General features: G+C 42.9%; 4 protein-coding genes across 9 annotated transcripts; 2 read left to right on the top strand and 2 right to left on the bottom strand.

The window, feature by feature from the left end:
• Positions 1-7,278: 7,278 nt before the first annotated feature.
• tspan31 (tetraspanin 31) lies at positions 7,279-14,413 on the bottom strand. The gene is made up of 6 exons (XM_024005810.2): positions 14,228-14,413; positions 13,133-13,300; positions 9,594-9,674; positions 8,834-8,974; positions 8,255-8,365; positions 7,279-8,014 (listed from the first exon to the last, which is right to left on the bottom strand). Exons 1-6 carry the CDS (start codon positions 14,288-14,290, stop codon positions 7,940-7,942), a joined length of 639 nt encoding a protein of 212 aa, XP_023861578.1. The 5' UTR covers positions 14,291-14,413; the 3' UTR covers positions 7,279-7,939.
• Positions 14,414-15,026: 613 nt separating this feature from the next.
• On the top strand, positions 15,027-36,297 carry agap2 (ArfGAP with GTPase domain, ankyrin repeat and PH domain 2). 5 transcript variants are annotated; one of them, XM_024005690.3, is made up of 17 exons: positions 15,027-15,343; positions 28,233-28,291; positions 28,435-28,522; positions 28,652-28,737; positions 28,994-29,135; positions 29,357-29,491; positions 29,737-29,858; positions 30,252-30,434; positions 30,856-30,936; positions 31,038-31,142; positions 31,756-32,047; positions 32,199-32,330; positions 32,838-32,989; positions 33,292-33,382; positions 33,729-33,951; positions 34,227-34,518; positions 34,716-36,297. In XM_024005690.3, the coding sequence occupies exons 1-17, from the start codon at positions 15,181-15,183 to the stop codon at positions 34,938-34,940; spliced, it is 2,571 nt and encodes an 856-aa protein (XP_023861458.1). In that variant the 5' UTR covers positions 15,027-15,180; the 3' UTR covers positions 34,941-36,297. The 5 variants fall into 5 exon arrangements, with proteins under 5 accessions (XP_023861458.1, XP_070304137.1, XP_023861455.1 ...); XM_070448036.1 differs by lacking the exons at positions 15,027-15,343; positions 30,252-30,434 and adding exons at positions 19,596-22,029; positions 32,457-32,516 and having other exon boundaries at positions 31,765-32,062; XM_024005687.2 differs by lacking the exon at positions 15,027-15,343 and adding an exon at positions 19,597-22,029.
• A 6,833-nt stretch (positions 36,298-43,130) lies between these two features.
• On the top strand, positions 43,131-48,453 carry LOC111976676 (zinc finger and BTB domain-containing protein 39). Of its 2 annotated transcripts, none has more exons than XM_024005691.2 (3): positions 43,131-43,217; positions 44,197-45,890; positions 46,095-48,453. In XM_024005691.2, exons 2-3 carry the CDS (start codon positions 44,223-44,225, stop codon positions 47,043-47,045), a joined length of 2,619 nt encoding a protein of 872 aa, XP_023861459.1. In that variant the 5' UTR covers positions 43,131-43,217; positions 44,197-44,222; the 3' UTR covers positions 47,046-48,453. The 2 variants fall into 2 exon arrangements, with proteins under 2 accessions (XP_023861459.1, XP_023861460.1); XM_024005692.2 differs by lacking the exon at positions 43,131-43,217 and adding an exon at positions 43,225-43,646.
• A 2,135-nt stretch (positions 48,454-50,588) lies between these two features.
• On the bottom strand, positions 50,589-54,532 carry gpr182 (G protein-coupled receptor 182). The gene is made up of 2 exons (XM_024005693.3): positions 54,368-54,532; positions 50,589-52,289 (listed from the first exon to the last, which is right to left on the bottom strand). The coding sequence occupies exon 2, from the start codon at positions 52,284-52,286 to the stop codon at positions 51,201-51,203; it is 1,086 nt and encodes a 361-aa protein (XP_023861461.1). The 5' UTR covers positions 52,287-52,289; positions 54,368-54,532; the 3' UTR covers positions 50,589-51,200.
• Between the last annotated feature and the right edge of the window lie 7,900 nt (positions 54,533-62,432).

Below are 62,432 nucleotides of genomic sequence, written 5' to 3' on the forward strand. Positions count from 1 at the left end.
GTGGGTCTAGGGTTTCTGGGATGATGGTGTTGATGTGAGCCATGACCAGCCTTTCAAAGTATTTCATCGCTACAGACGTGAGTGCTATGGGTCGGTAGTCATTTAGGCAGGTTACCTTAGTGTTTTTGGGGACACTGACTATGGTGGTCTGCTTGAAACATGTTGGTATTACAGACTCAGACAGGGAGAGATTGAAAAAGTCAGTGAAGACACTTGCCAGTTGGTCAGCGCATGCTCGGAGTGCACGTCCTGGTAATCCGTCTGGCCCTGCGGCTTTGTGAAGGTTGACCTGTTTAAAGGTCTTATTCACATCGGCTGCGGAGATTGTGATCACACAGTCATCCGGAACAGCTGATGCTCTCCTGCATGTTTCAGTGTTACTTGCCTCGAAGCGAGCATAGAAGCTATTTAGCTCGTCTGGTAGGCTTATGTCACTGCACAGCTCTCGGCTGTGCTTCCCTTTGTAGTCTGTAATAGTTTGCAAGCCCTGCCACAACCGACGAGCATCGGAGCCGGTGTAGTACGATTCAACCTTAGTCCTGTATTGACGCTTTGCCTGTTTGATGGTTCGTCGGAGGGCATAGCGGGATTTCTTATAAGATTCCAGGTTAGAGTCCTGCTCCTTGAAAGTGGCAGCTCTACCCTTTAGCTCAGTGCAAATGTTGCCTGTAGTCCATGGCTTCTGGTTGGGGTATGTACATACAGTCACTGTGGAGACAACATCCTCAATGCACTTATTGATAAAGCCAGTGACTGATGTGGTGTACTCCTCAATGCCATCAGAAGAATCCCAGAACATATTCCAGTTGGTGCTAGCAAAACAGTCCTGTTGTTTAGCATCTGCTTCATCTGACCACTTTTTTATAGACCGAGTCACTGGTGCTTCCTGCTTTAATTTTTGCTTGTAAGCAGGAATCAGGAGGATAGAATTATGGTCAGATTTGCCAAATGGAGAGCGAGGTAGAGCTTTGTACGTGTCTCTGTGTATGGAGTAAAGGTGGTCTAGAGTTTTTTTCCCCTCTGGTTGCACATTTAACATGCTGATAGAAATGAGGTAAAACTGATTTGAGTTTCCCTGCATTAAAGTCCCCAGAGCGCCACCTCTGGATGAGCGATGTTTTCTTATGGCGGTATACAGCTCATTGAGTGCGGTTTTAGTGCCAGCATCGGCCTGTGGTGGTATGTAGACAGCTACGAAAAATACAGATGAAAACTCTAGAGTAGTCTATCGCTTATCATGAGATACTCTACCTCAGGTGAACAAAACCTTGAGACTTCCTTAGATATCATACACCAGCTGTTGTTTACATATGTGCATAGGCCCCCGCCCCGTGTCTTACCAGAGGCTGCTGTTCTATCCTGCGTGTATAACCCGCCAGCTGTATGTTCTTAATGTCGTTGTTCAGCCATGACTCTGTGAAACATAAGATATTACAGTTTTTAATGTCCCGTCGGTAGGATATACGTGCTTTCAGTTTGTCCCATTTATTTTACTTCGATTGAACGTTAGCTAGCAGGACGGAAGGCAAAGGCAGATTAGCCACTCGTCGCCTAATCCTCACAAGGCATCCTGATCTTTTTCCGTGAAATCTCAGTTTCCTTCTCCAGCGAATGACTGGGATCTGGGCCTGGTCGGGCGTCTGAAGTATATCCCTCCCGTCCGACTCATTGAAGAAAACTCTTCATCCAATTTGAGGTGAGTAATCGCAGTTCTGATGTCCAGAAGCTCTTTTCAGTCATAAGAGCAGCAACATTATGTGCAAAACAGGTTACGAACAACACAACAAAACAAAAAAAATAGCATGGTTGGTTAAGAGCCGTTAAGACGACAGCCATCATCTAAAATAACAGAGAAATATCAGTTACCTTTTCCAAACAACATTCTATGTGGGTATTGATGCCCTGTGGTTGCAATGTAACGTTCAATTATAAGAAATAATTACCCCTAAGATCTAAGGACCTAGGGCTGGGATTCTACTAAGCTACTAACATATGCAATTGTTTTATGTTATAATTAGGATCCCTGTAAGTATTTAGGATCCCTGTAAGTATCATGTTTTAAATGTTGTATTATTTGATGAAACATTGAATTTGGTCTGATATTTGCCCATAGAAACGCATTGAATAACATACAGTTTAAGTCAGAAYTTTACATACACTTCGGTTGGAGTCATTAAAACTTGTTTTTCAACCACTCCACAAATTTGTTGTTAACAAACTATAGTTTTGGCAAGTCGATTAGGACATCTACTTTGTGCATGACACAAGTCATTTTTCCAACAATTGTTTACAGACTTATTATTTCACGTAATAATAATTATTATTTCACGTATAATTCACTGTATCACAATTCCAGTGGTTCAGAAGTTTACATACACTAAGTTGACTGTGTCTTTAAACAGCTTGGAAAATTCCAAAAAATTATGTCATGGCTTTAGAAGCTTCTGATAAATTATGTCAATTAGCCTGAGTCAATTGGAGGTGTACCTGTGGATGTATTTCAAGGCCTACCTTCAAACTCAGTGCTTCTTTGCTTGACATTATGGGAAAATCAAAAGAAATCAGCCAAGACCTCAGAAAAATAATTGTAGACCTCCACAAGTCTGGTTCATCCTTGGGAGCAATTTCCAAACGCATGAAGGTACCACGTTCATCTGTACAAATAATAGTACGCAAGTATAAACACCATGGGACCACGCAGCCGTCATACCGCTCAGGAAGGAGACGCGTTCTGTCTCCTAGAGATGAACGTACTTTAGTGCGAAAAGTGCAAATCAATCCCAGAACAACAGCAAAGGACCTTGTGAAGATGCTGGAGGAAACCGGTACAAAAGTATCTAAGTATCTATATCCACAGTAAAATGAGTCTTATATCGACATAACCTGAAAGACCGCTCAGCAAGGAAGAAGCCACTGCTCCAAAACCACCATAAAAAAAGCCAGACTACGGTTTGCAACTGCACATGGGGACAAAGATCGTACTTTTTGGGAAATGTCCTCTGGTCTGATGAAACAAAAATAGAACTGTTTGGTCATAATGACATCGTTATGTTTGGAGGAAAAAGGGGGAGGCTTGTAAGCCGAAGAACACCATCTGAACCGTGAAGCACGGGGGTGGCAGCATCATGTTGTGGGGGGTGCTTTGCTGCAGGAGGGACTGGTGCACTTCACAAAATAGATGGCATCATGAGGCATGAAAATTATGTGAATATATTGAAGCAACATCTCAAGACATCAGTCAGGAAGTTAAAGCTTGGTCGCAAATGGGTCTTCCAAATGGACAATGACCCCAAGCATACTTCCAAAGTTGTGGCAAAATGGCTTAAGGACAACAAAGTCAAGGTATTGGAGTGGCCATCACAATGCCCTGACCTCAATCCCAAAGAAAATTTATGGGCAGATCTGAAAAAGCGTGTGCGAGCAAGGAGGCCTACAAACCTGACTCAGTTACACCAGCTCTGTCTGGAGGAATGGGCCAAAATTCACCCAATTTATTGTGGAAAGCTTGTGGAAGGCTACCCGAAACGTTTGACCCAAGTTAAACAATTTAAAGGCAATGCTACCAAATACTAGTTGAGTGTATGTAAACTTCTGACCCACTGGGAATGTGTTGAAAGAAATAAAAGCTGAAATAAATCACTCTCTACTATTATTCTGACATTTCACACTCTTAAAATAAAGTGGTGATCCTAACTGACCTAAGACAGGGAATTTTCACTAGGATTAAATGTCAGGAATTGTGATAAACTGAGTTTGAATGTATTTGGCTAAGGTGTATGTAAACTTCTGACTTCAACTGTATCTATACATTGGAAAAAAGATAGTAAAAAAATAAATGAGAGATATAAGAAAGATCAGGATTTTTTACATTTTATTTAATTACTCATATTTAACCCCTTATTATTGGAACTAAAGTACTTCCATGTACAGTATACTTCCATAATTATTTTTTCTAAACTCTTATGAGTTTAGTGAGGCTTGTGGGCGTCCAAGAGAAAAACACATGTACGTGTTCGTGAGTCTCACCTTTCGATGTTGGGGTCATATTAGTGTGTAGCCCAAACTGTTCGGACGCTACAGACAGAAGTTGGCAGATCGGCTGTACTGACTTCAGACGAGTCCCAAGGCGCTTGTGGGGGTCGTAGTCATGAGAATCTCCTCTTTCCATATTAGTCATATTAGTTTGTAGGCCAAATTGTTTGGAAGCTACAGACATTTTCGTGAGAAGACCAATTTTCCGAGATGACAAACACCTCTGTAGCTCTGCCACCTTCCACCGCAGAAGGCCGATATCGGCAGATGCGGTGGATTGAAACTCAGCCCATGTAAAAATGTATATACAAGATATCTCTAGATTTTTTAGTATTATGCTAATTWGATAGATAAATGGCCATGTTATCAGATCTCTAATATAATATATAATCCATAATTTTAAGATATTGTATGATGCATATGGTACTAGTTACTTATGTCTTTGAAAAGGCATTGTACATTACATGACACAAACACACACAACCACATAAAATATCATTATAGGGCCAGATGGTTGTCCCTGTTGGTGTGAATCTCCACAGCTCCTCCACTCCTCCAAGTTAATACACCCGGCATATGGACATGCATCACAGGGTAGGGAACGGGCTCAGTCCCAAATGGCACCTTATTCCTTATTTAGTGCACTACTTTTGACCAAAGCCCTTTGAGTCCTGGGCAAAAGTAGTGCACTAAATAGGGAATAGGGTGCCATTTGGGACATGAACTGGCAGTAGGCCCTCAGGAGAGCACACTGACAGGATGGGGATGATGGGGACCAGCGAGGTGTTCAAACCACACACACAAACACACACCCAGTTTGTGGACCAGCGAGGTGTCCAAACCACACTGCCGTCCGCGTACCGGAAACTCTGAGGAACCAAAGCCCTTACTAGGCACATTTTACTTACATAAATGTTCCTATTACACTCCAGGGGATAGGCCCCGCCCGACCTGTATGCAGGTACACCACCCGGCCAAGTCGTATACGTAGCCTATTAAAACACCCTCATGTGATTTGGTTACATCCCATCTAGGGGCGGGTGTTGAAAATTTGCATGAGCTATGGTACAACGTATCGGAATATTGTTGATTCAATGTCAATATCAGTCCCACATAAAATCAATGTATAACATACTATGGTGGTAGCAATCTCATGTCATGGAGGGATAGACTAGGGAATTAGGGATACTCAGATTATGTTCCCATTGTTAGTAAACTTGTTTGTGCTTACTTAAAATTATGTGCCATTTATTTGAATTGGTAAAGTAATGCCTGTAACTAAATGGTCTCCTGTGTATTATTACCCAGAGTCTGCTGTCATGGGACCCAACAAGAGGATCAATAGACTTACATTATAGGCATGAAAAGGATTCGGATTTACAGACACATATGAAGCCTAGACCTGGATTAAAAAGCACTTTCAGTGGAGATTCTCCATGGAGTAAGATTTTTAGTTCAGGACTAGGCTTTATCTGTGTAAGGGAAACCACCTCATACACTTACAATTGTCTGAGAGAATTTCCTCAATCTTTTTTCCCAGTCCTGACTCCTTAAAACCTGACTGGAAAATGTACAGTATGTGGCATTTATATTCAATAGATACAGGACTACATACCTCTATCATACTGTTAATGTTAGTCAGCTGATCTTCCAGGAATATATTGCTATAGTCCACCTTTTCTAGTTCCTCTTGACTCCTTTTTTAAGCAATTGAATATGGATGTTGTGCAGCTGAATTGGTATAAGCGCTGTGCTGCCACTGTGTGGTACATAGAGAGAGCTGCACATTGTAAAACAAGCTAATCCTTAGCTGGCCATGGATAACATGTGTATTACAATAACTACTCAAATGTGAATTGAGATAATTTCCTGCCTAGAAGTGAGTCTCAAAATAGTCAACGTAAAACATTTATCCTATCTTGTCATTTTTATTTTGAAATTGAAGTCTCAAAAATTCAAGATAGGGTACAATTGGGATAACAAGTGCACAAGGTTTTAAGTAGGGTACATGGTCTATAAGGTACAGAGTTAATATAATGCGTACAGATAATATATATATGCATTAGACCGTGTAGTGGCTCCACTCAAGCACCATATCCACCATCAAAACCATATTAATTCACCATAAGTGGTTCAAGTAATACAAGCGCTGACATTTCAATTCATCTTAGTTGATCCAGATCAATAGAGGCCAGATGAGATGCCACTCCTCCACACCTCTGTGTAAGACATAGAACAAGCAGTAATGTGTTTTAACGAAAACACCTTACTAACACTAGAATATTAAGCCCATTAAAAAAAATGTCTGCTGTGCATTATCAAAAGATTTAAAAATGAGTTCAACACTGTTGAACAAAATCATGTCAGCAAATGAGGACAAAACCAATGACATCATTCAGCAAAACAACAAATGCACAAACAAACTGAGGATTACGGAAAATAAAACAAGTACAGCAGGTACTTCACTATAGCTTCGACCAAATTAGGCATAACTTCTGATTTTCAGCTAAAAACTTGAAATGATCGATAATAGATCATTTCCCTTCCAGTTAAAGGTGCCAGTTAACATTGTATTGCTCATTACAATTATTTTGGAAGAATACAAGACTTAGACATACCCAAATGATCTTACTACTTTCTTACCTTATCATAAACCAATTCAGAGACGTGAACTATTGCTATTGGAGAGGTCATAGTGTACTTGACTACCATGTCCCTCATAGGTCACTAAATCGTTACACTTATTGACATCATTTGTGAAACAAAGGAACATCGGAAATGCAGGAGGTGTGGATCATCTTAACCATCAAACCCGTCTTTCATGATATTGAAAAATTTCAAAAGATTATATACATGTACAACAATAAGGGCTGCAGTCCATTGGCGATCTACCTACTTACTTATGTGAATGTTAAATTAGTTGGCTCAGTTAAAATCGAACTTCTAAAATACAATACCAGCATCTACGGCATCATCAATTCATCTGAAAAACATACATTTCCATCACACACCACTTCCAACGCGCACCCATTCCTTTGCGACAACAGTTACTTTGAGATTTTCYATCTGACTTCAAACAACACAGCATTTCACCTCAAGTTAAGAGAGAAAAATAGAAACTTCCTGAATAATGCATTTGACAGCAGTGGGTACATACCATACTGTAGTGCCACACATCACAGCTAGCACTAATCTAGAGGGCCATACTCAGCCGAATTAACAATACATACAGGTTGGAGGAAAAGGTTAATTAAATTTGCTTATTAAACGTTATACACAGTAGGGTTGTCAATAGGCATGGGAGAAAACAAGGTACTGTAGGTATGACTGTGCAGCAGGGCAAGTGTAAAAGAATGTCTACGGTTACATGGTTGGAATATAGTCAGTCATCAAAGATCCGGTACTCAAATCAAGGCTGGGCAATAGCCAAATGGAGGTAGCCATTAATCCTATCATACATAAGATCTGGATCCTTGCCAAAATCGAGAAGTTTGACCTCTCGCTAAATCTAAACTAGGCAATATGAAGAGGAGTGCTTGCACAAACAGAGGTTAATGCAGTAGGTAGGCGATGTGTTTTAGTCCAGTGTGAATTTAAGGAAGGTGTGTATATCGGAGGGGTGTGTCAGCTTCTGTATGCGCTCTCTTGTCTGCGGATGTCTCCCAAATAGCACCCTATTCCCTATATAGTGCACTACTTTTGACCAGAGCCCTATGGAGCCCTGGTCAAAACTAGTGCACAATAGAGGGACTAGGGTGCCATTTGGAACGGAGCCCATTTGTATGATTGTGGTCCAGTTTAAACTCCTGAGTGTTTCTAGATGTGCACAATTCTACATGTACCGCTACCAGTGTATCTCCTCATTGGGAATCTACAGTACTGCATTAATTAGATGGGGTTAGACCGACTATAGGAAAGCACTGGGATTGGCTCTGGGGTCTTTCTGGTTCCTGTACCGCACTGCCAGCCACACCCCAAGAATCTGGAAGAAAATGATTACATAATTCAGACAAGGATGTGGTCATACCAAATGGCTTTTCACACTACTGAGCCAAAGCAAGATGTACTGAGCTGGCCTGGTTGCGTATCCACCATAGTGTCTGGAATTGTGTACAGTGTGAAAATATCCAAGTTGGCACCGTTTGGTTCGGGTTCAGGTGGTCACGATAGTGTGAAAAGAGCAAAAAGTGCCTAAAGAAAGGCTCGCATCTCAGACACCCACCTCGGTAAAGCTGAAGAAGAGTCCGACCCCTCCCAGGATCTTCAGAGCCTCTGTAGCGTGCTGTAGCATCATGGTACCACAGGTGTAGCAGTTTCTCCTGTCTTTACACGGCTGTAATGGAAGACAGACACGCTCGCAGTCTCAGCTGTGGTGTACTGTTAACAGTAGATCAACTGGCAAATACTCTGATAAAGCACAGGGAGCGAGGTACACACTACACTGGCAAAAGCAAGGGGGAAACATTCAGAGCTTCCTTGACCGTTACGTCACATATTTATATGTGACAGGGCATTACTCATGGATAAAACCAAGTCATTTCTGAAATACATTTTCCTGTGGTGACTAATCATGAACAAGGGGGAAATGTAAAATACAGCTACATTTTTACATTTGAGTAATTTAGCAGACACTCTTATCCAGAGCGACTTACAGTTGTAGGTGCATACATTTTCATACTTTTTTCAGCTACCATTTCCCTGTCATACTTCGTATGAGCAGAAGGACACATGTATTACAAGTACAACTATTTCCAGTTAGTATTTTGCAGGAACATGCATTACAAGTACAGCCAATCCTTACAGCATTGCAGCTGAACCAGTCCTGGGTAAACTGCTTCTGGCCGAGGGTGTTGTTGAGCAGGCCACAGCAGTCCAGCCGGCCCTCCAGCTCTCCCTTGGTGTTGTTGCTCATCAGACTCCAGGTGGAGTTCAGCAGCTTCTCCTGGAAAGAGAGGACATATAATAATAATAATACTAATGCCATTTAGCAGATGCTTTTATCCAAAGCGACTTTGTCATGAGCGCATACATTTTTTTGGTGGCCCCAGTGGGAATCGAATCCATGATAATTTGCATTGCAAGCACCATGCTCTACCGACTGAGCCACACAGGCCCATGAGGACATGAGTGAGTGGAAATACAAGAGAACATGGGCTCTGTTTACACAGGCAGGCCAATTCTTATATTTCTGTCAACTAACTGGTCTTTTGATCAATCACAACAGATCTTTTCACATCAGCTCTTTTTCCCCCTGATTGGTCAAAGACCAATTAGTTTAAAAAATAACCGAATTGGGCTGCCTGTCTAAACGCAGGCATAAAGATGGATTCTACAGAGAAAGAGGGAGTGGAAAGGAGCAGCTGACAAGGCATAGCTGAAATGGATAGAGGAAGGGAATCTATCCATTCCTTTCAGATCTACACAAGTTCCTCGGGGGTAGTGTCAACTCTTACCCTACGAGTTCCGGAGCCTGCTGGTTTTTTGTTCTACCTGATCATTAATTGCACCCACCTGGTGTCTCAGGTCTCCAGAGTTGAGTTTGAGGGATCTATGGTACTCACCTGCTGGTCTTGGTTCATGGCCAAGCAGGAGCATGAAACTCCAAATTGGACAAGGAATACCAGGAAAAGTATGATCATATACTACAAGGGCCCGGTTAAAGGAAACAACAAACTGGTAATTTATCAACTAGGCCTATATTGAGAGAGAGAGAGAACATTCTACATTGGAGCTTCTACATTCTACAATGGCGCTTCTACATGGGAGTATTAAGCCCACTTCCATCTTTGGATTCAAAGAAGGGGAAAAAATAATATTTTCTGCTATTTAATATTTCAACCAGTTTATGTAGTCGTTGTATCCATACCCGTTTTTATTCGAAGACAACCAGATGTTTTATTATTAAGTTATTGACATTTGTAAGTTCCTACAATTTCAAAGCTGCAAAATAACTTGTGTGGTGGCGACTCTCAGATAAACACATTTTCCAGATGTTTTTTGCACCTTCTCAGATAAGTGATCATACTTCATGTAAAATTAAGAGATTCATGTGTTGATATACACATGATAGCATACTACATGGGTATAAATGACTATTTATTGCCAATTGAAACCATGTGTTTTTCATGCTAGCTGTCGTACCACATGTCACAGTCAATACAGTAGCAACATAACTTGGTGAACCACAACAATATAATAGATCTCAAGAACTCACAGCTCACATTTATTTATGCATTTTGTCTTATTTTACTGTTAAATCAACCTTGCATTGTTATACATTCACATTTTTGTAAATTTGACATTTATCTCAGGTGGGCTTAACAGTTACAGTAGAACACAAAGCACCCCCTGGAAATGAAAATAAATATTGTTCAATACTAACTTTGCATTGTAGTCTATAGTGTATATTTATTCCCCAAACTTTTTTTTTTTTTTACTACAAATCATTGTTGTTTCAATTAAGCCCAGCATGCATTGAAACACATGGGGATTGTGTGTTGATATCCCTAATATTCAATGAGCCTGAGCATAACTATGTATTTTCTTCCGATTTATGTTGATTAAAATACTCAAACTACAGTTATGCATCTATCCATGGTGCCTTTAACAAAAGTAAGAACAATTAAAAAGCCTCTGTAGTCTCTCCAAGACGTTTGGAGTAGACAGGTAGTCGTTGATGCAGTGTCATGACGTTGGCCTGAGGGGGAGGTTTATGACCCCCATAAATACCTTTCCCCTTTTTCCTCTCTCTACCAATGTGACTATTGAAAATCCTTTTGTTAACATTGAGAGAGAGTCTGGTGACATCAAAAGATAGGAAACGGAACCATATTTCGGTAATCCAACCAGTTGAAAATATGTGTTGGGACTTAATGAATATGATGTCAGTTCAGTTGGCGTCTGAGACATGATTACTGATGATAGGACGACATAAACTGTATCTTGGAAAATCTACACATTCTAGTTATCAGATTCACATGGAATTGTTGTGCAATTTAAATGTTTAAATATGAAACTATTTGTGAAAAGATTAAATTAAATTTTTAGCTCCTAAATGAGAGAATTGGTTTTCATGAGTAAACTATGCTCAACTCAGTGGCCCCCCGCCCATGTGAACAGACACTGGTTGTAAACACGGCCCTCTCTCCCAATCCTATATAAGCCCCTTGACGAAAATGTAACTTTCTGTTCAAAGGACAAAGACCACCTACAGAACTAAGCCAACCTCAGCAAGAACCCGAAGAAATTAGCATCGAATTTCAATGTGAAGGTGACAACCTACACGCCGGAAGGATGAATTTCGACTATACCAGCCAGAATATAGCATGAGCTTAAAGTATGGCAACTTGGTATGAACTTTGAACTCTTGTTCACTAAAGAAGTGTTACCTCCTAGCCGTTGCATTAGCGCAGCAACTGTAGACGTGGGCTAGGAGAGGACTGACAGAGTATCTGTCTACCACACGACGACGGTACTACCAAGTATCCATTCTACCACCAGACATTCTTCAAAGGAAAACCCGGCCTCCCATCTACGACCAACCGATCGAAGCGCAGCTCAGAGTAAATATTAACTGCATTTTCCTTTTTCAAATGGCTGGTAATTTTGAATGCATAAGATACTGTATTTACGATAGCATAGCTGCCTACAGCCCCGATAGAGACACAAAATCTTTTTGCTCCTCAGTCTTCCCGCTCTTTCACTCAAACCCAACCCCCTTTCCTTGTGTAACCAGCTGTCATATCTGTTCCGTCCACTAGGGACGTTTTGCTTTATGACATAATTTGTAATCAATGTATGATCCATTCTGTGTAGATGTAATTCTGTGTGATTAGTTAGGTATTTAGTAAATAAATAAACCAKATTTTGTATTGCTGATTCAACTTGTTAGCCAGGGTTTGTGAAAATAACCAAGAATTTACAACTTTCAGATGAGACTAAATAAGGTGACGATTAAATATTGACTGCTATTGATGTAAAAGATTACTAGGTCTTTAAGAGTTTATTCGGAAGATAACAGCTCTATAAACATTATTTCGTGGTGCCCGACTTTCTAGTTAATTATTTACCTGATTAGCTTAAAAATTATTTTATAGAATAGCATGTCATATCACTTAATCCGGCATAGCCAAAGACACGACAGCAGAGAGAGAAGATTTTAAGGATATCAGGGATAGAAGACCTACAAGTAGCAGAAAAAAATGGAAACAAATGAGGGACAAGAAGATGACCATTGGACGACTACTCATGCAGTTAGGCCCGGGGCATTGTCATATTGTTGTCTCTCATTCATCCAGGTGATTCTATTTGTTGGTTCACCACATGTACCTTTGTAATGCAACAGTAGAGAGGGAGATTTGAAACTGTCTTCAGACAGGCTTTAGGAAGACAAGTTGAACTAATTAACAATAATAGGAGTACAGCAAATGTGAACCAGCATTTAGATAATTCATTTAAACTTGTGTGTGTTCTGGTCTTTGTGCATGGCTTCTTATCCACAGCGGGCCAGTGTGGGTGCAGGGTTGTGTTCTAACCAAGCAATAACACACCTGATTCAACTAATCCGGTCTTGAATAGTTGAAGTCTATGAATAGTTGAATCAGGTGTGTACTGGTTGGCAAAAACAAAAGCCTAGGTTCACATTGATCTCTGTGGATACGAATGGACACCCCGCTGTTATGAGTGGTAATTTCATTTTGGGGAGATTCATATAATCTAAGATCCCATAAGAAATGTCCGTTTGTATGTTTTCAACATTTGGAAATTGATTAAAATTGATTATTTAAGAGGTGGGTTTATTTGGAATATCTATGGGTTTAAGGGTACTACCCATTAAGCCCAGTCTGGACTTTTCACATATTTTAATCAAATATTTTTCTCTTACAATAACAAATGTCATACAACTCCCCATGAGATGTTAATCTTTCATTTTATCTCCACCTTTCTTACAAAAACTTAGATTTTGGTTGGCTTAATAGATACACTACTCCAAAATGTTGCCCAATACAATGAAGTCAGGGAAACTGTAATTAAAGCCCAACGATTGACTCAAACTGAGCCACGTTAGGAGACTTCCTCCTACAAAACATATAAAGGATACAAAGAAGAGCATGACTTGGTGGTGGTGGATGGCTCCGATGAGTCCCACGATGGCTATGAGAAGCAGGAAGAAGCCCACAGCTATGACCCCACCGATGATGTGGATGCTAGACACGATGCCAAACTCCTTCCCCCATGCTGCCACGCCTATCAGCAGCAGACCTACCAGCTGAGGAGGGGGTTGGTGAGAAGTAGTCAAATACAGTTAACTGTTAACCTGGTCCCAGATGTGGTTGTGTTGTCAACTCCTTTGGTCATGGTACATATTTGCAATGCTCATAGGAGTTGGCAAGACAGCACAAACAGATCTGGAACCAGGGTTAGAAGAAGTCATTGCAAGAGGTAACCAAACAAGCAATCAAGTAAGGAACAACTGTCTCTGATACAACAGTGTTGAGGCAGTTTGTGCTGAGGACATGGGAAAGGTAAGATAATAACTAGGCCAACGTGCTGATTGAGGAATGCATGCTAACAAAAACACCACACACACAGATCTATTATCTATGGGCTGAGCTGGCAGAGGAGAAGTATGCACTATAGCAGGGTTTCCCAACCCCCCCACCCACAAACCAAAACGTGAACCCGGGTGATGGTGGGGCAGGACCGAGTGGACCAGCTGTAACACGTGTCAGTGACYATTCAGAGGTCGAGGGAGATAACGCTCACTGTGAGCTAGTTATATAGCTAAATAAAAACCCTACTGAGTCAGCTAGCTAGCTAATGTACAGCATTGTCTGGAATAGCTAGATAACTAGTTATTCACTTGCAGATGTAGCTATGTTTTTACCCAACCCAAGCAATGATGCGTTCTAATGTAGCAGTTAGCTAACTTTAGTAGGATACCGTTATTTGGTTAGCTAGCTAATGTTAACGTTAAATATTTGACACAATACATTTAACGTTAGCAAAAGCAACAATCTACGTCAGAAATTACCCATATGTCCAGTTAGATGACATCGTAAGCTACTTAAAACGAAATAAAAAAGTGTTAGCTAGCTAGTTACACAATCTTCCATTTGCCAGTTAGCTAGCTATCCAGTTTAGCTGTGTAGCAAGCTAACGTTAGCTAGCTAAGATGTTCCACTTCAATACTCACAATGTAAACCACATTTAAGGAACAAAGCGCGTTTTTAGAGCAGGTAAATCCACCACAGACCATATTCGTATTTTTTATCGAAATTCTAAAACAAAGACRTTGCTTTAATAGCAAAGCTTTCACAGGCTAACTGGCTAAACTGATTTGTTGTTGGTCTGGCACGCAACAGCACACAAGTGAAAAGAGGGCGTTGTCATGACGTTTGTGCAAAACATGACATCATCAAGACTACTAATCCCTGGAAGAGAAAATGTGCAACATTTTCCAAATATCATAATTCTTGAATAAAATCAAATATAGTGTAATATGTTATTCATATCACATATGGGGTAATGAATGATTATCATAAATAAATGGAAGGCCTTACTCCACAAGCCTTGACAAGGAGAATGCAACATAGTGCAGAGGGGTGAGAAAGATAGAGACACAGGAGGCACTCAAAGGCAGATAGATGATTGTTATGTAAACATCAACTTACCCATGCATTGGCATTATGTAATGTACAGCAACACCAGCTACCAGCAACACGAGACAAGTAGAGGCTCTGATGCTGTCAGTGTTGCTATAGGCCTGTTGTTATGCCCTTATTGTGAACATAGAGATATCTATTAACACAAACACTTAATGCACCTATTGGACCTGAAATTGTATTATAATTTAAAAGAAAATAGTATGACTTTTGAATCCGCAAAAATAACCTTTGCAGTTGTTAGTGTTGCCTAGAGCACAAACGATTTGAAATAAGGAAGTCAGTTCAAAGCCATCAGAGGAAACTGAAACATGTTGCAATGAGAGCTCTGGTGTTTTGTGGTCTAGACTTTTGAGTGTACCTTTCTTTTGGAGTATATTTTTGCATTTTAACGGTTCATTTGTGGAACGAAAAAGAGAGGAGTTCAAATGGGCTGAAGCAACTGTATTCTTTACCCAGTTTATTTCAATCTACATACTTCAAGATGAATAGCAGCAACAAATTGGCTCAGTCAAGTGCCATAAGAGCAGAGGTGAAACGGCATGAATCCATCCAGAACACAATCAACAAACTGTTCAAGCAGTTTGAGAGGGTTGGTGATCAGCAGCTCCGTTCTGGCCTGAAGGTTTACCTCCATAGTATTCAGGGTAAGCTCTCTTATCATCACAGCAGGTGCAAGCTTTGTTTGACACGAAATTAGAATGTGCAGTTTTGAATCAATTCCAATTAAAGTACAGCATTCAAACATGTGACTTAGATCACATTATAGGTTTGTATAATATTGTTGGTAACGGAAAATATCTTTCTTTCCACTGATTAGCCCATTTGAAGTCTTTCTCAACTGTTATGCCTTGTGCATACCCCCTTCAAGTAAAGTGTTATGTACCATTGTTTGTGATGGAGGTGGAGGTTTAATTTAAGGTCAAGACTGACCAGTTACCCAGAAATGTGTGTGCATTTCAAAACAACTGACTGCAGATCACGATAAGATCAACCTCTTGACTTCCTCGTGGGGGTGCGTTCTTCCACACTCCTCTCTCTCTCACTTCAACATTTCCATTTTACTTTCTTCTGAGAGTGAAGCCATGTTTGTGTAGCTACTATTTAGTCTGAACACAGGGTTAAACAACAAGTTTCTGTGGCCATTGCCATGGCAGTAGGCAACCCAAAACGCTGTCTGCCACCCTTCTTCTGTACCCTCAAAGCCACTTCCTCTCAGACCAAGACAGTTTCCTAGCACCTTAGTTTGCATGCGAATTCTGTCGCTTTCCGTCACTTCCTCCATCCTCCTTCCCACTCTTGCTTAGTTTCTTTCTTGATTTCACAGAGCATCTTTGTTTTATTGTCGTTCACTTGCTATTTTGTTTTACTAATGAATGAGATGGCTGCCCTAAACCATAACCAAAATTGAGTAGAGATGTTAAAAATAAATGTTAAACCTTTTCTCCCTGGATCATCAATGTATTATTCAGTGAAAGATAGTAATTTAGTCACTCCCCTATTTGGCTGTGAGAGAAAGGTCACCAGAGTCCCTAATTAGTTGAGAGTCACTTGTGCTTTAAACATTTATTTAGCATAATTTATACATTTTGGCCAGCACATGTTCCATGGCAGCCACGATCAAAGACTCTGACTTTGGACAGTCCACTCTGTGGTACCCATCACATGGGCTCAGTCCCAAATGGCACTCTATTCCCTACATAGAGCACTACTTTTGGCCAGAGCCCATAGTGTCCATTGCACTGGTGTCAGAGGCGGCATTTCTGTCAGGAATTGAATGGAAGTGAGTTGGATGAAGCGGATGATGGTCGCCGTGCCAAAAATAGGCTGACCAAAAAAACAGAGTGGGGAGAAGGAGTGATGCTCCAGGGTGCCGAATGAAGCRATTTGAATTAGGATCTGTCACATACAGCAGCTCCGTTCTCTGCAGCATGCCAACACAGTGGGAGAGTGGATGATTTCTGTAGAGAAAACAGATTAAAGACCCAGTGCTGTAAAAAAAAAAAAATCCAGTGTTTTATATATATTTCCACACTATGAGGATGGAATAATACTGTGAAATTGTGAGAATTATGATAATGCCCTCTTAGTGTAAGAGCCGTTTAAAAAGCCTGCCTAAAATGTCAGCCTGTTTTGGTGGGATGGATTTTTGACATCACTAGACAGTAAATTGGTTAATAGCCCAATAAGAAAGAGAGTTCCAAACCTCTGCCAATAACAGCTAGTTTTCCCCTCCCCACTTAGATCACTCCCTGACAGTCCTTGCAAAATTATTGKTTGAAAAATGTATCTTGCTAGGAAGCAATTTTTGTAAAAATAATGTACTTAATTGTTACCCAGAAATTATTTGATGTTGAGAGAAAAACGGCTGCAATGGGCCTTTTAAAGAGGACCAGGGATTGCTCACAGCAAAGATGGAATACCCAGCTAGCACATAACGTTCTGAGAACCATAGGTTTCTTAAAGCTTGGTGAGAACATGTTTTACATTTTTTTATTTAACCTTTATTTTAACTAAGTCAGTTAAGAACAAATTCTTATTTACAATGACGGCCTAGGAACAGTGGGTTAACTGCCCTGTTCAGGGGCAGAATGACCGATTTTTACCTTGTCAGCTCAGGGATTTGATCTAGCAACCTTTTGGTTAGTGGCCCAACACTCTACCTGCCGCCCTATGGTTATTTTGCATACAACCTTCCCGCAACTTTCTGGGAGTAGTTAAGGAGAGCATTCTAAGAATGTTATTTAAAAACAGGTACATTCCATTCTCAGCATTGTTTCCTTTGAAATGGGGTCTGTTTGAATAGACAAAAATAAACAGATTTGTATGCATAAAACAACATGGCATGCTAGCTCCATCCTGGTGGTGCAGTGGACTAATTCCATTGATAGAGAACAGAATATTATAGGTTTGAATCTCACTGATGCCATGTCACAATTAGAAAATGCATGCCTTTGCATGATTTAATGCCCAAGTAAATTAATTACCATGTGTCCTATCTGTGCTTGGAGTTTAAAAAAGTTTACCCCAAATAAGCTAGCAGTGTTATTAAAAATCTTATTGAAACATTCATTGAAAGTTTAAGGAAGTTATTCAAAAACCTCAAACTGACCTATATTTTCCATTCTGGAAAACGTTAAAGGGACCAGAGTAAAAGTTCTCAGAACCTCCCTGCAACCTAAAAATAAACGTTCCCAGAAAAGGCCAAATTTTCACTTCTGTTCTCATAACGTTTAAAAAACGTTCAGTTTTCACCTGTCAGGAAATGTATGGTTTCGTTACCACATCCAATGTGAAACCAAAAACATACGTTACCACAACTTCCAAGGAACCAAATGTGCTAGCTGGGTAATATATAAAAATATCATCCAGCCTCAACACTGCCCTCTGTCAGTGTGTGTGTGTGTGTGTGTGTGTGTGTGTGTGTGTGTGTGTGTGTGTGTGTGTGTGTGTGAGAGAGAGAGAGCCCACCTGTCTGATAATCCTTGCCTTGAGCAACCGGATTCTTCATCTCAAATCTGTGGGTGTCTATATCAGATTCATCAAGAGACAGCACAGAAAGGTATGCAAACCTCTTACACGTGAGCACAGAAATTGAACAATTTTTTTTTGATTTTATATGTTCTGCAGGATTTCACACATAAATTGACCTGCACTCCAAAAATAACATTTTGCATTAGCCCTAAGGTGGATGTACCAGTCACATTCATTCAGTGCACTTCCTCTGTGTTTGAGACTGCATCATGTTGTTCCTAGGCTGTGTTTTCCTCCTTAAGCTAAATGCTGTCAGGGTCTTTTGTATTCAGTGTGAGTGTGGTCAAGGCCCCCTCAGTGACTGTAAGCGGGTTAGAGGGAGGGGAAGTAGGTGTGAGCAGGTGGGTAGTCAGATGTTATGTATTTGGATGTCAGCAGGGAGAGACTGAGATATGAGTCTAGTGTATGTGAAGATTCTATACGTAAACAACCCTCACAAAACTGTACGTGGTTTTACAAAGAGAACCCATAAAATGTATGTTTTTTTAAATCTGAAATTTGTAACATTTGGATAGAGATGTATTATGGCATTAATGAGTCTGATATAGAACATTTTCAGTTTTCTTGTTTTATTTATTTGAATGTAATGTGTAATGATCTTATTGATATCCAATATGTTCTCACCCTCACATCTGCTAATGAACATATATCCTGTATATGTAGAGAGCTAAGATCAAATCAATTCACCCCCCCCCCCCCCCCACCCCACACAACACACACACACACACACACACAACACACACACACACACACACACACACACACACACACACACACACCACCACACACACACCACACACACACACACACACACACACACAATTAAGATACAGAGATAGAGATCCTCTGCTGATAGAGTAGGAAAGGAGCTAGGATAATACCACTGGACCCAGGAAGATCCAAAACCTTTAACAGGCCAGCTCAGCATCTTGAGTAAAGGGAGGGGGGGGGTACTGATGATAACTAACACTGAGTGGCTGTGACGGATCTTGATGAAGCTGCTGCAGCTCAGCAATGAGAACAGACAAGGGAAAGGAGAAGGAGAAAAATAAAGCAGTCGCTATTTTCCATCCTCTCCACAATCCCTTGTTCTACTCCACTGTCACTCTTGATTACCCTCTCCACACCTCTTTCATTATTCCTTCTCTGTCTCTCTGCACCTGATCTCCCCTCCTCTGGTATCTCCTGCCTTCTTTCACCAGGTCCAGCTTCTCTGAGCTTTTACCACCAGTCTTTTCATCTACGCCTCATCACCTCCACATTCATAACAGGGAGAGAGAAAGACAGAGAGAGACTGAGAGAGAGAGAGGGGAGGGGGAGTGACAAGCAATAAAGAGCAGGGACAGCGCACACAGTCTGCCTGCTGAGAGGGAAAGCGACAGAGAGGGGGAGATAGGATAGAAACAGGGTTTTCCTTCTCTGTTTGGTTTGGCGCTCACACAAGAAGGGGGATCAAGATGAGGGATTGAGAAGATTCCTCTCTGTATCCATACTATCCGGGTACCAGCTTTGCGACTGTTTATTTCCTACTCATGTCGAACATGATTTGTCTGTATAGCAGAGAGATTCAGAGCCAGAGACGTTCAGTGTTCAGCACGGAGGCTTAGCTCAGCCTCACAGGCTGGTGGTACTACTGACATGCACAGTGCCTGACACGCTTGAAAGACACAGGGACCGAGGGTGAGAGGCGTGATGGTGGCCGGGCACTGTGACTCGGTCATGCATCTTCAGATCTCTGCCTCCGATTGGATCCTATTGTCTTTTTCTTCCTGATCGACATCACGTCGGATCACTGTCCTGTCTGTCTTTCTCGCTCTGACCACAACCCTTCTCTGATTGAGTAGAGGCTCCTGTCAGAACACATGGCTGAAGAGGATAAACCATGGTCTGTACGTCTGTGAGGATATTTTCTTATATTTTTTTCAACATGGGAATATTCAAACGCTTCAAATTTTCTTGACACTTGATCGACAGTTGCAGTGAGATAGACTATATTGTGACTTGGAGCGGATTTCGTTTTTTCTGATTTGCGTTTTACATCAAATATGGGACATGGAGATGAACACCATTCGAGATGGGGGAGCGGCAACACAACACAAATAAGGTCAAGTGAATAATTGAATCCACCTATYTTTATACTGCTGCTGTTTTTACCATAGCATGTTTTTGGTTAACACAACTGCACGAATTTCAGATAATTTGTGGGCAAAAAATGTTGCATTTTTCTACATTCCATGAAAATGGATGGAAGATTAAGTGAAACACTGACATTGGATGACTGGAATCCTAAATCTAAAAGCAGAGAAGAGGGAAAGGAAGTGAATAAATACATCTGAAAGTGGATAGCAGTTCTGTTCTAATCCCCCTGAGGAGATACTTCATCTTTCTCTCTCTCTCTCTCTCTCTCTCTCTCTCTCTCTCTCTCTCTCTCTCTCTCTCTCTCTCTCTCTCTCTCTCTCTCTCTCTCTGTGAGTTTGCTCCCACCTGCTGTCATTTTCCTTTGAGGATCAGAATTTCAAAGCTTGTCAGTCATCGACCCATGTCAGTGTCAGCTCTTTCTGAATTTCTCTGTCTATGGTGTGTCTACCAAAGCCTGATCACATGAGCCGAGCCGACACGCTGCACCAGCGCACCACCTACCTCATCTCCCTCACCCTGGTCAAGGTAGAGGCTGTGGAAGAACATGGAGGGGAGCAGGCCAGGTCAATCACCCAGGGGAGGGAGGCTGGGGATGGGGTTGGGGTGGAGACGAGACTTCCCTTCTCCCCAGAGGACAACCAAGCAGATGTTGCTGTCCTGGAGGGTGGAAAAGGTAGTGAACTCAAGAAGGAGGAGAGGAAATCACCCAGTTTCCCCTCAAGAGACAATGAACCTTTTGTGGGCGATGTTCCTCCTAAAAAAAGTGACGAGTTACCAGACGGAGACAACATTATTATCTCCTCCACTGTTGACAATGTCAAGACTGAAACGTTAACGGGTGGAGAGGATGCAGCAGGGGAGAAAGAGGACAACCAGACGACAACAGTCACCTCAAAAGTGCTAACGTGCAGCACAGCTACACAGCAGACCTCAACATCTGTGGAGGTAGCAGTCGACCCCAACCGCACCCCGACCGGGAGCAGTATCCCTGTACGCACGGGAGATCAGCATCCAGGGTCCGTGCTGAAAGCCCACAGCCCATTGGCCAGCCCTGTGACCAGCCGCCGGGAGGCCAAGCGAAGCCCCTCGGCATCCCAGAGCCTGGGTAGCAGAGACGYCAGAATCCCAACCCGGTCCCCTGGTCTTTGTCGGGCCTCCTGGGCTGAGAGTGGTGAGGGTCGGGCCAGATCTCAGGGTCAGGGATGTAGGGATGAAGCTGGAGATGGAGCAGGGAATCAAGAACAAGTGAKTGATGAAGCTGGGGACAAAGCTGGTACACAGGAGGGAAGAGGAGGAGCGGTTGCAAAACGAGACAATCCCAGGATGGAGAGACTGAAGAACAGTTCCGCTTCTCTACCTGCWCCGGTCACCCTAGTCCCCAAGCCCCCACGCAGGGGCTACAGCTGTACCTTGGATGACACTGACCCTAACAGCCAGGCAGAGGACCTCTGTGTGGGCAGAGAGAACAGCCAGATACAGCCTGGTCCCCACAACCAGCAGGGACAAAAGGGCTCTGCTCGAGATCGTAAGATGCTCAAGTTCATCAGTGGGATCTTCACCAAAAGCAGCAGCCCTGTCTCTGTCTCAGCCACAACTTCCTCTAATACAGCAACACCTCCCCCTGTCTGCAATATACAGAGAGAGTCCAGTGAGGAGGACGGTAGGACATCGCAAGCACACACACACAAACAATGCACTCTCTTATGTTGAAAGTATCAAACAATAAGGGTCACACAATGACACCACCCCCGTGTCTCAGACCAATAGCCTTCTCTCCTTACCTCCTCCCACACTCACAGCATTCACTCAAATGAAGCAGAGTCCCTTCCGACTCTCTCACACACACACAAACACACACACACTGCTCTAAGGGTTGAAATACTTTACATAAAGATCAAGAGGAAATGTCTGTCTGCTGCTTTTCGGCCATCATGTAACTAGACAGTCAAGGAGGAATCAAATGAGTATCCATTTTATTCTAGTCCCGTATTTGATCCGTATGCCGAGGAATTCATTTGTAATGGAGGGAAGGGAATGAGCTATTCTGAGAGCCTCGCATACATTTGATATTGAGCTCATAATAAAAGGGATGTCACGTGTCTGCGATGTTTAACTTAGAGCCATGTGTGACTGTAAAACCATGATAGAAAGTCTTTTGATCTCTGAGCTGACAATAGTGGACAGTTTTAATCTAATTCCCTTCTGAATGGAACGGGGGATGATTTCACGCAGCCTGAAGGGGTAATCTCTCCACGGCGTAGCTACACTGTGTGTTCGTCCCAAAATGGGACCCTATTCCATATTTAGTGCACTACCTTTGACCGGGGCCCATTGGGCTCTGGTTAAAAGTAGTGCACTAAATAGGAAATCGGGTGCCATTTGGGACACCGCCACTGTTTAACTCTCATAATGATCCTAATGATTAATGCCAGAACTACAGTATATATTATGGATATACAGCTCTGGTTAAAGCCCAGGCTGTGGCAGCAGGCTGACAGCATGGCACCATGACTATCTGTTATTTTGATGTATTGCTTTGGCTGCTGTTTTTTTCCGTCTCCAAAACTGGAGCGGTTCAAGGGAAATTTGACAATATGAATACCCTCTGGGAAAGTGCAATTACAGCCAATATCCTTAATTCATATCTTTGACGTTCCGCCCACTCAATGCCTGACTATTCCTCCACAAATATCTCTGTCTCTCTCTCTCTCTCTCTCTCTCTCTCTCTTCCCTGTACTTCATGTTTTCAACCATCTGACATTCTAAGGTCTATGAATAATAAATATGCCCTATTTGATCAGCTATTTGATATGCCCTATTTGTGTGAGAAGTTGATAAAACATCAGAACGCCTTGTAGTTTCATCTGCCTCTGACCAAAAAAAAACATCACTTAAATCATCACCCATTTATGGTCAAGGTCAATAACATGCAAGCATTATTATTGTCTGTGGACTGTATTGACAAGCGGTTTCACTGATATGTGCCTGCAGCCTGTGTTAAATATTAGTTTGAACTGATTTTATGTATGCTGATTTTAAGTATGTGCCTAAAGTGTCTGTATATTATTCATTCTGTTACACATGCATGTGTTTTGTGTCTGGTCACGTATGTGTTCTCTGGGCAAGAGCAGAATCAGGCTAGTAGGGTCTGGAGGAAAGGTTACCATAGCAACATGGGTAGGGAAATGTATGTTATGGGTGTGTTGTACAACAGAGAAAGAGAGACATGAAACGGAGGGGAAGAGTGAGACTTTTGATGTTCCTAAAAAGAATGGAAGAGTAGTGCACCGGAAGGGTTCTTTGAATCTAAGTGACACGTGACTGTTGTTTTCATACAGTTCTAAGAGGGAGTCTCGATATTCAGCTTTATACGGAGTGTGTTGCAGGCAGCTGTATAAGGATCATGCTGTCTAATTGCTTTGGCAACATCTCTCATGTGGCCTGGCACATAAAGAGCCCTTTGACTGGGGATGAATTCAGATGGAGTCAAGTTCATCTCTTATCTGAGTGTTCATTTGAGAGACTAGAGAGCTGCCCGCAATGGTAGCTTGTGTAAAAGCCCATTTTCTCCTCCCTATCTTTTACTTGCACCATCTTCTCTGCACTCATTGTGCATCTGTAAGGGGACGCATCTGTGAGGGGCTCGTCCGATGGTCTGAAGCCATGATTCAGATCAGAACCAGGCGGCTGTGAGGTAGAACGGTCTGTCCCTGGAACCCACAACAGCAACACAGAGGCACTCAGCACCCTGCTCTCTCTCTCTCTCTCATCACAGAGCCACAGCTGTGGACAGTGGACAGAGACAACTGGGGGTCTGGGGGTGTGTGCATCACATCGCATTGGGGGCATGTCACCTCTCTGGCCCAGCAGGGACAGTGGCAGCGTGGCACAGCTCTGTGTCAGCTGACCGTGACTTTGTGTGTGGTGTTACCTCCCTGACCGTGACAAGAGTGCGTGTGGGTGTCGTGTTCCACTGGGAGAGGACGAAGAACGCAGCAGTGTCACCGAACCTTCTCTTTGTCTTTGCAAAGGGAGTTCCCTGCTTCAGACACCTTTAGACACTTTGATCCTTAGCGAAACCAGATGCCGTGACTGGCAGCTTCAGCATGTAAAGGGCATTCGAGGAGAACAACACATACTACTGCAAGCCTCTGAGGGGCAGAGTGGATAAACTTTCAATTGAGAAACTAGTTAAATCCAGTAGTTGATATTATAGTCAAGGGTTGCTTTCATCAGAATCAGAATAACCTTAATTCGCCAAATACACTGAACAAAAATATAAACGCAACATGCAACAATTAAAAATATTTTACTGAGTTACAATTCATATAATGAAATCAGTCAATTTAAATAAATACATGAGTGGAAAAAAGTATCTATGGATTTCACATGGCTGGGAATACAGATATGCATCTGTTGGTCAGATATACCTTAAAAAAAGCCCACAGTTTCATCAGCTGTCTGGGTGGCTGGTCTCAGATGATCCCGCAGGTGAAGAAGCCGGATGTGGAGGTTCTGGGCTGGCGCAGTTACACCTGGTTTGCGGTTGTGAGGCCGGTTGGATGTACTGCCAAAATCTCTAAAATGACTTTGGAGGCGGCTTATGGTAGAGAAATGAACATTCAATTCTTTGGCAACAACTCTAGTGGGCATTCATGCAGTCAGCATGCCAATTGCTCACTGCCTCTGTAACAGTATAACTTTACGGCGTCCCCTCGCCCCGACCCGGGCGCGAACCAGGGACCCTCTGCACACATCAACAACAGTCACCCACGAAGCGTCGTTACCCATCGCTCCACAAAAGCCGCGGCCCTTGCAGAGCAAGGGGAATCACTACTTCTAGGTTTCAGAGCAAGTGACGTAACTGATTGAAACGCTATTAGCGCGTACCCGCTAACTAGCTAGCCATTTCACATCCGTTACACCTCAAAGTTTGAGACATCTGTGGCATTGTGTTGTGTTACAAAACTGCACATTTTAGAGTGGCCTGTTATGGTCCCCAGCACAAGGTGCACCTGTGTAATGATCATGCTGTTTCATCAGCTTCTTGATATGCCACATCTGTCAGGTGAATGTATTATCTTGGTAAAGGAAAAATGCTCACTAACAGGGATGTAGACAAATTAGTGCACAGCATTTGAGAGACATATGCTTATTTTTTTGTGCGTATGGAACATTTTCTAGGATCTTTTATTTCAGCTCATGAAACATGGGACCAACACTTTACATGTTGTGTTTATATTTTTGTTCATTATACATTTGCATGTACAGGAATTTGACTTGGTGAAATGGGGCTGCCACAACAAACAGAATATACAGACAGGCAATAAACAGGATATGCAGACAACATACATTATGCAGAAGCAGTTTACACAAATCCACATGCAGTATGTGGTTTCATGAAGGGTGTCTGGCTACCACACAGTTATAATTCACATAGCAGTAATTTATCGCTGTTCCTATCCAAGGCCGTTATGATTTGTGAATTTTGTTTATTAGCATCCCCATTAGCTAACGCCGTAACATTAGTTAATCTTCCTGGGGTCCAACACCAATTAATAAGACATTACAAACCACTACTTTACAAACATTTAACAAGTAGACAATACAGACAACTAAAATACCTGACAGGAAACACATTTAACAATTAGTTGATGCTTTCTATTTCCTGTCCAGTCATATGGTCTATCGCATTAGATGCGTGGATTAACTTTTTGCCTGAGAAATATGGATTGGTAAGAGTTCCATTCAGCTATGGCTCTATATAAAACTGTAGATTTACTGCGATTTGTTCTTTGCTTGGGTTGTCTTCGATGCCCTGAATTTACCTGTCTGGTTTGGTGGTTATGCATGTTGCTAGTATGTACTAACTGGCCTGAAAAGTACTGTGGTTTTTTGAAAAATATAACATTCTTAACGAAAATCAGAAGACTGGATAGTAATTTGTTTTCAACGTGAAGCCATGAGAGATTTTGATGCATTTGGATAGTATTCAAACGGATAGAGCAATGATGAGATAATTTGGCAGCCCTGTTTTGAGCCATTTGGAGCTTTTTTATATCTTTCTTTGCTGCAGATGACCATATAACTGGACAGTATTCTAAGTGTGATAGGACCAGGGATTGAATCACCTGATTCAGATTGCTAGATGTTACATACTCTGAACATTGTCTTGTAACAGCAATTCCCTTACCCATCTTAATAACAATACTATCTATGTGTTCTGACCATGATAAAGCTGCGTCCAACCTAGTAGTTTTTTTTTTTCATTTGCTCTACATGCGTTCTATCCATCGACAAATTCAATTGGGTATCATCAGCAAGCATATATCTTGAACCAAATACAATACATTTGGTTTTCAAAATGTTCAACACCAATATGTTCATATCAACCCACTCAGACACCACTCTTAGTTCCCTACTGAGTACATCTGTTAGCGCATTACATTCTGATGCTGCGCTATACATTGTAGAGTCATCGGCAAACATTACCATTCTTGCTTTGTTCATTACTGAAGGTAAATCAGTAGTAAAGATAGAGTAGAGAAGTGGGCCTAGGCAGCTTCCTTGAGGAACACCACAATGTATATCTTTACTGTTTGAAAAGCTACCATTAAGAACACTTTTTGCCTTCTCCTGGATAGATAGCTTTACATCCAGGATAGAGCTGCTGACTTGAAACCATAACATTTGAGTTTACCTAGGAACAGTTCATGATCAACTACATCAAAATCAGCACTGAAATTTAGCAACACTGCACCAACTAACTTCCTGTCATCCATCCTCTTTAACCAATCACCTGTCATTTGTGCTAAGGCCGTACTCGTAGAATGCCCTTCTTTGTTTGCATGCTGGAAACCCGTTATCAGACCATTACATGAGAAATAATCCACGATTTGTACAGATACAATTGTTTCCAATAAATTACTTAACACAGGCAGCAAGCTTATAGGACGACTATTAGTACCAGTGAATCCAGATTTTTGTATCCTTAGGTAGTGTAATAGTGGCTCCTGAGTGGCGCAGCAGTCTAAGGCACTGCATCTCAGTGCTAGAGGCGTCACTATCGACCCTGGTTTGATTCCAGGCTGTATTACAACCGGCCGTGATTGGGAGTCCCTTAGGGCGGCGCACAATTGGCGTCGTCCTGGTTAGGGTATGGCCGGCGTAGGCCGTCATTGTAAATAAGAATTTGTTCTTAACTGACTTGCTCAGTTAAATAAAGATTTTTTTAATTTTTTTAACTCCACTTGGTAAAATTCGAACCTGCATTGCCTCTCCTTCATGATACAATATTTTATAAGGGTATATGACATGGAGCCATCACTTGGAATCATAGCATTCCTCAGCCTGTCCACTTTGCCTGTAAAATATTCATTAAAGTAGATTGCGATATCGTGTGGTTTTGTAATAAATATACCCTCTGATTCAACAAAAGAGGCAGACATGTTTGAATTCCTACCCATAATAGCTTTCAACATTCTCCACAGTTTTTTCCCATCACCCTTTACTTCATCAATGTTGTGCTTATAGAAACCCTTCTTTAATTTGTTTAGCTTGGTCACAAGATTTCTTAATTCACAATAACTTTGCTTATCAAACGGAGTGCCAGATTTATCTGATGCTTTTTTGGCATCCTAACGTTGAATCACTAAATTTCTCAGCTCATCATCAATCCATGGGGCACCGTTTGACCTCACAGTGCATTTTCTTAAATGAGCGTGCTTATCAGCTATATTCATAAATCATTTCATAGGCAAACTTAGTGACATTTCAGGATCATCCTTACTATGATACTCCCCTAGCATTATATACATTATTATCTCTCTCTCGCTCTCTATCTCTCCCTTTGTCCCCAAGCAGCTAGTTGTGCAAATAGTCAAGAGTGGACCCTGAGTCGATCCATCCCAGAGCTCCGTGTGGTAAGACAAATCCATCCTCGTGAAAGGTCATTTGAAAGGGAAGTTAGATAGAGCTTCCTCTACCCACTTCCTTCAGGTTAACTACCACATTAGTGAAGACAGGTTATGTGTGTGTTTCCCAACATTTTTTTTTATCTGTGCAGGGGCTGCTGGGAAGTCTTCAGAGTGGCAGGTCAGCATTGGTAAATAGATACATAACAGGCAGCTATCTTCCTCTAGAGAAGATTGAAGGTAAGCATGAAAAACTCCTATCTTGTCCTCTTCGTCCTATACTGAACAACTCTGCAGTCCTACCATTTTATCTTTCATGAATCTCTTGACACACAGTAACTAACCTCTGAACCTCTGTTCCATTGTCAGGGGGGAGGTATAAGAAGGAGGTGTTGGTAGATGGACAGAACCATCTACTACTCATCAGGGAGGAGGCTGCGCTTCCTGATGCACAGGTTTGTTTTTGTGTGTATCTGTACCCTCTGAACCATACAGCCTTGTTGTTATCCATGTGCAAGAATGTGTCGCTATAGCACCAGAGACACAGAAAGATTGATTAATAGAATTCACTGAATTACATTGGATTAGTTGGTAAAAKTCCATTCTATTTTTGTGGGATATTTAACCAATACTTAACCAATACTGCTATCGCTGACTCGTTCTGCATTCTTCTCCCTCTCTCTCCCTATCCTATCAAATCTCTGTCTCCAGTTCAGCAGCTGGGTGGATGCAGTGGTCCTTGTATTCAGTCTGGAGAATGAGGCCAGCTTCCAGGAGGTGTACAAACTTTATAGCCAGCTCAACACACTCCGCAGCACTGCCGAAATCCCACTGGTTGTGGTTGGCACACAAGGTAAGGGACAGGAGGCAGGAACGGACGACTTTAGGGGGTGGATTAAGGCTATTCATTATAATGGGTATGTAACAGACAGAGATCCATTATAGACGTACTGCCGATCACACCGGAAACAGTGAGTGCTTGTTTGTTTATTTGGATTCCAATGATCTGTTACTCTAGCAATGTAAAGTGTTCATGACTTCATCTGTCTTTGTTTGTTGTTCTCTACCCTGTAGACAAAATCAGCAGTACCAACCCGCGTGTGATTGAGGACGTACGTGCCCGGCAGCTATGCGTTGATGTGAGGCACTGTGTGTTCTATGAGACTTGCGCCACCTATGGGCTCAACGTGGACCGGGTTTTTCAGGAGGGTAAGTCAACTGACATTGAGTACATTGGTGTCAGCAGTGGGATCCAAAGGGACAGGCACATTGTTAATGTGCCAACACAATACAGAATTTCAGTCKTACTTTAAACACAAACATTCAGTCTTCATAAAGCACGACATCATCGATGCTTCACAAATCATTCCACTTAACAATACAGTTCACATGCTGGACAAAAGAACGTCATTAGCAATTCGTGAATTCTTACCGATCTTGCTCTGTCCTCTCAGCTGCCCAGAAGATAGTCACACAGAAAAAGCAGTCTGCCCTACTGGCCTCCTGTAAGTCTCTTCCCAACTCCCCCAGTCACTCTGGGGGCTCCACACCTGGGTCAACATCCTTCCCTGGACAGGTAACATGCTACAAACTGTTCACATCTGTATTTTTCCCCAGGCTTATCTCGTCTGTGTTGTTGACAGAAAATCAATACTGTAGTGCAGTGGGACCCACAGGTGGATAACAGCTGTAGTATTGTAGCTCCTCCTATATGAGCTTTGACTTAACCTTGAGCTGCAGCTAAATACTGTACATGGTTTCTAGCTCACCTGGGGGATAAAAGGAGGCCATACATGGATTCAAAGAATGGTTCAAAACGTTTGAGAACCACTGTTGTAGGATTTATCCTAGTAGATTGCAAGTGTACTCCAGTGTCAATTGTCTGCTTGCCTCGTTTTCTGTTTCATCTCATTTGTCCACTTCACCCCATCCCCCTGTCCCTCTATCTGTCCTCCCCTCTCCCTCTCAGGCTAGTAATGGAGGACTGAGTAGTAACTACCCCTCCTCCCTACCCTCTACCCCTGTGATCAGCCATAGAGAGCTGCGGGGTGGGGCGGGGACGGGGGTTGGGGCGGGGGGAGAGGGGGGCGGCAGTGTCACCTCCTCGGGTTCCCTGAGAAACGTCCCTCAACGACGGACCTCCCTGTTCAAGGTCAGTTACTGTTCTCCGAATCTCTGCTGATCAAAATTAGAAGACTCTTTCGTCAGTGGAACAATGTCCCAAAGAGCCATACAATTCAAGCAAACACATTTCAAACGAGAGCTGAAAAATACATTTACAATTGTAGATATAGTAGTCGTTACACGGTTTGTTTTCTCTTCTTCATCCATCATGTAGTCTCTCATCTCACTACATGGTTCTGTCCTGTAAACTTGTGCCAGTCCGTCTTTATACCTGTCACACTCTCATCTCACTACATGGGTCTGTCCTGTAAACTTGTGTCAAGCCGTCTTTATACCTGTTACACTCTCATCTCACTACATGGGTCTGTCCTGTAAACTTGTGTCAGTCCGTCTTTATACCTTTCACACTGTCGTCTCTTACTCCATTGCCTTGGTACAACTTCTCTCAGAACCGTCGAGGCAGTGGCAGTGAAAAGAATGTTGACCCTAAAGGTGACTTGGGCAGTGGCCGGGCTATCACTATCAAGCAGGTCAGTGTGACACACACACTGGATATCGTGTATTATGAATAAGCTAGTTCTATTGTATCTTCGGTAATAGAAGGGAACATTAAAGCCATTGTTTGTAACAGAGTATCCTATGGAAGCGGAGTGGGAGCTCGCTGAACAAAGAGTGGAAGAAGAAATATGTCACTCTGTCCAGCAACGGCACACTGGGCTATCACTCCAGCTTCAATGTAAGTCGCACCATAATCAACATCAGTAATATCTCATTTGAGTTATAACACGTCTGAGTTATAACACGTCCTAAAATCGACTTTTGTGAACTTTAATACACAGTAACATTGCAATATTAGTCTAGTGATATTCAGCACATCAACCTAGTCATGGGAATGTTTTTGGCGGTGTTAGCAGTTGATGTTACTCTTCAATGACACAGACCCCAAAGCAAATCAGGGGGAGAAAAATAGGTTTATTCAAAGAGGACAAATCATAGATGTTATGCTGAGAAGTAGATGCTAATTCTTCCCTGTCCTCAATGATTCTCCACAGAACAAAGGGGCAGGATGTAATTTATAAATCCCAACCCTAGCCTGCGGTTGACCAATTAGAATTCATTGCAGTAAAATTGGGCCAATGGCCAAATAACAAGTATCCTGTTTCAGGCTCAATGTATAAATGATTTGGATCAATGAAAACTTGACACCTGTAGCTATGAGTCCAGGACTGAAATTCCTACACAGATTCTAAACAGATGTTGAACTGAAAAACAACTGTTTCCATTGATTGTTAATTCCTTATTGACGTCTAGTCCTCTGTGTTGTGTATTATCTTAAAATATTCCTACAGCGGTTTCAGGACTACATGCAGAATGCCCACGCTAAAGAGATCGACCTATTGCGTGTCACAGTGAAGGTTCCAGGGAAACGCCCACCCAGGGCTGTCCCCCCTTGTGGACCCTCCCCCTCCCCTGGACTCAACGACGTAGTCAAAGTCACTGGGGCCACGGAGAGCGACAGTGCCCCACTGTTGCCACCCAGCCTTGTGCCTGTAGAAGAACAGGCTGGGGCATTGGCTCCTCCAGCAGAGAGTGGGGTAAAATGCTGTCCATCGTCACTGTCCAGCAAGTCACACAGTGCTGGTATGTCAGAAAACCGTTTTTGTGTTCCATTTGTATTCATAATAATGGGTTTCTAATACAGGATGCCAATGTGGACTTTGGAGCATGTTAGAAAAAGAGCTGCAAGCACATAACAAACAGTGTTTAATTTGTCCTTGTACCCCAATGTCAGAAGCTATTGAAGGAGTAACCAGTCTCCCTTTTGGAAAAGACGGTCAATCCTCTCCAATGATTGACAGAAAGAAGAAAACAAGGAAGAAGAGTATGAACCAGAAAGGAGACACAGCCATTGGACAGGCTGAAGGTGAGCTCTGGGCCTCCTGCTGTACATCTCTGCCAGATTATTCTGCACTATTTATATCTATCTCTTTTGCTCTTATTTTCCTTCTCCTCCTCTCCTGCTTCTCTGGGCTAATCTGTCGCCCTGCAGCCAAGCGCAAAATGTGGAAATTAAAAAGCTTTGGTAGCTTGAGAAATATTAACAAGACAGGTAACGAGGAACATGAGCAGCTGGATCACTGAATCGTCCTGTGTCTTGTTTGTCTGTCACTGTTTACCTGTATTGCACATTCGGATCGAAACTGTGATTTGTAAAGCTCATTATTTGTTTGCCTTATGACTACCAAGCTGTTCACCCTTTTGTCACCCCATTGCATGCCTTTTGCCTGCTCTGCGAACATATCATGGTGGCACAGTGAGTCTGTATGTTGTAATTGTCAAATATGTCAAATAAGTGTTTCACAGGGTTCAAACTTACTAAAATATATGTTGCATTTTTCCCCCCCTGCATTTTACCAACCTCTCTTTGTAGATGAGGAGAATGTTGACTTCATCATCGTGTCCAGCACGGGGCAGACATGGCACTTTGAGGCCCAGACTCTAGAGGAAAGAGATTCCTGGGTGGCGGCCATTGAGAGCCAGATCCTCGCCAGCCTGCAGTCCTGTGAGAGCCTTAGGAACAAGGCAAGGACCACAATGCACTGGCCTGGGCAGCACCTTGAGATGTGTTTTGGTCACACTTAACATTACAATGCCCTTCTTTACATGTATGTGTCATTATTTGTGTGTGTAGGCCTACAGCGTAAAAATGTCTGATAGCATATAAATGTTCCTTCTGAATTTCTGTTCTGTAATTGGGGAGGGGAGATTCCGTTGTTTGTCTGTGTAGTGACAGGAATCGCTGCCCAAGGTGCTGATCTCTGTCTAGTGACGTAGGCAGCCACATGRACTTAATTCCCGGGAAATGGGTGTGTGTTCTTTTATAGGCACGGAGGAGCAGCCAGAGTGAGGCAGTAGCAATACAGGCCATCCGCAATGCCAAGGGCAACAGCCTCTGTGTGGACTGCGAAGCACCAAGTGGGTTTCTAGGCTCTCTCTGTCTTTATCTCCCTTGTTATGGGTCATGGCTAGAAGGGATCCAGCTTTTGTAAAATTCACGTCAGATTTGACTTTTTGTAGCAGGCTAGAACTTACGTTGCAGGTTAGGAGAATTAAAGTAGCAGGTTAGGATAATTAAGTGAAGCTTAGGAATAGGGTTAGGGTTAAGGTTAGCAAAATGCAAAAAAACAACTTTTTGACATGAATTTGACAAAAGCTGGATCCCTTCTAGCAATGACCCTTGTTATGAACATCAATTAGATTACGTTAGATGCAGACTGCGCTTGTTTTATCTCACTTCCTGTGCTCTGGTTTGTCTGTCCAGACCCCACATGGGCCAGTCTCAACCTGGGTGCGTTGATCTGCATTGAGTGTTCAGGGATCCACCGTAACCTTGGGACACACCTATCGAGGGTCCGCTCTCTGGACTTGGATGACTGGCCTCGGGAGCTCACCCAGGTCCTGACCGCCATCGGCAACCACCTGGCCAATAGCATCTGGGAGAGCCACACCCAGGGCAGACACAAACCCACCCCGAACGCCACACGGTGAGGGCTCTGTTTGAATGTAATAAACAGGGAACATCCGTAAGCCTTATTAGATTTTTAGGTTTCGTGAGAGCTCAAAAGAAAAGCCCTTCTTTTTGTCCAATAAAGACCATTCCTAGACTAAAATAAGATTGAAATGATTGATTCCAATAATGTGTTGCAGTAAATCAAATGGAAGGTACTGTATATTGTCACAGAGATCTCTCTCCTGATCCATGGAGAGTTGCCATGGTAACTCATGGTCACTCATCTGTATGTTCGGGTCTCTCTCACAGGGAGGAGAGAGAATCATGGATCCGTGCCAAATACGAGCAACGGGTGTTTGTGGCACCCCTGCCTGCTCCAAGCTCCACAGGCCCAGGGGACACTGCTATGTCTGTGTGTCTGCTGTCAGCGGTGACAGAAAGGGACTTGCCCAGGCTCCTACTACTCCTGGCCCACAGCAACAAGGACCAGATCAACACTGCCCTGTCCACTGGAGGAGCACCCTCACAGACACAGCCTCACACTGCCCTGCACGCTGCCTGTCAGCTGGGGGATGTGGTCATGACACAGCTGCTAGTCTGGGTAAGCCCCTGGTCTGGACAAATGATTTCCTATCTTTCCCAAGCACTGGAAGCACTTTGTTAGCCTTTTGCCCAAGTCAAGTGACTTCAAATGAACATAAGGTATTCATTAATTCACCACATTCTCAATGATTATACTTTTTGGTCATTTTATACAGAATGTAAATGGTGAATTGTTCAATCTCTCTCTCCTTGCAGTATGGAAGTGATGTGAAGGCCAGGGATCCCCAGGGCCAGACAGCCCTGACCATGGCCAGAAAGACTGGGAGCAAAGAGTGTGCTGACATCCTGCTGCAACATGGCTGTCCTAACGAGGTCTCACCCGTCTCCCCCACTGGACCCACGCTTGGTCTCTCCCGTAGATCTAGCACTGCCAGCCTCAGCAGCCTGGGTCGTACCAATTCCAGGAGAAGGGTTTCGTAGCTTTAAGAGGCCATGGTAGCAAACATACAAGGGCTGGTGAAAAAAAGCAAATAACTATGGATGTAGTGTTTAATGATGAGCGATTAGTGCTTTTTGAGGTCGTTTCGGGTTTAATTATAAAAATAAAAAAACACGGTTTGCGATTTCGATTATTATTTTTTTTACATTAAATGCACTATGCATTATGTGGGTCGAAAACTGTAACAACACAAAATAAAACAATTAATAAAAGTCCCATGATGGCAGTGACTTCCCATTACTGCTTACTACTTATTAACCATCATTTATTCACTTTACTTTACTTTAATAAAATAAAATTTGTTTTATTTGATGACAATTATTTCATTCCAAGTCATCATCTCATCTCTATAGAGCTGCTGCCAATGCTGTCTGACACATTTACAATTTTTTAGTTCTTCAAAGTAAATAAGGCATATAATCTTAGATCATGTAATTTCAGGTAGATACCTCCATGAAGCAATAGCTGTTCTCACCTCACGATCGAGCATTCTTCTCTCTTCCCTAGCAGGCCTAAAAGAAACAGTCCATGCAAGTAGATGCGCAATGGATTGTGGTTAATGTAGTTAAGTATTACGTTTATGCGCAAAACTATATAGAATATTGGCCTGTTGTAAACTACAAGTCCCTACTACATCGCACAGTTCAGGCGGGATCTGATTTAGCTCCAGACAAATTGTATAATGTGTGCAGTGGGGTCAAAAAAAAAAAAAACGAAATGAAATTCAAACAATTGAACCAATGTCGGTTAATTAGTTGTTTAAAAAAAAAAAAAAAACGACATTTCGTTTAAGCACTAGTAGTGTTGAAAGTGAGGAAGGCAACAATAATATAAATAAAGTACTCCTCATACAAAAGTAAAGCACAGAAAGACAACATATCAAACATCTAAGAAGCAATATTCATTCCATTTATTGAAGGCAAATGTATTGCTGAAATTGTGAATGTTGTCTGTTTACAATAATTGAAACAAATTAGAAAATAGGTGGGTTAACTCTGTAATAAACTATTTATATCTAATTAGATTATACATTTTGCCTTTGTTTTAAAATATTGAGAAATAATGCTGATGTATAATCCATACAATGTCTTTGTAATATATATTGTACGTATGTAAGCCTGTAGGAACACATAGGAATTGTTTGTAAGCATGCAGGGTAAAACTTACAATTCAAAAAATGGACTGCATTTGTTTCTATATGATTTTCAGAGTACTTTTATCTGACTTTTATTTTCTATTTGTTACAATGTATCTATTTGTCATCCCTGTTTGTCTCTGTTTCAATTTGAAACTTTTATGAGCTGTGTAAGTAAACTGAATAAAATGACTTTGTGTGGCCCTCTGGTTCCTGTGTACCACTGTCATCCGACCGCTGGGTGGAGTTACTGCCAAATCGTTGGCATTCAAGCAGCRTCTTAGGCATCAAAGACGGTCTATTATATTGACAACATTGTCAAGTGACCGCTCTAACAATGGAAATACATGTCCTCAAAGATGGAAGGCAGGCAGGATGAGGTGAGATCAGGTGGGACCATTTTAGCCAATGAGAGGGCAGATACGTGTGTGAACAACAGGCCATAGACATAGACAAAGGACTTTGTATGTGTGCGATTATCGCATCTGTGACAGCATGGGCAGCACCATTGAGGCAATCTCCATTTTAAAGTAGTCAACTGGATGGAGATTCCTATTAGTTGGGAGCAATCAGCCAATGAAGAAGAAGAAAAAGAACTACTTTAAAATGGAGTCCCGCACGCTATAAGGGCTTGATTCTGACTTAGGAAATGACGCTGGGTTGTTTACGAGCGTCTTTCCTATGCACTTCTCAGTAGTTGATATTCAAACTTACCTTGTGCAGGTGCAGAACAGGCTTCCCTTGTGTGCTGAATACATGTAATTCAACAGCTAAACAGTAACAGTATAACCGGTTATCTCATATGCCTTACCCCCATGATATATAGGCCTAAGGCCGAGACAATAAGAAGACACTGTGGCAGAATAAATTCAACCACACATTAGTTTCATCACAAAACCGGAGAGCAACCTCTGTCCGGTGGAGTACACAAAACATATTGCATGTAACAAACAGTAGTATTTAAAWWWTTWTTTTTATTTATTTCACCTTTATTTAACCAGGTAGGCAAGTTGAGAACAAGTTCTCATTTACAATTGCGACCTGGCCAAGATAAAGCAAAGCAGTTCGACACATACAACAACACAGAGTTACACATGGAGTAAAACAAACATACAGTCAATAATACAGTAGAAAAATAAGTCTATATACAATGTGAGCAAATGAGGTGAGATAAGGGAGGTAAAGGCAAAAAAAAGGCCATGGTGGCGAAGTAAATACAATATAGCAAGTAAAACACTGGAATGGTAGATTTGCAGTGGAAGAATGTGCAAAGTAGAGATAGAAATAATGGGGTGCAAAGGAGCAAAATAAATAAATACAGTAGGGAGAGAGGTAGTTGTTTGGGCTAAATTATAGATGAGCTATGTACAGGTGCAGTAATCTGTGAGCTGCTCTGACAGCTGGTGCTTAAAGCTAGTGAGGGAGATAAGTGTTTCCAGTTTCAGAGATTTTTGTAGTTCGTTCCAGTCATTGGCAGCAGAGAACTGGAAGGAGAGGCGGCCAAAGGAAGAATTGGTTTTGGGGGTGACCAGAGAGATATACCTGCTGGAGCGCGTGCTACAGGTGGGTGCTGCTATGGTGACCAGTGAGCTGAGATAAGGGGGGACTTTACCTAGCAGGGTCTTGTAGATGACCTGGAGCCAGTGGGTTTGGCGACGAGTATGAAGCGAGGGCCAGCCAACGAGAGTGGCTGGTGTGGTGGGTAGTATATGGGGCTTTGGTGACAAAACGGATGGCACTGTGATAGACTGCATCCAATTTATTGAGTAGGGTATTGGAGGCTATTTTGTAAATGACATCACCGAAGTCGAGGATCGGTAGGATGGTCAGTTTTACAAGGGTATGTTTGGAAGCATGAGTGAAGGATGCTTTGTTGCGAAATAGGAAGCCAATTCTAGATTTAACTTTGGATTGGAGATGTTTGATGTGAGTCTGGAAGGAGAGTTTACAGTCTAACCAGACACCTAGGTATTTGTAGTTGTCCACATATTCTAAGTCAGAACCATCCAGAGTAGTGATGTTGGAGGGGCGGGCAGGTGCAGGCAGCGATCGGTTGAAGAGCATGCATTTAGTTTTACTTGTATTTAAGAGCAATTGGAGGCCACGGAAGGAGAGTTGTATGGCATTGAAGCTCGTCTGGAGGGTTGTTAACACAGTGTTCAAAGAAGGGCCAGAAGTATACAGAATGGTGTCGTCTGCGTAGAGGTGGATCAGAGACTCACCAGCAGCAAGAGCGACATCATTGATGTATACAGAGAAGAGAGTCGGTCCAAGAATTTAACCCTGTAGCACCCCATAGAGACTGCCAGAGGCCCGGACAACAGGCCCTCCGATTTGACACACTGAACTCTATCAGAGAAGTAGTTGGTGAACCAGGCGAGGCAATCATTTGAGAAACCAAGGCTATCGAGTCTGCCGATGAGGATGTGGTYATTGACAGAGTCGAAACCTTGGCCAGGTCAATGAATACGGCTGCACAGTATCGTTTCTTATCGATGGCGGTTAAGATATCGTTTAGGACCTTGAGCGTGGCTGAGGTGCACCCATGACCAGCTCTGAAACCAGATTGCATAGTGGAGAAGGTATGGTGTGATTCAAAATGTATAAGCTTTTAGTTTTTGTTGTCCTATGCTACCTGGCTAAAACTATTGCTCGCTGGCCTTACTTCCTTTCATGGGCAATGATTAGCCATCTAGTTAACATTATCCTACTACTACACCTAGCTACACATTGATCTTCCATCCTCTCAGGCCAGATACACAATATTTGAATTTATGATTAGATCAGAATTTTCATTAAATCATTGGCCAGTATGGAGAATTAAGTCCAAATCCCTATCTCTGTCCATGGCTAATTTAGAAAATGGCCCATTTTAGCTAACTAGCTAGCCACCAGAGGACAACAACGCAACAATTCAAAAAAAATTCTGTCAATGATGTTTGGCTTGATTGGTGTGAAGCCAAATCCAAACAGGTTTCCCTTGACACTTTTTTTGTGTGAATACGTCTTATCTGTACACACCTCCACCACACCTTCATTTCTTAGAACTCCACCCAGAACCAGAACTGTGGGAAGTAGTTTGAGGTTGGAGGTGCTGCGATTTAAAAAATATATATATTTTTTGGGGGTGAGCCAGGACCATTCACAGTTGAGCTCACTCAGTTTAGCTCAACGCTAATTGGCTATTATTGTATAAATGTTATCAGGGGAGTCCAAATCCTCGCTTGCTTCCCTTATATTTAATGATGCAGGCGGCAACAATATCATACTCTTTTTGACCAGACAGCATCAGATAGATAGGCTAAACATACAGAGACAGAGGGGTGATGTTTCGCTCGCTCAGATGCTTTCTCCAGTGAGATACATTCAGCCTCTTGAGAATTCAAAGGACAATTAAGAAACACAAAGAGACGAAAGATGAATTATTTTATGCTTTTTTCTTTTTTTCTTAGTAAAGTTTTTGGGGAAGCCTGGCTTCCCTTGGAATCCATGAATACATGCCACTGCTGCTGAAAACCCTCCCACTTGCTGGACAATATCATTTCTGTCAATTTATTTGCAGCCTGGTCTCGTAGACTAGACGTAACATAGTAAATGTAAATGCGAGATACTGAAATTAGTATGATATGTTATGTTGGTATGGTTACATAAGAGAGATGGTTACTTAAGACAAAAACAAAATAACTTTTAAGCTACTTTGCATCTACTTAGCCCGTTAGCTAACCTTTCCCTAACTTTAACCTAACTCCTAAAGACTTAACCCTAACCTTAACCCCTAGCCTAGCTAACGTTAGCCACCTAGCTAGAATTTGTAACATATCACATTTTTTGCATATTCGTAACATATTGTACGTTTTGCAAATTCATAACATATTATACATTTTCGTAAATTCGTAACATAACATACAAATTGTAATTCATAACATATCACATGAAATGGGTGATGGACTTCCACAAATGAATACATACCATACGAAATGTAACATATCATACGAAATGAAGTGTCTCGGATTTATGTACAGAATAATAGGAAATGTTTATAGACCATGTTGATTTCGGGTTGGGAAAATATGTATGAACGATAAAAAACAGGTTTGGATAGCCTTTACTCATGAAATATGTTGATGAATTAAGAATACAGTGTCACGCCCTGATCTGTTTCACCTGTCCCTGTGATTGTCTCCACACCCTCCAGGTGTCGCTTATTTTCCCCAGTGTATTGTGTTTGCTGTCTCTCTGTGCCAGGTCGTTTTGTATGTTTTCCAGCAGTTTTCCCGTTCTCCTGCTTTTTGCTATTCTCCTTTTTCTAGTCCTCCCGGTTTTGACCCTTGCCTATTTCTGAACTCTGTACCCGCCTGCCTGACCTTTCTGCCTGCCTTGACCACTCTGTACCTCCTGGACTCTGATCTGGTTTTGACCTTTTGCCTGTCCACGACCATTCTCTTGCCTACTCCTTTTGGATTAATAAACAGTAAGATTCCAACCATCTGCCTCCTGTGTCTGCATCTGGGTCTCGTCTTGTGCCATGATATACAGTGGTTTGATTAATCGTGAAAGCTGTTATATTAAAGTTCAAACAATAGGGGTTGAACAATAATCCTGTAAATCTACCCTAATTCTAACATCATGGAACTGTTTGACAACGGTCCAGTTGTCGTGAACCGTGCTCCAGGCTTCAGGTTTAACCTTCTACGTGTGGTTAAATTACTGCACAACGTTAGGCTAATATGACCCACTAATGCTAGTGATCCTCAGGAAGAATTTACATGGATGTGGCACATAAAAGAAAGGTCAACGGAATGGAATGATGCAAAATGTAAGCTACAATTTGAAAGTGACAATTTGAAAGTGACAGTTATAAATGTATGTGGGTATTACTGACGGTGGATCCCGATCGTGGCACATGTTAAACATGATACAAATTGCTAAATGAAATGGAGAAAACATTTTAAAGCTAATTCATCAAATTATGAAGGCACAAAATTACAATTCTGAACAATTGCACAGCTATTTATAGCCTATTTCACTGTGGAAAAGGGACAGTAATACATGTCATGTTGATATGATTTTCAGTTTGCTTTCATATGGCTGGTTTAACATTTGTCTCCAGGGATCATAGGGAAAACATATGCTATGTGTATTTACAATCTCCTTCTCCAAACGGCTTACTCATTTACCTAGCTCTTATCAATAGCTCTTATGCATTTATAAATTACAGTGCATGGAGAATACTGCTGTTATTTATATCGGAAAAAATAAAATAGATGCTTTTCCCACTTGGAACCAGCAGGTTCTCGCGACCGTATCCATGCTTTTCTCTCGCATAAAGGTGGTGAAATTATGAGGGAATGAAATGAAGGTCAGAATACGTCTGATCTGTACACACCTCCACCCCACCTTRATTTCTTATAACTTCACCTAGAACCATGGGAAGTAGTTTGGGGGTGGGGGTGSTTTTAATTCGGGTGTATAAATGCACACATTCAAATCTACAGTCGTGGCCAAAGGTTTTGAGAATTACACAAATATACATTTTCACAAAGTCTGCTGCCTCAGTTTGTATGATGTCAATTTGCATATACTCCAGAATGTTATGAAGAGTGATCAGATGAATTGCAATTAATTGCAAAGTCCCCCTTTGCCATGCAAATGAACTGAATCCCCCKAAAACATTTCCACTGCATTTCAGTCCTGCCACAAAAGGACCAGCTGACATCATGTCAGTGATTCTCTCGTTAACACAGGTGGTAGTGTTGACGAGGACAAGGCAGGAGATCACTCTGTCATGCTGATTGAGTTTGAATAACAGACTGGAAGCTTCAAAATGAGGGTGGTGCTTGGAATCATTGTTCTTCCTCTGTCAACCATGGTTACCTGCAAGGAAACACGTGCCGTCATCATTGCTTTGCACAATGATTTTGGGGATTTTTACGAAATGTAACCTATAGAATGGTTCTTTTGGAGGAAGTTTACATACATTTTACATTTGTATCTAATAATTTATCACAATTGAGAATTGATGTCATTTTTGTGATATGGCAAGGATATTGCTGCCAGTAAGATTGCACCTAAATCAACCATTTATCAGATCATCAAGAACTTCAAGGAGAGCAGTTCAATTGTTGTGAAGAAGGCTTCAGGGCGCCCATGAAAGTCCAGCAAGCGCCAGGACCGTCTCCTAAAGTTGATTCAGCTGCGGGATCGGAGCACCACCAGTACAGAGTTTGCTCAGGAATGGCAGCAGGCAGGTGTGAGTGCATAGGCACGCACAGTGAGGCGAAGACTTTTGGAGGATGGCCTGGTGTCAAGAAGGGCAGCAAAGAAGCCACTTCTCTCCAGGAAAAACATCAGGGACACATTGATATTCTGCAAAAGGTACAGGGATTGGACTGCTGAGGACTGGGGTAAAGTCATTTTCTCTGATGAATCCCCTTTCCGATTGTTTGGGGCATCTGGAAAAAAGCTTGTCCGGAGAAGACAAGGTGAGCACTACCATCAGTCCTGTGTCATGCCAACAGTAAAGCATCCTGAGACCATTCATGTGTGGGTTTGCATCTCAGCCAAGAGAGTGGGCTTACTCACAATTTTGCCTAAGAACACAGCCATGAATAAAGAATGGTACCAAAACAACCTCCGAGAGCAACTTCTCCCAACCATCCAGGAACAGTTTGGTGACGAACAATGCCTTTTCCAGCATGATGGAGCACCTTGCCATAATGCAAAAGTGATAACTAAGTGGCTCGGGGAACAAAACATCGATATTTTGGGTCCATGGCCAGGAAACTCCCCAGACCCATGTATATAGCCTTGTTGTTTCTACAATTTATCTTCTTAAAATGTGATTTTAAACCTAACCAAAACTTTAGCCCTAATCTCAACCACACTGCTTAATTTATGCCTAAAGGCCAAAAATATAATTTTGGTTTTCATTCATTTTTAGGATATAATTTGACTTTGTGGCTGTGCTATCTAGTGGAAACAGAGTAAAACCTCTCGTTTTATTTTTCTCGCTTGTCCTCTTCCTGTTTGGGGGCCTTCTTTTATTTACGTCATTGTTGTGCGACTACTGGCATTAAGCTAGCGAAAACGTTAGCTAAATGGTCGAAAATACTACCTTCTATTGGTTATAAACATAACTTTATTTGCCATATGAGCGGCGTTATCCATCTTTGTAGAAAGGTGTTGATAGGTTTGCATTTGGTAGAAAACTGTGACGTGCAGCTAGCTACCTTGCTGGGCTATAGCTAACGTTAGCAAACTAGCATTCAGTGAAACTTAAAAGGTTAAACGTTTCCTCAGTTTTTACCAGTTGGTGTTTCTGATGTATTCGATCTCTAATAATTGCCTGTTAGTTAAATAACTATTAAATAGTTGGTTTACGAGCACGTGCGCGACAAAGCTGCACTCCACCTTTGCAAATCTAACAAATCGATCACTCATTGGCTCTTATTATTGGACGTTGCACAAAGAAAGTGTTTATTATTAGTCCAGGTATTGTTGCAGAATGAGTTAGGCAATGACCAGTGGTGGAAAAAGTACCCAATTGTCATACGTGAGTAAAAGTAAAGATACGTAATAGAAAATGACAAGTAAAAGTGAAAGTCACCCAGTAAAATAGTACTAGAGTGAAAGTCAAAGTATTTGGTTTTAAATATACTTAAGTATCAAAAGTAAATGTAATAACTGAAATATACTTAAGTATCAAAAGTATTATGAAAATTCCTTATATTAAGCAAACCAGGTGGCACAATTTTCTTGTTTTCAAAAAATTTAATTAAGCATTTGTGTTTAGTAAGTCTGCCAGATAAGAGGCAGTAGGGATGACCAGGGTTGTTCTCTTGTGAATTTGACCATTTTATGTCCCGCTAAGCATTCAGAATGTAAGAAGTACTTTTGGGTGTCAGGGAAAATGTATGAAGGAAAAAGTATTTTCTTTTGGAATGTAGTGAAGTAAAAGTTGTCAAAAATGTAAATAGTAAAGTACGTATACCCCCCAAAACTACTTAAGTATTTTTACTTAATTTTTACTTACTTTTTTACTTTTCACCACTGACAATGATGCTGATGGTTTCCCCTTGTATCTTCTCATGGTTGGGCTCTAGGCTGTGAGTGACACTGCCAGGGAGGAATGAGGATACGGCTGCAGGGCTCAGGCCATGCCGCCGGCCTCCTCACCGAGCTCAATCACTGCCGTCTCTCCCGCCTCTTCTGTGATGTCATCCTTCAGGTGGGGAGCCGCTTCTTCACAGTGCACCGTGCGGTGCTCGCCTGCGCTGGGACACACTTCCGCAGCCTGTTCTCAGGTAGGGGGAAACAGATCGGAACCTCTGGAGCCGGAGCTACAACAACGTACTCTCTGGACTTTGTGTCCCCGGCCAACTTTGAGAAGGTGCTGACGTTCATCTACACCGGAGAGATCTTCACAGACCTGATAGATGTAGGGGTGCTGTATGAGCTGGCAGAGAGGCTGGGGGTGAGAGAGCTGGTGAGAGCCTGTCACACTAACTTCCCTGACCTGCAGCAGCTGGGCTCAGGGTCTGCAGACTGTGTGGCGGATGGAGACCTGGACCCTGACATGGTTGCTGCTGCAGCTGGGTCATCAATGTGCTCGTCGTCTGCAGCATCTTGTTCCTCTCTGTCGTCATCTGCTGGTCCCTCAGCTGCTCCTACCCCGGCGGCAGCACCATCACCTCTCCCTCTCCCCCAGGGCAGCAAGGTGGCCAGGCTGGGCCGGGGTGGTGGACACACAGCCACTCTGTGCCTGCCTCTCAAAGCAGAGGATGAGCAGTCTCACCTGGGCTATGGACAGATGGGCTATGGACAGATGGGCTATGGACAGATGGCCGAAGACAAACAGCTACAGCTGGCTGGAGATCAGCAGAGTTCAGTAGGTAGTCTCTCCACTGTAGCTGTTGGGGCCACCCCAGGACTTCTCCTTCCCTTGCAGCTGAAGACTGAGGAGGGCGTGGAGGTGGTGATGGGAGACAGGGTTGGTAACAGTGAGGAGGAACAGATGGTAGCTAGTGGGAGTAGAGCTGGTTCTCCAACTCCATGTGTGTCTGACGCCTGCTCCTTCCCTGACTCGTCAGCCCAGCTGGGAAGGGTGGTCTGTGGGGTGGAGGCTCCCTGTGCCCCCTCCTCCTTTGGAGACCCCCTGGACAGTCTGCAGTTGGGGGGGGTGGGTGGGCTTAGCTCTGGCCACAAAGGGGTCATCTTCGAAGGGGAGGAGAATGAAGAAGATAATGAGGAAAAGAGAGAACAGCTGCAGGGAGATGAAGGGACTGACGGAGGAGGGGACCAGTGGAGACCCCTGGCTGAAGATGTCATTGAGCTGAGCGATGACGAGAATTACATGGAGGAGGAAGAAGATGAGGAGGACGATGAAGATGACTTTGTGTGTGTGGAGAATGGAGCAGTGGTTAGCAGAGAGGGAGTGAAGCCTGGCCAGATGTCGGGTATGGTGGCGTGTAAAGCCTGTGGGATGGAACTGTTAACAGAGTCTGCTGCCCTGAGGGCCCACGCGGAGACCCATCTCACTGAGACAGGGACCTGCAGAGTGTGTGGGGCATCTTTCCCCGGGGACCGCGGGGCCAGCATCACCCACGCCCTGTCCCATGTGGTGTTCTCCTGTGACATGTGTCATCTCCAGTTCTGCAGCCAGGCCAAGCTGGTACGCCACAGACGCCAGGCGGCTGCTCAGTACACCCTCCCCAGTCAGCTCCACAACGCCACCCAGGGGCACAATGGGGAGTTGCAGTGTGCCGTCTGTAACAAAACCCTCACCAAGGATTTCCCGGTCAGTGTGGTTTGATTTGCTTAATTTTTCCTGGGTGATTTGGCATGTGTTTTGGCTAATGCAAAATATAGAGACTGACATAGCTCAAACAAATCCACTGAACTCAAGAGTACACCTATTGCATTGTATTGGCTAAGACACTTGAAGACGTGTGTTATCCCTCCTTGTATTGTTGACATATCGTATTGTCTCTCCTGCAACCAGGTCATCAGGGATCACCTGCTGAGTCACGTGTCTATCCAGTCACTGAGCTGTGGTGTGTGCCTGTTACCCCAGCCRTCCCTGTGTGCCCTGCTGTGGCACGCCCTCACCCACCTCTCCCTGCCAGTCTACTCCTGCCCGCTCTGCGCCTGCGGCTTCCTGGATCGCCCTCTGCTGGACAGACACATGGCCCTGCATGCCGAGGAGGCAGAAACTGACAGAGAGGCCATGAGGGCTCATAAAGCAGCCGGGGCAGAGGGAGAGGAGGAGCTGCGTTGCTTCTTATGCCCAGAGACCTTCCGCTCTGGCACAGCCTTCCAGTACCACCTGAGTTTTCACACCAACGAGACCCAGCCCCAGGGGCAGGGCCAGGGCAGTCAGGGGTGGACAGGGAAACGTAAGGCTGACCAGCTGGAGTACTCCTGCTGCTCCTCCCCCCTGGAGGCTGGCAGCCTGGGGAAGCTTGGCAACATGGGCTTCGACCTGGGGATGGGCTCCTTCCGCCTCTCAGACAAGCTGCTTCAGGGGGCTGTGGCATCTGGCTTCTCCGCAGGCCTCCTGTCCAATGGGAACTCCTCTAGCATTAGTGGGTCGGCCATGGGCGCCGCCACGCCCCGGGGGAAATGGTACCGCTGCCGCTTCTGCGGCAAACGCTTCGCCCACTCTGGCGAGTTCACCTACCACCTGCGCATCCACACTGGGGAGAAGCCGTACCAGTGCAAGGTGTGCCTGAGGTTCTTCCGAGGCCGCTCCACCATGATCTGCCACCTGAAGACCCACGCTGGTGCGCTCATGTACCGCTGCACCGTCTGCGGCCTGTATTTCTCCACGCTCAAGCTGGTGTCCTCCCACATGGAGATCCACAAGGACCACCTGCCTCCAGACTTCAACATAGAGCAGACCTTCATGTACAATGACCACTCCAAAGAACCCCTCCCCGCCCTGGACACCTGATCAGCTACTCCCACGTCTTTTTTTTGTCTTTGAGCTTGTCTGTCATGCGTCTCTCTCTCTCTCTCTCTGTCTCTGTCTCTCTCTCTGTGGTTGTGGGCCATATCTATAGACTTGTAGAATGCATTTAACTTGTTTTATGTCTGTGTTTGAGATGGTGTTTTGGATGGAAGAGACCTGTTTTGTAGCATAGCGTAAAAGACATCATCTTCTTCCTTGGAAGTAGTTTAGCCACTCGATGGCAGTGTATGCACTGTTGTCTATGGAAGGACTTGTTACTGTTTGCAAGCTGTCTTTTCCTAAATTGCAGTCAAACATTTTCCTGTCAAACAGTGTTGTTTTTCTGTCAGTTAAGCACCATGTTCCATGTATTCATTTATATATGAAACACGTGATGGACCGTCTGTGTCTGTCTGAGGGAAACACCATATTTACCACTGTGCACCAAGCGTTAAAGGCCCAGTGCAGTCAAAAACGTGATTTCCCTGTGTTTTATATATATTTCCACATCATGTGGTTGGAATAATACTGTGAAATTGGGACAATTATGTTTGTGAAAAGACGACCTGAAATTCCAGCCTATTTTAGTGGGGTGGAGTTTTTGCCTGCCTGGTGACATCACCAGACGGTAAATTACTTAATAGACCAATAAGAAAAAGTTCCAAACCTCTCTGCCAATTACTGCTACTTTTCAGTGTTCCCCTCAGACAGTCCTAGCAAAGTTATTGCTTGCGAAATTGTTCTTTGCTAAGAAGCTATTTTAGTTTATTTTTGACCATTTTAATTGAAAAGAATCCCAGTGAGTTACTTCATTGTTACCCAGAAATGATTTGATATTGAGATAAAAACGGCTGCATTGGACCATTAAGTGTACCTGACCAGTCATACTGTACTTTGCAACCGATGAATGAGGCCTTACTGTATCAGTTCCCTTGGAAACCATTTAGGTATGTTTTCCTCCAAACATTTGACTTCTTTAGTGATAGACTATTTATAATGCAAACATGATACTGTGGTTCATGTAGACTGTATGTATTAGTGATCAGATGATATGAACAAACAAACAGTGGTTTCCAACTACACAGTGCCATTAAGTCACACAAGCGGTTTCAAATTCACATGAAATCATGTGTGTTGTGCCATGTCTCAGCATTTCAAAAGCACTACATTATGCTCTGTAGACTTGCATACTTTGGATTTGATATTTAAACTTAACTCGTGTTTGTGTTCTATTTGGTGTCTTACCTCATTATGAAATGTTTTATTCTATTAATGCTGTTTTTTAATTGTAATTTGTATGTACTTTTTTAGTGCAAACTATGAACAGTTTAACAATATCTACACTGAACAAAAATATAAATGCAACATGTAAAGTATTGGTCCCATGAAATAAAAGTTCCCAGAAATGTTCCATACTCACAAAAGCTTATTTCTATCAGATTTTGTGCACAAATRTGTTTACATCCCTGTTGGTGAGCATTTCTCTTTTGCCAAGATCATCTGTCCAACTGACAGGTGTGGCATATCAAGAAGCTGATTAAACAGCATGATCATTACACAGCTGCACCTTGTTGGGGACAATAAAAGGCCACTCTAATATGTGCATTTTTGTCACACAACACAATGCCACAGATGTCTCAAGTTTTGAGGGAGTGTGCAATTGGCATGCTGACTGCAGGAATGTCCAGTAGAGCTGTTGCCATAGAATTTAATGTTCATTTCGCTACCATAAACTGCGTCCAACATCGTTTTAGAGAATTTGGCAGTATGTCCAATCGGCCTCAGAACCGCAGACTACGTGTAAATACGCCAGCCCAGAATCTCCACATCTGGCTTCTTCCCCTGCGGGATCGTCTGAGACCAGCCACCCGGACAGCTGATGGAACTGTGGGTTTGCACAACCGAAGAATGTCTGCACAAACTGTCAGAAACTGTCTCAGAGAAGCTCATCTGCGTGCTCGTCATCCTCACCAGGGACTTGACCTGACTGCAGATTGGCGTCATAACCGACTTCAGTGGACAAATGATCACCTTCGATGGCCATTCTGTTCACGGTGTGAACAGAGTGCCCCATGGTGCCGGTGGGGTTATGATATGTGCAGGCATAAGCTACGGATAACGAACACAATTGCATTTTATCGATGGCATTTTGAATGCACAGAGATACTGTAATGAGATCCTGAGGCCCATTGTCGTGCCATTCATCCGCCGCCATCACCTCATGTTTCAGCATGCTCATTTACATGTCACCCATTGAGCATGTTTGGGATGCTCTGGATCGATGTGTACAACAGCGTGTTCCAGTTCCCGCCAATATCCAGCAACTTCGCACAGCCATTGAAGAGGAGTGGGACAACATTCCACAGGCCACAAACAGCAGCCTGATCAACTCTATGTGAAGAAGATGTGTTGTGCTGCATGAGGCAAACGGTAGTCACACCAGATACTGACTGGTTTTCTGATCCACGGGCCTACCTTTTATTTTAAAGGTATCTATGAACAACAGARGCATGTCTGTATTCCCAGTCATGTGAAATCCATAGATTAGGGTCTAATGAATTTATTTAATTTGATTGATTTCCTTATATGAACTGTTACTCTGTAAAATCTTTGACATTGTTGTATATTGCATTTATATTTGTGTTCAGTGTAGTTTCTAGTTCTGTAAAGAATAAAGTAAACAGAAAAATGTTTTGAGAATCCRATTATCTTGTAACTTTTAGACCTAGGCTTGATTTTTCTTCATTGCATTTAATATGTTATGATCTCCACTGCCACAGAATACTACATTCGTCATCACATTTTAATGATGCAAATGCAGTTATGCACAATTGAAAGCGTTTATCTAGTTCCTGATTCAGGGATAGGTGACCTTTGAAACTGGAACCCTGTTCTGCTCTAGGTAGGCTGCTTCCTCCCATTGTGCCATATGCGGAGTGAAACCTATGTCTTTCCTCCCTCCACTGATCATCATGTCAACATCATTAAACCAATGGAAATTTCCCACCGGACTTCCCAGTGAAAGCAAACACAGGCCAGTATTCAACTAAAAGAATGAGGATTTTGTGTATTTATTACCACACAATAAAAAGTTATTCCATTTGGGGGCAGTTTCCCAGACACAGATTAAGCCCAGTCCTGGACTAAAGAGCAAGCTCAGTGGAGAATCTCCTTTGGGATAGCAGGATACCAACCCATATAGAAATACTATGAGATGTTCATAGTGTTGTCCCTATTGAGCAGTCATCAAAAGGACAAGCTGTTGACTTTTATAATACACAATCATTCTGTTTGAAATACTTTTATTGAATGTAACGGGTGACATCATTCAGCATCCAACACATTTACAAATTCAGTAGCTTTAAAAATATATAGTTAAATACAATCATAACATTTGTTAAATATGGATGTTACTGTGTGGAAATTAAGATGTGTATATAATCAAAATTGTTTAATATTTATCCGTTACAGTTCAACATTTTTACAAGTTTTTTATACTCAGTAGTTATAAGGATCAGTCTTATCTGTGTTGCACAGAGGAAAATGTTTGTTTGCGAGGAAGCATTCCTCTTCACCCTGTGACGTAATGACTGCAATTCTGTCCTCCAGAAGTTCCTAYACATTGGTGCCATAAGTTCCTGTGGGAGTTTAAAGATGGAAAGAAATCTGTAAATGTTTCCTTCCTCTGTTTACAACATTGATGGGCTGAAAAACGGGATGATGAGAAAAATGGGAGACAGATTATGAGAGGGACACTGAGTGTTTGTCAGCCTATAATTTTCATGACTATTGCTTAGTGACCAAGGCTACATCCCTATCTCCACACTTCTCCAAAAGTGCGCACTTGCACACTCCCTGTCTTGGATTTAACAATGATGGAAACTCCCTCCAGGCAATGCTTACACTAATCAAATGCTTAAAAATCCATGACAGGGAGTGTGCAAGTGCAACCTTTGGAAGTAGGGTGGACAATCTGGACTCAAGTCATAAACAGCAGAGACTGTTAGGAGGCTTCTTGTCTTGTGCCCTGTCTTTTAGCCTGTGAAAGCAGCACACGCTTCAGTAACAGGTCTGAAGTGATTTTTTTTCTTTCCTCCATTGTCCTTCAGTGATGATGGCTAGTTAAGTCTCAATGTGACACTGTGATGSTTCCTTTTTCTACGAGGCAGCAACGTCAGAATGGCTGGTACTCATGTTGCTAAGCTTGCGTTCCTTCTTCCCTGTGTCTGGTCCTCCTGCTTTGGGTGCAGTTTCTTGGGGATTRAACCCTCCTGGGTCCTCCCTGGGTGTATAGTGGACCACAGCATTGATCAGGTTGTTGCGGAAGCTCTTGCTGAGAAAGTTGTAGAGGACTGGGTTGGCGATGCAATGGAAGAGGGACAGGCACTGGACCACACTGAAGGAGAAGTAGAGCACCTCCACTGTGTTGCAGCTGAACACGTGAGGGTCCAGATCATCCACCATTATCAGGAACATGACCATGTGGTACGGCAGCCAGCAGAGGACAAACACAAGGGAGTACACATGCACCAGCCACACATCCCGTCTTCCCTGCACGTCTGGAGCGGAGCGCACCGCCCGGGCGATCAGCACGTTACAGGTGACGATGACGGAGACCGGGACCAGGAACTGGAAGATGAGGCAGAGGAAGGATATGGAGACGAACCACTCGACGTAGTCTGGCACCATGTAGCAGCCGGGCTCYTCCCACTCCAGCAGGTCCACGTGGAAGTTCTCCAGCAGAGCCAGGAACAGGGAGAAGAGCCAGAGACCACCACAGAGCAGCCAGCGGCGACGCCTGGCCACAGGGAAGCAGGCGGGAGACGAGGGCCTGGACAGGGACAGGTAGCGCTCCAGGGTCATGAAGGCCAGGAAGAAGGAGCTGCTGTAGAAGTTGACTGTGTAGATGAGGTGGGTGACTTTACACAGGAAGCGCCCCCACAGCCACACCTTGTCCATGGTCACCTCCAGCATGTAGAAGGGCATCATCAGAACCACCATCAGGTCCGACAGGCTCACGTTGATGACACAGAACAAGACGCCGTTGGCCGAGTGGCGCCTGCGCCAGTTGACCCACACCACCAGGGTGTTCTCAGCCAACCCCACCATGAACAGCAGCAGGTAGAGCAGGAACAGGGCGATCCGCCGATAGTCCTTATCCAGATTGATGGTGCACTCGTAGACGAACCAGGGCGTGCCATTGAAGAAATTAAACGAGGAGTTGTGGAAGTCGTGTTCGTTCATGGTCTGTTGAATGCAGAGGAAATTGTTAGCTGTGTTAGGAGTTTAGTATTGGGCTAATCAGTTTATATTCAGACGTTACATAACGTAAGCAGTGGAGGACGTGGATTGTTCAAACATGGATTTCTGGCTTGTTTATGAGTTTGCTAATGTAGCCTACAAAGATGAGATGTGAGGAGCATTTCTCGCCATAGAATTGTCATAAATCATTTTTAAATCTACAGTGCCTTCCGAAAGTATTCATACTCCTTGACTTATTAGATATTTTGTCGTGTTACAGCCTTAATTATCACCCATCTACACACAATATCCCATCATGACAAAGTGAAAACATGTTTTTAGATATGTTTGCAAATTCTTTGAAAATGAAATACAGAAATATCTCATTTACATAAGTATTTACACAGCTGTGTCAATACTTTGTAGAATGACCTTTGGCAGTGATTACAGCTGTGAGTCTTTCTGGGTACGTCTCTAAGAGCTCTTCACTCCTGGGTTGTGCAACATCTGACCATTATTCTTTTCAAAATTCTTCAAGCTCTGTCAAATTGGCTGTTGATCACTGCTAGACAACCATTTTCCGGTCTTGCCATAGATTTTCAAGTAGATTCAACTCAAATCAAATGTTATTGGTCGCACACAGATATTTAGCAGATGTAGCGAAATACTAAAACTTTAAACTCGGTCACTCAGGAGCACTCACTGTCTTCTTGGTAAGAAACTCCAGGGTAGATTTGTCCTTGTGTTTTAGGTTATTGTCCTGCTGAAAGGTAAATTAATTTCCCAGTATCTGGTGGAAGGCAGACTGAACCAGGTTTTCCTCTCGGATTTTGCCTGCGCTTAGCTCCATTTTGTTTATTCTTTATCCCAGTCCTTAACAATCACAACTATARTTGAAAATATGGAGAGTGGTACTCAGTAATACGTTGTATTGGATTTGCCCAAAACCTAACACTTTGTATTCAGGACAAAAAGTTAATTGCTTTGCCACATGTTTTGCAGTATTACTTTAGTGCCTTGTTAAAAACAGGATGCATGTTTTGGAATATTTTAATTCTGTACAAGCTTCCTTCTTTTCACTCTACAGTATCAATCAGGTTAGTATTGTGGAGTAACTACAACGTTGTTGATCCATCCTCAGTTTTCTCCTATCACAGCTATGAAACTCTGCAACTGTTTTAAAGTCACCATTGGCCTCATGATGAAATCCCTGAGTGGTTTCCTTCCTCTCTGGAAACTGAGTTAGGAAGATCGCCTGTGTCTTTGTAGTGAATGGGTGTATTGATACACCATCCAAAGTGTAATTAATAACTTCACCATGCTCAAGAGGATATTCAATGTCTGCTTTTTTATTTTTTTATTTTATCTACCAATAGGTGCCCTTCTTGGAAAGGCATTGGAAAACCTCCCTGGTCTTTATGGTTAAATCTGTGTTTAAAATTCACTGCTCAACTGAGGGACCTTACAGATAATTGTATGTGTGGGGTACAGCGATGAGGTAGTCATAAAAAAATTATGTTAAACACTATTACTGCACACAGAGTCCATGCAACTTATTATGTGATTTGTTAAGCACATGTATACTCCTGAATTTATTTAGGCTTGCCATCACAAAGGGGTTAAATACTTGTTGACTCAAGATATTTCAGCTTTTCATTTTTTATTTATTTGTAAAAGATTCCAAAAACACAATTCCACTTTGGCATTATGGGATACTGTGTGTCTCAAATCTAAATATAATCCAACTAAATGTGGATAAAGTAAAGAGGTGAGAATACTTTTTGAAGGCACAGTACCTGAGAAAATATCAGACACTATGGTATGCATATACTAGGTAATTTAATAAGCACATTTTGATGTTTTTTTATCTTCTGTTTTCCTCTTTAGTAATCATAATAATATAGCAACAAACTGCATGAATAAATTACTTTGTGTATAGTGTAATGAGAGAATGAAATAATAAATATGAATATTCACAAATTACATTTTTCATATATCACTCACAGACTATCAAGTCTAAACTCAAATCATTGCAAATTCTACTAGAGGTGAAGAACAGGAGGAAGCAATACAGTCATACATACAGTATCTTGATGTGCTGCGAAGCGGAGTGCCTGGCAATAGATGATGGGTGGATGGGTGGTGAGGGAAGGTCCCTTTCTTGGTCTGCCTGCTTGGGAAGCTAGCTGTGGCTTGGAGGAGCAAGAAGACCGTACTGGCTCTGGGGTCCTGGAGAATCTGTGCTTAGTTTAGGCAGACTAGATGAAGCCTTTTCCTCCCCTCATTCATCCCCCTGTCCTGTCCCCTCAGAGCCAGAGTTGACAGGACATCCTAAGAAATGGGGTGGAGCTTGGTGGTGCAGAGCAGGGCAGGAAAGCATTGATGGCTGTGGGGCTGCCAGGGGCCAAATACTGGCCTATGTCCCAAATGGCACCCTTTTCCCCCATTTAGTGCAACATATTTTTTGCCCTGGTCAAGACTAGTGCACTAGATGGGGAGTAGGGTGCCACTGGGTTCAGTGTGACCGTGGCCCAGCGCTAGTACCTGCCAGGCTACCTGCCACCCCAACACGTAACATGAGCACATAACGTTCTGAGAACCATGTGTTTCTTAGAGCTTGGTGAGAGTGTGGTTGTCCTATTGCACAGTGTTTCCCGATGTCGGTCCTGGTCCACGTTTTGTTTTTTGCCCTAGCACTAGACAGCTGATTCTAATAACCAACTCATCATCAAGCTTTGATTATTGGAATCAGCTGTGTAGTACTAAAGCAAAAACCAAAACGTGCACCCAGGGTGGGCCCCAGGACCGACTTTGGGAAACCCTGATTTTTGCATACAACCTTGGTGCAGGATACCCAGCGAGCACATATGTTTCTCAGGTGGGAATTTCAGTACTTCAGCATAACGCTTCCTACAGGTTTCCTCATGGTTCGATTTACAGTCATGTTCTCAGAACATTTAGAAAACATTCAATTCCCAAGTGGCGCAGCAGTCTAAGGCACTGCATCACAGTGCTTGAGCCGTCATTACAGCCCCGTGTTCTATCACAGGCTGTGTCACAGATGGCTATGATCGGCAGACTCATAAGGTGGCGCACAATTGGCCCAGCGTCGTCCAGGTTAGGGGAGGGTTTGGCCGGACGGGATTTCCTTGTTCCATCGCGCTCTATCGACTCCTTGTGGCGGGCCGGGAACCTGCAAGCTGATTTCGGTAGCCAGTTGCACAGTGTTTCCTCCGACACATTGGTCCAGCTGGCTTCTGGGTTAAGCGAGCAGTGTGTCAAGAAGCAGTGCAGCTTGGCAGGGTTGTGATTCAGAGGACACATGGCTCTCGACCTTTGCCTCTCCCGAGTCCGTACGGAAGTTGCAGCGATGAGACAAGACTCTAACTACCAATTATATCACGAAGAACAGAGAAAGGCCCCAAAAATTGTTAAGACTCCAGCCACCCAAGTCATAGACTGTTCTCTCTGCTACCGCACGGCAAGCGGCGCCGGAGTGCCAAGTCTAGGTCCAAAAGGCTCCTTAACAGCTTCTACCCTCTAGCCATAAGACTGCTGAACAATTAATCAAATGCCCACCTCCACCCCTTTGTATTTACACTGCTGCTAATCGGTGTTTATTATCTATGCATAGTCCCTTTACGCCTACTTACATGTACAAATCACCTTGACTAACCTGTACCCCCGGTTGACTCGGTACCGGTACCCCCTGTATATAGCCTCGTTATTGTTAATTTATTGTGTTACTTTTTATTTTTTACTTTAGTTTATTTTGTAAATATTTTCTTAACTCTATTTCTTGAACTGCATTGTTGGTTAAGGGCTTGTAAGTAAGCATTTCACGGTAAGGTCTACACCAGTTGTATTAGGCACATGTGACAAATACAATTTGATTTGAAATTGGGGAGAAAAAGCGGTAAAAGTAGAATTTCTTCCATAGTCCTCCATCTTGTTAAGGGTGTTCAGTAATTCACTAATTGGCCACACCTATTTGGCCAACACACCTGAACACACTTAACAAGATAGAGGATAGAGATTGTTTTGTTGACGCTGAGAACGGAATGTATACAATCACGGATTACAAAGGGAAAACCAGCACATCGCGGACACTGACGTCTTGCTCCCAGACAAGCAAAACACCTTCTTAAGCTGCTTTGAGGATCAACGTGGCCCGCTCCCAAGGACTGTGGGCTCTCGTTCTCTGTGGCCGACTTGAGTAAGACATTTAAGCGTGTTGACCCTCGCAAGGCTGCCGGCCCAGACGACATCCCTAGCCATGTCCTCAGAGCATGTGCAGACGAGCTGGCTGGAGTGTTTACGGACATATTCAATCTCTCCCTATCCCAGTCTGCTGTCCCCACTTGCATCAAGATGTCCACCATTGTTCCTGTACCAAAGAAAGCAAAGGTAACTGAACTAAATGACTATCGCCCCGCAGCACTCACTTCTGTCATCATGAAAGTGCTTTGAGAGGCTAGTTAAGGATCATATCACCTCTACCTTACCTAACACCTTAGACCCACTTCAATTTGCTTACTGCCCCAATAGATCCACAGACGATGCAATTGCCATTGCACTGCATACTGCCCTATCCCGCCTGGACAAGAGGAATACCTATGTAAGTATGCTGTTCATTGACTACAGCTCAGCCTTCAACACCATAGTACCCTCCAAGCTCACCATCATGCTCGGGGCCTTGGGTCTGAACCCCGCCCTGTGAAACTAGGTCCTGAGCTTCCTGACGGGCCTCCCCCAGGTGGTGAAGGTAGGAAACAACACCTCCTCTTCACTGATCCTCAACACAGGGGCCCCACAAAGGTGTGTGCTCAGCCCCCTCCTGTACTCCCTGTTCACCTATGACCACGTGACCACACACGCCTCCAACTCAATCATCAAGTTTGCAGATGACACAACCATCGTAGGCCTGATTACCAACACTGACAAGACAGCCTAGGAGGTGAGGGCCCTGGCGGAGTGGTGCCAGAAAAAAAAAAAAAAACTGCTTCTATCTCAAGGCCATCAGACTGTTAAATCACTAGCCGGCTAACACCCGGTTACTCAACCTTGCACCTTAGAGGCTGCTACCCTATATACATAGACTTGGAATCACTGGCCACTTAATGGAACACTAGTCACTTTAATCATGTTTACATACTGCTTTACTAATTTCATATGTATAAACTGTATTCTATTTTAGTTAATACAACTCAGACATTGATCGTCCTAATATTTATATATTTCTTAATTCCATTATTTTACTTTTAGATTTCTGTGTATTGTTGTGAATTGTTAGATATTACTGCACTGTTGGAGCCAGGAACACAAGCTTTTCGCTACACCCGCAATAACATCTGCTAAATATGTGTATGTGACCAATAAAATCAGATTTGATTTGATCAGAATGAATTGCCKATGTATTCTAAAATAGAAAGTAAGGGAGCGAAGCTCCCTCAGCACTAAACACCTGTACACAGTGTCAACGTTTATGATCACTATGTTTGATAAACAGTTGCAAGATGACATGGCATCATCAACAGAATGAGCACGTTTGTCAACTATGAAGAAAATTTGCTGGGGTCCAAACACATTAAGGCACTTACATTACACATAAAACAAAAGATTAAACAGTACATCATAACATTATTACACCACTACATATCTACAATATAAAATGTATAATACCACCATACAACAATATTACAATGTACGTGTGTGTAGAGTGAGTGTGCTAGCGCTTGTGTGCTTATGAATGTGTCTGAACCTTTGTGTTACTTCACAGTCCCCGCTGTTCCATAAGGTGTATTTTTACCCGATTCAACTGCTTGCATCAGTTACCTGATGTGGAATAGAGTTCCATGTAGCCATGGCTCTATGTAGTACTGTGCGCCTCCCATACTCTGTTCTGGACTTGGTGATTGTGAAGAGACCTCTGGTGGCATTGTGGGGTATGCATGGGTGTCCGAGCTGTGTGCTAGTAGTTTAAAGCTCAGCTCAGTACATTCAGCATGTCAACACTTCTTACAAAAATAAGTTGTGATGAAGTCAATCTCTATTCCACTTTGAGCCATGAGAGATTGACATGCATATCATTAATATTAGCTCCCCGTGTACTTTCAAGGGTCAGCCGTGCTGCCCTGTTCTGAGCCAATTGTAATTTTCCCAAGTCCCTCTTTGTAGCAACTGACCACACTAGTGAACAGTAGTCCAGGTACGACAAAACGAGGGCCTGTAGGACCTACCTTGTTGATAGTGCTGTTAAGACGGTAGAGCAGAGCTTTATTATGGACAGACTGCTCCCCATCTTAGTTTCTGTTGTATCAATATGTTTTGACCATGACAGTTTACAATCCAGGGTTACTCCAAGCAGTTTAGTCTCCTCAACTTGCTCAAATTCCACATTCATTACAAGATTTAGAGTTGAGGTTTAGTGCATGATTTGTCTGAAATACAATACTTTTAGCTTTTGAAATATTTAAGACTAACTTATTCCTTGCCACCCATTCTGAAACTACCTGCAGCTCTTTAAGTGTTGCAGTGATTTCACTCGCTGTAGTAGCTGACGTGTATAGTGTTGAGTCATCCGCATACATAGACACACTGGCTTTACACAAAGTCACATGTCGTTAGTAAAGATTGAAAAAAGTAAGGGCCTAAACAGCTGCCCTGTTGTTGGAAAAGCTTACATTAAAGAATCCCCTCTGTTGTGTTAGACAGGTAWCTCTTTCTCCACAATTTAGCAGGGGGTGTAAAGCCATAACACATACATTTTTCCAGCAGCAGACTATGATCAATAATGTCAAAAGCTGCACTGAAGTCTAACAAAACAGCCCTCACAATATTTATATCATGAACTTCCCTCAGCCAATCATCAGTCATTTGTGTAAGTGCTGTGCTTGTTGAATGTCCTTCCCTATAAGCGTGCTGAAAGTCTGTCACTTTGTTTACTCTAAAATAGCATTGTATCTGGTCAAACACATTTTCTTTCATAAAGTTTACCAAGGGTTGGTAACAGGCTGAMTGGTCGGCTATTTGAGCCAGTAAAGAGGGTTTACTATTCTTGGGTAGCGAAATGACTTTCTTTCAAGTAGGCTTAAATTGAAGATATGGCAAATAGGAAAGGCAATATTGTCCGCTATTATCCTGAGTAATTTTCCATCCAGATTGTCAGACCTCGGTGGCTGTTCGGGTGGCTGGTCTCACACGATCCCACAGGTGAAGAAGCCGGATGTGAAGGTCCTGCGCTCGCAGGGTTTACACATGGTCTGCGGTTGTGAGGCCAGTTGGACGTACTTCCAAATTCTCTAAAATGACTTTGGAGACTGCTTATGGTAGAGAAAGGTAACAGCTGTGGTGGACATGCCTGCAGTCAGCATTCCAATTGCACACTCGCTCAAAACTTTAGACTGTGAAGGCTCAGGAGAAGACCCAGATACAGACAGTTTCGAAGTAATAAAAGTTTATTACAAAAACAGGGGGGCAGGCAAAATGACAGGTCAAGGGCAGGCAGAGGTCAGTAGTCCAGAGCAGAGTCCGAAAGGTACAGAACAGCAGGCAGGCTCAGGGTCAGGGCAGGCAGAGGTCAGTAATCCAGGGTGGTATGGCAAGGTACAGAACGACAGGCAGGGTCAGGGCAGGCAGAATGGTCAAAACCGGAAAAGCTAGAAAACAGAAACTAGAGACAGACAGGCACACGGGGAAAAACGCTGGTAGGCTTGACGAAACAAAACAAACTGGCAACAGACAAACAGAGAACACAGGTATAAGTACACTGGGGATAATGAGGAAGATGGGTGACACCAGGAGGGGGGGTAGAGACAAGTACAAAGACAGGTGAAACAGATCAGGGTGTGACAGAGACATCTGTGGCATTGTGTTGTGTGACAGTACTGCACATTTTAGAGTGCACAAGGTGCATCTGTGTAATGATCATGCTGTTTAATCGGCTTTTTGATATACCACACCTGTCAGGTGGATGGATTATTTTGGCAAAGGAGAAATGCTCACTAACAGGGATGTAAACAAGTTTGTGCACAAAATCTGAGAGAAATAAGCTTTTTGTGCACATGGAACATTTCTGGAAACTTTTATTTCAGCTCATGAAACATGGGACCAACACTTTACATGTTGKYTTTATATTTTTGTTCAGTGTACACTACCGGTCAAATGTTTAAGAACACCTACTCATTCAAAGGTTTTTCTTAATTTTGTATTATTTTCTACATTGTAGAATAAGACATCAAAACTATGAAATGACACATATGGAATCATGTAGTAACCAAAAAAGTGTTAAACAAATCAAAATAGATTTGAGATTCTTCAACTAGCCACCCTTTCTTTGCCTTGATGACAGCTTTGCACACGCTTMGCATTCTCTCAATCAGCTTCATGAGGTAGTCACCTYGAATGCATTTCATTAACAGATGTGCCTTGTTAAAAGTTAATTTGTGGAATTTCTTTCCTTCTTAATGCTTTTGAGCCAATCAGTTGTGTTGTGACAAGGTAGCCCTATATGGTAAAAGACCAAGTCGATATTATGGCCAGAAAAGCTCAAATAATACTTTAAGACATGAAGGTCACAGTATGGAACATTTCAAGAACTTTGAAAGTTTCTTTAAGTGCAGTCGCAAAAACCATCAAMCGCTATGATGAAACTGGCTCTCATGAGGACTGCCACAGGAATGGAAGACCCAGAGTTACTTCTGCTGCAGAGGATAAGTTCATTAGAGTTACCAGCCTCAGAAATTGCAGCACAAATAAATGCTTCACAGAGTTCAAGTAACAGACACATCTCAATATCAACTGTTCAGAGGAGARTGTGTGAATCAGGCCTTCATGGTTGAATTGCTGCAAAGAAAACACTACTAAAAGACACCAATCAGAAGAATAGACTTGCTTGGGCCAAGAAACATGAGCAATGGACATTAGACCGGTGGAAATGTATCCTTTGGTCTGGAGTCCAAATTGGAGATTTTTGGTTCCAACCGCCGTGTCTTTGTGAGACGTGGTGTGGGTGAACGGATGATCTCCACATGTATATTTCCCACCGTAAAGCATGGAGAAGGAGGTGTTATGGTGTGGGGGTGCTTTGCTGATGACATTGTCTGTGATTTATTTAGAATTCAAGGCGCACTTAACCAGCATGGCTACTACAGCATTATGCAGCGATACGCCATCCCYTCTGGTTTGGGTTAGTGGGACTATCATTTGTTGTTCAACAAATTGAAGCWGGTTGAGAAAATGCCAAGAGTGTGCAAAGCTGTCATCAAGTGGACATTATTTTTTTTTACCTGCCTCACGTCACTTCCTGTTGAACGCGGAACTAGGAAGAGCTCGGTTTTGTTTGTTTGGAAAGTTTGTTGTTTTCCAGTGTATCGGAAAGTTCTTTGGTAGCTAGCTAGCTTCTTAGTTTGGATCGCCGTGACCAGTTGGCATCAGTTGCTGGGACTGCTTGTCTTTTTCCAGTGATCCTGCCGACCAAGGATGGGTCTGAGGAGCTAGTTGGCGTCGCAGCTAGCCTAGCTGCTAGCTAGCTGCATATCAAGCTAGCAAGGTTTCTTGAACGCAGCCCGCGACGCAGTTAGCCATTGTGGCTAGGACCGCYGATTGTCCCGGGTTTGTGGATGTCTAGATCCCTGCTGTTTGTTGTTTTCAATCTTCCCGTGACCTGCCCTGTCTGGAATTGCGAGGAGTAACAGAGTAACCTATGTTGCTAGCTACTATGACAAAGACCAAACCGGCAGGAGTACCGTTGAGGACAGTGGTGTCTATCACATGTGAAGGATCTTTAAAAAAACAAAGAGACCTACAAGCAGTTGTTACAACAACAAGAAAATAGCTTCAAGTGTTTTGTCCAAATACTGGTGGATTCTACTAATAAAATAATGGACYACCTGACCAGAGAGGTCCAGGAACTGAAGAACAGTTTGCAGTTCTCCCAGGGTCAGCTTGATGAGTTGAAACAGGAGAACGGCAAGATGACAGCAGCCTGTAAGTCATTGAGAGAGGACATCAGTTCTGTGTGTGAATCCATGATGATCTTGAGGGACAATCAAGACAGAACAACATGGTTGTGGACGGAATTGCAGAATCTCCACATGAGACCTGGATGGAGTCGGAGGACAAAGTGAGGGAAAAGATCTCTGAGAAACT

The sequence above is a fragment of the Salvelinus sp. IW2-2015 genome, linkage group LG17 (genome assembly GCF_002910315.2).
Source record: "Salvelinus sp. IW2-2015 linkage group LG17, ASM291031v2, whole genome shotgun sequence".
NCBI lineage: Eukaryota > Metazoa > Chordata > Actinopteri > Salmoniformes > Salmonidae > Salvelinus > Salvelinus sp. IW2-2015.

Coding starts and splice junctions, on each gene's coding strand:
- tspan31 (XM_024005810.2), bottom strand. CDS start 14,290: ATGGTCTGTGGTGGATTTACCTGCTCTAAAAACGCGCTTTGTTCCTTA. Junction 8,975..9,593: donor CCATGAACCAAGACCAGCAG/GTGAGTACCATA, acceptor CTCTCTTTCCAG/GAGAAGCTGCTGAACTCCAC. Junction 8,366..8,833: donor ACTGGTTCAGCTGCAATGCT/GTAAGGATTGGC, acceptor CTTCCATTACAG/CCGTGTAAAGACAGGAGAAA.